The 61,643-nt window shown below is 41.0% G+C and overlaps 8 protein-coding genes and 2 long non-coding RNA genes across 23 annotated transcripts in view; 4 read left to right on the top strand and 6 right to left on the bottom strand.

Moving 5' to 3' along the window:
* Positions 1–1,631: 1,631 nt before the first annotated feature.
* LOC143358817 (uncharacterized) lies at positions 1,632–2,825 on the top strand. Its single transcript, XR_013083015.1, has 2 exons — positions 1,632–2,120; positions 2,158–2,825. It is a non-coding gene; the product is annotated as an uncharacterized LOC143358817 (long non-coding RNA).
* Positions 2,826–4,629: 1,804 nt separating this feature from the next.
* Positions 4,630–17,314, top strand: LOC143359204 (uncharacterized). Of its 2 annotated transcripts, none has more exons than XM_076796978.1 (7): positions 4,630–4,897; positions 11,672–11,983; positions 12,360–12,635; positions 12,959–13,191; positions 13,442–13,705; positions 13,992–14,247; positions 14,619–17,314. In XM_076796978.1, the coding sequence occupies exons 2-7, from the start codon at positions 11,698–11,700 to the stop codon at positions 14,789–14,791; spliced, it is 1,488 nt and encodes a 495-aa protein (XP_076653093.1). In that variant the 5' UTR covers positions 4,630–4,897; positions 11,672–11,697; the 3' UTR covers positions 14,792–17,314. The 2 variants fall into 2 exon arrangements, with proteins under 2 accessions (XP_076653093.1, XP_076653092.1); XM_076796977.1 differs by having other exon boundaries at positions 4,630–4,912; positions 14,619–17,313.
* A 2,261-nt stretch (positions 17,315–19,575) lies between these two features.
* LOC143359212 (uncharacterized) lies at positions 19,576–23,348 on the bottom strand. 2 transcript variants are annotated; one of them, XM_076796991.1, is made up of 4 exons: positions 23,219–23,348; positions 22,214–22,493; positions 22,032–22,130; positions 19,576–21,463 (listed from the first exon to the last, which is right to left on the bottom strand). In XM_076796991.1, exons 2-4 carry the CDS (start codon positions 22,460–22,462, stop codon positions 21,083–21,085), a joined length of 729 nt encoding a protein of 242 aa, XP_076653106.1. In that variant the 5' UTR covers positions 22,463–22,493; positions 23,219–23,348; the 3' UTR covers positions 19,576–21,082. The 2 variants fall into 2 exon arrangements, with proteins under 2 accessions (XP_076653106.1, XP_076653105.1); XM_076796990.1 differs by having other exon boundaries at positions 23,189–23,325.
* A 935-nt stretch (positions 23,349–24,283) lies between these two features.
* Positions 24,284–27,909, bottom strand: LOC143359211 (arylalkylamine N-acetyltransferase 1). 2 transcript variants are annotated; one of them, XM_076796989.1, is made up of 3 exons: positions 27,475–27,909; positions 24,831–25,116; positions 24,284–24,772 (listed from the first exon to the last, which is right to left on the bottom strand). In XM_076796989.1, the coding sequence occupies exons 2-3, from the start codon at positions 25,101–25,103 to the stop codon at positions 24,284–24,286; spliced, it is 762 nt and encodes a 253-aa protein (XP_076653104.1). In that variant the 5' UTR covers positions 25,104–25,116; positions 27,475–27,909. The 2 variants fall into 2 exon arrangements, with proteins under 2 accessions (XP_076653104.1, XP_076653103.1); XM_076796988.1 differs by lacking the exon at positions 27,475–27,909 and adding an exon at positions 25,724–26,228.
* Positions 27,910–28,217: 308 nt separating this feature from the next.
* Positions 28,218–29,097, bottom strand: LOC143359217 (arylalkylamine N-acetyltransferase 1). Its single transcript, XM_076796998.1, has one exon. It carries the CDS (start codon positions 28,858–28,860, stop codon positions 28,249–28,251), a length of 612 nt encoding a protein of 203 aa, XP_076653113.1. The 5' UTR covers positions 28,861–29,097; the 3' UTR covers positions 28,218–28,248.
* Positions 29,098–29,987: 890 nt separating this feature from the next.
* On the top strand, positions 29,988–40,960 carry Alh (coiled coil domain containing protein Alhambra). 6 transcript variants are annotated; one of them, XM_076796969.1, is made up of 14 exons: positions 29,990–30,711; positions 31,340–31,419; positions 31,800–31,964; positions 32,115–32,312; positions 32,395–32,512; positions 32,684–33,051; positions 33,354–33,685; positions 34,853–35,335; positions 35,407–35,590; positions 35,876–36,077; positions 36,370–36,522; positions 36,656–36,920; positions 36,998–37,126; positions 37,399–40,960. In XM_076796969.1, exons 1-14 carry the CDS (start codon positions 30,603–30,605, stop codon positions 37,550–37,552), a joined length of 2,940 nt encoding a protein of 979 aa, XP_076653084.1. In that variant the 5' UTR covers positions 29,990–30,602; the 3' UTR covers positions 37,553–40,960. The 6 variants fall into 6 exon arrangements, with proteins under 6 accessions (XP_076653082.1, XP_076653085.1, XP_076653083.1 ...); XM_076796967.1 differs by having other exon boundaries at positions 29,988–30,711; positions 32,395–33,051; positions 37,525–40,960; XM_076796966.1 differs by having other exon boundaries at positions 32,395–33,051; positions 35,879–36,077.
* Positions 40,961–47,982: 7,022 nt separating this feature from the next.
* Fer1 (48 related 1) lies at positions 47,983–50,903 on the bottom strand. Of its 6 annotated transcripts, none has more exons than XM_076796102.1 (3): positions 49,732–50,903; positions 49,117–49,430; positions 47,983–48,701 (listed from the first exon to the last, which is right to left on the bottom strand). In XM_076796102.1, the coding sequence occupies exons 1-3, from the start codon at positions 50,001–50,003 to the stop codon at positions 48,550–48,552; spliced, it is 738 nt and encodes a 245-aa protein (XP_076652217.1). In that variant the 5' UTR covers positions 50,004–50,903; the 3' UTR covers positions 47,983–48,549. The 6 variants fall into 6 exon arrangements, with proteins under 6 accessions (XP_076652217.1, XP_076652218.1, XP_076652216.1 ...); XM_076796103.1 differs by having other exon boundaries at positions 47,983–48,705; positions 49,127–49,433; positions 49,732–50,902; XM_076796101.1 differs by having other exon boundaries at positions 49,117–49,433; positions 49,732–50,901.
* Positions 50,904–52,972: 2,069 nt separating this feature from the next.
* Positions 52,973–55,480, bottom strand: LOC143359220 (uncharacterized). Its single transcript, XR_013083076.1, has 4 exons — positions 55,398–55,480; positions 54,634–55,329; positions 53,694–54,502; positions 52,973–53,509 (listed from the first exon to the last, which is right to left on the bottom strand). It is a non-coding gene; the product is annotated as an uncharacterized LOC143359220 (long non-coding RNA).
* Rngo (DNA damage inducible 1 homolog rngo) lies at positions 55,465–59,950 on the top strand. The gene is made up of 6 exons (XM_076796980.1): positions 55,465–55,946; positions 56,495–56,749; positions 56,818–57,072; positions 57,629–57,934; positions 58,080–58,187; positions 58,468–59,950. The coding sequence occupies exons 1-6, from the start codon at positions 55,685–55,687 to the stop codon at positions 58,686–58,688; spliced, it is 1,407 nt and encodes a 468-aa protein (XP_076653095.1). The 5' UTR covers positions 55,465–55,684; the 3' UTR covers positions 58,689–59,950.
* Positions 59,951–60,233: 283 nt separating this feature from the next.
* Positions 60,234–61,643, bottom strand: part of LOC143359207 (inositol 2-dehydrogenase) — a 1,982-nt gene continuing 572 nt past the window's right edge. Inside the window, exons 2-4 of the mRNA XM_076796981.1 lie at positions 61,554–61,643; positions 60,968–61,349; positions 60,234–60,742 (exon numbers count right to left, since the gene is read on the bottom strand). The exon at positions 61,554–61,643 is cut by the window's right edge and continues 153 nt beyond it. Of these exons, the coding sequence (XP_076653096.1) occupies positions 60,287–60,742; positions 60,968–61,349; positions 61,554–61,643 (928 nt within the window). The 3' untranslated portion in view covers positions 60,234–60,286. The remainder of the gene's footprint in view (positions 60,743–60,967; positions 61,350–61,553) is intronic.

Here is a 61,643-nt window from a genome sequence, read left to right as displayed (position 1 = left end):
ATTTCCACACAGTATAACTGTCTCGAAGAAGTAATTATTACAGTACTAATTGTCAATATTTAACTTTCCATTAAAAAATTTCGTTTACTCCGATGAGAGTGATCCCTTGCAAGAAAAATGAAGGACAATTTTTCTTTATTAAAATATTTATGATGTAAGATTGTTTCCTGTCGCATTTATTTTTTAATAATTAATAAAAAGGTCTCTGTAAGAGGGTGGAGGTGTTGATGTGATGGGTTTTCTCCGGAGGTTTTTTTCTCTGAGATTGATAGTTGATGATACAGTGAGACAAAGTATCTCTTAGGGCTGTTCACTCTAGCATCCGCATTCTAAATATAATGTCTGAACGATGGGCTGAAGAAGTCTGCTGCCTTGGCTGATCATATTAACCCAGTTCTTATCGATCCCCCCTCAGAGCTACCGTTCACCTATTCACTCTATTGTGCTCCCTGTTGCAGTAGGCACTGTCTACCTGAATGAAGAAAAATTCACTGTTGCACCTGACCTAAAAATACTCTCGCCAGCTACCATTATATTGTGCAATGTTGTTATCATATCCCATGAAATATTCATTTCTCGTATTCAGATTGGTGTGGATATTTCTTTTTTTATCAAAAACTTCTATAGCATCAATATTTATATCCGATATTGTCAGTAAATTCACCGAACATCGCCGCTCAATATTGGTGGCACAATGTTGATATTTATTTATTGTTCCGAATCATCTGGTCGAATATGGTAATTATTATGCCCAATGTCACATTGCTTAGAGTTCCTATTGTTCTGCCCAATATGGTCAATGACACATTCCTTATTATGGCTGCTTCGAGCGCCTTATTATGATTACTATTATTATTATTTTTAAGCAATGACACATCAATTATTATGGCTGCTTCAGGCGCCTTAATATTGCTATTATTATGCCCAATGACAATTATTATGGCTGCTTCACGCGCCTTAATATTGCTATTATTATGCCCAATGACACAATTATTTTGGCTGCTTCAAGCGCCTTATTATGTTACTATTATGCCCAATGACAATTATTATGGCTGCTTCAGGCGCCATATTATGTTACTATTATGCCCAATGACAGTTATTATGGCTGCTTCAGGCGCTTTAATATTGTTACTGTTATGCCCAATGACAATTATTATGGCTGCTTCACGCGCCTTAATATTGCTATTATTATGCCCAATGACACAATTATTTTGGCTGCTTCAAGCGCCTTATTATGTTACTATTATGCCCAATGCCGATTATTATGGCTGCTTCAGGCGCCATATTATGTTACTATTATGCCCAATGACAGTTATTATGGCTGCTTCAGGCGCTTTAATATTGTTACTGTTATGCCCAATGACAATTATTATGGCTGCTTCACGCGCCTTAATATTGCTATTATTATGCCCAATGACACAATTATTTTGGCTGCTTCAAGCGCCTTATTATGTTACTATTATGCCCAATGCCGATTATTATGGCTGCTTCAGGCGCCATATTATGTTACTATTATGCCCAATGACAGTTATTATGGCTGCTTCAGGCGCTTTAATATTGTTACTATTATGCCCAATGACAATTATTGTGGCTGCTTCACGCGCCTTAATATTGCTATTATTATGCCCAATGACAATTATTATGGCTGCTTCAGGCGCTTTAATATTGTTACTATTATGCCCAATGACAATCATTATGGCTGCTTCACGCGCCCCATTATTATTATTTTTCAAAATTCCCTGATGGCTGCTTCACGCGCCCCATTATTATTATTTTTTTTAAATTCCCTGATGGCTGCTTCGCGCGCCATATTATTTTTCCTTTTTGAATCCCTGATGGCTGCTTGATGCGACACATTTTTATTATTTATTGTTACGACGTCTGCTCCATGCGCCTCGTAATTGTTCATGTTTCGTGAAAACAATTTGCAGTGATAGTTCAGTGCAAAGTGTATGAGTGGGTGCCTGGATTTACGGAAGGATGTGTGGGTGAAGTATGAATTTTAAATCGAGTTTCTTCTTATGGCCGGAAGGCTAAAAATAAATCATTTCTCTCCTCTTTTATTCTCTATTTTCGTTTTGTTGCTGACGCATTGACTGTTGAGTTTTGTTAAAGTCATCGTTATCTACAATTATATATCGTATCTAAAATTCATAGTAACAATTCTAATTTCTTTTCTCGGCTCAATTTGACTAGAATAATTTATTCGATTTAAATGACATTACTGATTGAATTTAAACGACTTTATTCATTCAATTTAAATGTAAGCTACACGAAATTATGCATGCAATAAAATTATTTCATACGAGAAAATTTGAAATTATATTTTATAATGTTTCTTCTTGGCTTCTGCGTGGGCCCATAAGTATCATTTAATTTCGTACCAATATTCATTGCGTCCAACTGTGTATATTTTTTGCTCCAAATTTCTTCAACATGCTACATGCTATAGCTGTGTCGAGTAAGCGATCAGACTGTTCCAGCTCGCCAGAATTGTTTACAATACCGCCCCCCTCCCCTTCCCACTAGAAGATCGTCCTGGCATTGTCTGCGGGGTCACGGGAACTGAGGAACGAGTGGGATGATCCACGGAGACACCAGCACGTGTTGCCAAACTTCCCGGAGAATGGCAATCGCGAATGCACCCAGGCCCTTTGATCATGCTAGAAATCCTGGATCTTCGCTGCAACTTCGGGGTAAAGTTTCCTCGTACACGGAACCAGCATTCAGAACTTTAACAATGGAAACTCTGGAACGATTGCACACCCGATCTATCGGCTTCTGGAATTATTAACGATCTGCTATTTTTCACCAAGTTTCACAAATCCTCCCTCGCGAATTAATTTCTGCGAATGAGATGTGGAAAAATTCAACTGAATTAGCCTGCTTCAAATTCGGTGTAAATTCTATTCCATTAGTGTTTAATCATAGAATTTCATTTTTACGGAGACGTTAACGTTGCAGAAATATTTTCAAATTTTTTTGCTGGGTCCTTTGACATTCTTTTTGCGAGTGGGAGAATGCTAGGGATCATTTTTCTTTGAATATGATAGCCTTTACAATTTTTTTGTCACCAGGAAATTTTTCACGATGGGAGACTATTTTTAAATTTTATTATACGGGGTAGGTCTTTATTTTTTTATTCATCCCAGGAGCCTTCGAAACGCTTTTGTTAGTTAAAGGATGCTGAAGTTCAGTTTCTAAAATTTGTTTGTCACCGAGAAAACTTTTAAAAAATTTTTGAGAAAGTGCTGATCGTATTTTTCTTTGAAGCTAGTAATATGGATTGTTTATTTTTATATTTAATGGCTTAGCTTGTAGTATTCATTGACGTATTTTTTTGTGAATTGGAGGACCTGTGAAATAGTGTTTTTTGTGAGTACGAGTTTTTAAAATTTTTTTAGCGCCAGTACAATTTTCTAAAAAATTTTTAAAGCGTGTTTATCGCGTTTCTCTTACCAGTCAGGAACGCCGTTACAATTGGGTGATTCTGTAAATCAAAATTTTGGTTCGCGCCATGTCGACAGGCAATAAAAAATCGGACGTTATTGTGTCGACAGTTTCGAATCGCGCCGGAAAAAAGCCAAAAACAATCAAACTAATCAAAGTTCGATTGAACGCGTGCCGGCACCAGTTCTCCGCCGAGTAATAGTATTTTCCCGCTGGCTCTCTGGCGGCAGTCATTGATTTTTCATTTTTTCCTATCACTCGAGTGCGATGTTGTCTCCATGTTGTACCGTCGAAGATAGAGAATAATGTAACAATCCGATACTGGGATAGTGAATTTACAAATACATCGTGGACAATTGAGATGTTGCATTGCTAATTGGAATGAGAATGAGGGGAAACGCTTTGTGTGAGACAGAGCGATGCTTGGTTCTACGCATGTGCAGTCTCCAGGCGCGTGCCTATACCCGTGGAATGCAGGGTTCCAATTTTCCTGAAACTGCAGAATATTTTTTTTGAATTTCACAAATGTGGCTGTTGACAATTTTTCCAGGCAATCGAATGGAAAATTCAATTATTTTTCTTAAGTTTCACTTTGTTTTGGGACTGTGATTTTTACGTAACAATATATTCATATTTGTAGTTATTCATATTTTGGGCTAGTTCAGAATTTTTTTTAAATTTAATGGAGCCTCCTAAAAATTATTTTGTCTGATAGAGTTTTGTCATTATTAGTTCATTTACAATGTACTAGATTCATTAGCTTTTCAGGTACATTATTGCTTTCTAAAATCTTAACGAAGCCAGCCAGCCATTATTTCTTATAATTATGAATGAAAATATGATCTTGTGAGTTTGATCAAATATTAGAACTACTTTCGAAACACCTGCAATTAATTTACAACATTAGAATTCATGCTTGTACGTGGAATATCACGTCCACATTTATGAAAAATTATTTTAGGAATTAATGTCCCGAAATGAATAATGATAGAAAATATTATTTTCTGTAATCAAACGATCCAGTATCGAATAATTTTTTTTTCCAAGCCAGAGTTCCATTACTTTTCTCTCACATTATCAAGAAATTAAAGAAAATTCTTGCTTACTGAATAAAATATTTTCCTTTCAGGACACAAGGCCCCGTCGCCAGGCAGTACCCGAAAAATTTCCGTGCGAATGCTGCGAGATTTAGCCGCCCACGCGACACGGCCCTGGCCAGAAGTCGGGTATCCCGCATCGAAGGCAGTGCTCGTCCCACGATGGTAGAACGTCGCAGTTTTTACGCGGTTTTCGAGGTCTTCGACAACGAAGAAGAGTTCCCCGACCTGACACACCCGATGTGAATCTTCGTGTCATCGCGGTGCCCTGCGACGGAGGACATCGACGTGTCCTCTTCGAGCCGTGGCCAAGAGAGAGCATCTTCTCCTGTGACAGTGGGCGGTGTCAGGTTAGGTTTTCGAGGGTAAGACGCAGTGTTGGGTTCATTGACAGACCCCGATAAACGTTTTTATTTGCCCCCTTTGTTGACCCCTATCGATCCGTCTCCCCCGGGCTGAATGTTAATTCTATTTTTAATGGACATTTCACCGTACACCTAAACCGCCCTTCGGTATCTTCGCGGCGACTCACACCCCGTTCGCTATGGATCATAGTGGGCGATGTGTGCTGGCATTTGTTTGTTTATTTTCGTGCGGCTGCTGCAACTTCTACTCGAGTGTTGCTCGGTTTTATTCGACACTATCCTGAACCGAGTGGTCGAATAAATAACAGGTCTGTTTTATCTTGGAGCAAATTCGATTTTATCTTCCAGTGAATTCTTCCGGTGAATTTTGTATAATTTATTTTATAACTTCTTCTTTGGTATTTCCCGATTTTATTCTGAAGCGAATCGTTGAATTTCATTCCGCAGCAATTTAGTCAATTTTATTCAGGAGCAAATTGATGTATTTTATTCCCTGGGCATGGTCTTGAATTTTTTCTCGGAGCAAATTGTACAATTTTATTTTGCAGTGAATTGTACCGTTGCATTTTATATATTTTGTTCTATGCTAGAGGTGTTAAATTGTGTCCTGACGAAATAGATTTTTTAATCAATACGCACTGTTTTGTCTGAAAAAATATTGCAGCCATATTCTCGACATACAATATTACAAAATTTCATTCCATACTCCTTTTCGTCGAAGCAATAATAATTTTGTCATTACTACAAAAATGTTCTCGGCGACTTACGTATTGATTAATGTTTGAGAAAAATTTTTGTGTTCAACATTTTGCTCGCCAGCGCAGCAGACACGTAAAAGATAATATATGATTGCACCACAATCCGCAACGGTATTTTTCACGACACTTATCTCGTCCAGCAAATTATTCAAAAGTCGGAAAACGGTCAGTTAGTCAGTCCGGATGCTTGATTAGTTCCGGTCTATAAAAGGAAGAAGTTTGTTTTCATGTCTGAGGAATTATGCACTGTGGAAATTCAAAGAGGACGGAGTTGTTATTAAGTTGTTCAGGCTGGTTAGTTTTCCCCGACGTGCTAGTGGATACAGGAAGTTTGGGAGTGGTGTTTGTTCCGGTGCGTGGGCGGCTGTTTACGACGGGCAAATAATGAATACACATATTAAAGAGTATTTATGGTTGACATTATGTCCCCTAAATGCGTCAATTATATCGCGTTCTATGACTTCGTTGTGCCATTCAAATTGGCGTCTCTCCCTCTGTTGTTTGTTTGTTGTTTTTTTTTCGAAGATTATCTAACAACAAGTTACGTGACATTTTGTTTAGAATTATAGTCGTAGGGTGATGACTGCAGACTTTATGAATAAAGGGGGTTCGAAGTTATTAATAATCGAAGCCCATTGACTATATAAAAAAATAAACCGTCGCCGGTATAAATAAATTAGTGCTATTGATTTCAGTCCGGGAGAATGTAGTATTTTTATTGAACTGTCTGCATTAATATTTCATGCTGACTGATGCTTCTATATTATTCCATTAAATCTACTGGTCTAATGCATGTGTGAATAACCTATACATGTAGAGAAGCTGTCTAAACGATTTACACATTTACAGAAACTGTCTAAATAATGAATATATTTATAGAAATTGTGTAATTTATGTGTAAAATATTTTAGAGATTTTTAATGTTGTGTTTTATCATTTTTTTGTGATTGCTTCTGCTAGTATTTTGTTGTAGTTTTTTCGTGCATGTTTGAAGATACATATTTATATTGTCGATTGTGAATTTTTGAGTTAATTAAGTCACGTCGTTCTTCTTAGATAATGAGCCTTCTAGACAGAATGAGTGGCTTGTTAGTAAACGTCGAGCGTTGAAAAATCAATGGGAAGTTTCTTCGGCAATTTTGAAGTTGCGTAAATTCTGATAAACCGGCCAAAGTTCCGTTGGATATTGTTGCGAAGTTTCTTCCACCCCTTCCCACCTCTGCAACCCCCATTGCAGCTGGACAGCGATGCCTCGAGTTATAATCCCTGGAGCGCACTCGATGCTGAAGCGTCTAGTTGCCGAGTTTTGTGAACTAACATTTGTTAATGTCATGGTTAGAAATTTCTAACATGCTCCCCTGTTGTTCGGAAAATTCTTCTGGCCTGTACCAGCCAAGCTTCGCTCGCCTTCTTCTCGAAATTAATTTTCTAGCCTCTGCAGAAATTAATTAGTAAACAAATATGGAAATGTTGACCTTAATTAAATTGTAGCATTTTTTAAAATTACTGAAAAAACGGTACCTTCCATCACAGCCACTGTCAGGAAACTGTTGCCACTGTTCATTGTAATTTTTTTATCAACGAACGTAAGGTAATTGGAAAATAAATGCTCTGCAATGAAACAGCTTCCACAATGTTAATTTAAATGAAAAAATTTCTTCTACATTCTGGTAAATGTCTTGTAGTGCTTCAAGGTGAACAAAGACTGCCCCGAGTACTTTGTTTAAACAGTCCACTGTAGCAAATTTTAATTTATTCCACTGTGTGAACCATTTTAAAATTCTTCGAATTAATGAAGCATCGCTGGAGCATTTTTTAAGTGCTTCACTGTGTATCAAATTTCATTTGAGAAGTGGCCTAAGTGGGCACAGTTGAGATTCTACTTTCCGTCGACCCGCTGAAAACTTAAACAGCCATGAAAGAAGGTGTAAAATCCCTTTATCACTTTGCGGTGAGAATTGCAAGGTGTTGTAAAGGGTTGAGCCGTTAAACTTTTCCGTGGAGAACCGTTTCCCATAAACCTAGGATAAATCCTAGTGGGATATCCCTGTTCTGGTGATCAATGGGGTACGATTCGACGGTCATACGATGATCGCATGTGCTCTGTCGGTCGCCAAACGCTCCCCAGGGTCGACCCGACAATGAAAAATACAAGAAATAGGTTAAACTGCGGAAGAAAGTTCAATCTGGTGCGCTTTCCGTCGCGCTTTATCCCATTGTTTTCCGAGTGTCGAGTTACGCTCTGTCACGGGCCACTTGCGCCGAGTAAAGTTGCCGGTAATTAGATTCTTTTGTTCCGCCCTTAAAACCGTGACTTCCTCCCTCTCCATTTCTCTCGCTGTTTTAAGCATTCAGGCCTCCTCTAGTTGCGGCAAGAAACTGTGTGGCGAGACTCTACGGTTTTCCAGGCTGTTCTCCTGGCGAAACGGTGTCGTCTTTTGAGGATCGTTGGCCGGGAATAGTGCAGGATATTATTTATTTAAAAATTCTGATTGCTGGCTTGCTCGCTGCTCTCGAAATCTAGGACTGACATTTCTCCTTGGAGCCATGTACCTAGTCATTAAGCTTCGCGTTAAATCGCAATATTTACACTGGAACCCGTCAGCATAAAAATTAGTTTCCTCTTCCTACTTTGGAATGCTCTAGAATCGTTTCGAAAGACACCAGAATTTTTTAAACGGCCGTAGCAGTTTTCACAAGGCACCTGTTTTGAGAGTATTTAGATTTTTTTTCAGAAGGCTCCAGAATTTTTTGGGAGAGTTCAGAATTTTTTTCTTTGAAACCACCAATAATCAAAACCTAGCCCAGACCTTCTTTTTAATTTCTCGTTTGACTGTCCCCACTTGCCTCCAATTAGAGAGTTGCCATTTTTCTCTAAAAATTCATAACTCATACCCATTATTCCTTACTATGCCAATCAAATTACTGCCACCTCTTTAATTTTGGAATATTGCAGCCCAGTGTATATGATACGCTAAAATTATTACCTATTGCCAGAGTGTGTCCATTGAAAGTGTAAAATCAGAAACCATTTCGAGCTCATACAGGGGCCATTAACCGCGGTACTCCTGGCACCGGGAGGTAATATTAACCACCATTCGCAGTTGCGCTAATTTATATTTATGAAGCGTGGAATTTCGGTATGAACAATTCATTCAGATGAACTCGCCATTAAATGGCCAGCTAAAATCGCAGGTTCCCAGAACCTGGGCTCTTCGTTGGAAAGGTTCATTTTCAGATCAAAGATTCGTTACATGGCTCTCCAGCTGAGTATAAGGGCTCGCTGGAAAATTCGCTTTATAGTCGGACCGTGTAAAGCAGCTGGTGATTTAAATGCCGGCGTAAAAAAACGAGTTCGTTTTAATTCTGTCACGTTTCCCGATCGTCTCGCCGGCCTGCATACAATATAATATAATGTATACTATTACCTGTGCCGCGGAGGGAATATAATAGCTCTGAAAGTTAATCGATCAGCCAGCAAGAGAGAGAGTCTGTCGTATACTCTATGTGGACGTACACACACACGATGAAAAATTGGGGACAGCCGAAGAGAGAGAGAGAGCACGAAAAGCAGAGGTTTTTTATCGATTCAGAGACAAACGAATTTCCAGAGATATTGCTCCAGGGATGGATCTGAATTAATCTCGTATAGGCAGAAGTAACTTCCATCACGAAATTCGTATATATGGGCATCTCTACAATTCTTTTTAGGAGGCTGTCAATTTTTCCGTAGCGTTCTCTGCTTTCTCCACTGTGTTTTATGACGCTCCTGGACGTTTTTGTAGACCCTAAAATGTTTTTATTAGTCCGACAATTTTTTAGAGGCACTCTCATTTGTCCTGGAGTGTTCCGGAATTTTTTGATTGGACCTAAAATTTTTCTACTGGCTCCGCAATTTTGAGGAAGGCTACAGAACTCTTTGGAAAGCTTCAGATTTTTTTGGGAGGTCTCCAAACTGTTCTCAAGGGTATTAGAATTTTTTAGAAGTCTTCTCAATCTTTTTCGAAAGGTTCTAGAATTGCTTTTGGAACGGATAATAATCAAAACCGAATCTAAAACTCTCAAGTATTCCTGGAACGAGCCTTAATCTCTCTTAAATAATATAGCACTACAAAGCTTCGATAGGCGATCAATTATTATCTCGGTATTAAATAGTCTTTCTCCTCAGATAAGTTTCCTTTTCTTATTACACGAATTTAGCGCTGGTACAAGTATCCATTCACTGATAAATTTCCACCACCAGTTTCCTATGATACTTATCTTCAATATCACTATCTATCACCGTTCGCAGTTCAAACTGAAGTTGAAACAATTTAAGCAGTTCTTTAATTCGCAGCGAGCAGGGAATACAAGTGAGCAGACACGATTGATAGTTCTATCTTTGTGTTGGTGGATTCCTGTGTATACTCTCACGAAATTCCCCGGCTGTGGACTGATAAGGTAGTCGAGTTATCTAATCTGGGAGTTAGGCGGCGAAGGGGTGGGACTGGAAAAAGGAATCCATGGCAGAACGTGTGCATGCAAAACGCTCGTTAATCGTCGTTTGCAAGGTCGGGAAAAAACGGGACTGAATGGAAAAACAAATCCGGCTGCCTCGGCTAACTTGTTTCGCATTTCTCCGAGCCTTTTTGCAGGCCTCCGAGTAGTTACAGTAATGGATTGTATCGTGTTATGCATTAACACTTCGAATTACTAGCTCACCGGTTTCCCTTGCGAGCTTTCAATTAATATCTTTGATCAGACCTTGTGAAAAAGGAAACACAGAAATTATAGCTGCGCTTTGTACGACCGTAGGGGATGAATTATATCTTAGCACAATTTTCATTAGCGAAATTGTTCTACCATGTCATGAGAAAGTTATACTAAAGTTCTGCTTGTCAATTATACTGTTTGACCTGAATAGAAAATTCGAGACAAAAATTCTGTGGGAGACTGACAATTATTAAAGTTGTAGTTCGCAAGATTGCATTGAAAATTCATTAAATCTTGAGAATTGTGTTTATAATTGACGCAGCTTTCAAATCTCTTGATAGTTTCTTTGTTGAAGCGGTATGAAAGCAGAGCGGTAGAATCACCGTTTTATTGCGCGGAGTCTGTTGGACCTAACGATAGTTAATGAGTTCAATTAAGCAGCGCAGCATTTGCCAATGATAAATCTTCCTTTGCATCTAAACGTCTCAAGTATGATTAAATTACTGTTGAAATGGATAGTCTGTTCACCAGACTCTCTGAGAGAGAGAGAGAGAGAGGAGAATGATAAAGAAGCATTTCTGCAAAATTGCTTTTCTTAAGCCTCCCTGGAAGCTGATTCGTTATTGATGGGAATTATTAATATCAGGAAATATTATAGTCGATAATAAATTAGTTGTTGCACCTCGCCTGTTATTATCCGTGCTTCTCGTCACTGTAATTAGCTTATACCGTTATTGACGATGATTGATGCTCATACTGATTACTATATTATTTAATCCAATATATTATTAATTTAAACTCTGATGTTTTCTCTATCAATTGGTCTATCGTGTATTTTATACGTCCTCCTGAATCTTGATGAGTAAAATAGTAACGAGATTTTTATTGATATTTAGTAATCCTAGTAAGATAATATATTTCAAATAATTTCTACATTTGTAACATTAGCTTAGGAAAATCCGCATGCGTAAATTGCATGTCTGCGAGCTGGTAATAAATTATTTGTTCTGCTCGTCAAATTGATTCGCTACTAACTAATTCAATTAAATTAATGATGGTTGCCAATCAATTAATTCGTTACACTGAAAGTGATGTTATATTAATATTGACAGCTTTTTTCGAAATGAAAAACAGAAGAACGGAATTTGCTTTTCTGTTAAAACAAGTGAACCATATTTATATTTATTAAATACTGTCTCGAAATATTGATCACAAGTCTAATGGGATAGTACACGGCGAGGGGTTAAATATTTTTTAATGAATGGTTCGAGGTAACAGATTGGTAAGGGTTTTGTGTTTTTAATTGCAGGCGAGGGCAAAGCAGAGCAGAGAAAAATGGCGAGCCTAGGGGGTTGCGTTTCAACGATGGTGGACGACGAGGAACAGGAAGAGCTCCGTTGTACAGGAAGCGACGTTGAGATCGAAGAGTATACGGACACAGAGGAGTCGCCATATGTCGCTTATCAGACCGCTGATAAGCTGTTCGATACGGACCGAGCTGGATTGCAAAAATTCAGCTTCATCGTCACCCTCCTCGTCGTGGTCATGTCCATTACCTTTCTGATTATCGCGTACCCCCTTTATCTGGAGAGCGTCAGCGCCGCTTCCAACGCGTACACAGGTTTCCGGCTTTGAACATTCTAGATCATGTTAATTGTAGTCCTTCAATCCCGCCCGTTAATTACTGCCCCGTTTTGCACCTGCTTCTGTCCCTACGTTTATCTCCACTCTGATTTATGGACACTTCTGTCCCGTTCACACTGCCAAGCAAAAATATCTGCTCAAGTTGCTTTTAATCATACTATTTGCTACTTAATTCTATAGTATTATTCCAGTTTTGCATGTAGTCCATTAGCCAATTTGATGAAGCCAATTGATTGATTAAAAGCCCCTGTAATTATATTCTATACAAACCTAGTTTAACTGGCGGAGTACAATTACATGTAGAACGGTCCAGTCTCCTCAGAAATGTAATCTGATAATTGTCTTTATTTTAGGGCTCCTTTTCACCGCCCTAAGTTCTACCTGCATTCTCGGCATAGTGTGGTTCATCGCTGGAAGAGTCTCACCACCTCCAGCACTGATTCCTAACAGCATGAAGATCAAGATACCCCGCTGTGCTCTCCTCAAAATAAGTTTCGTCTACGCTCTCTCCGGCATCCTGATTACGCTTTGCTTAGATCAGAGTAGGGTGCTTTGCCACCTACAGGATCCCATCAAAGGAATCACCCTTGTCTTCTCTCTGGTCTACTACTTCTTCTTCTGTCGAAAAAGTAAATACCTCCAGTTTAATCTACAGACACCATTCAGTCCAGAACATATTATATTAACCATCGTTACACTGTCACTGCCACTCGCTGCAATCAATCTTTTTTGAATGTCATAAAGATTTTTCCTACGTGCTGTAAATCTTTCTGACATTCTGCAAGGGTTGAGGAACACAGTAAAAAAGTTCCAGGCCAAGAGTGTCCATTAGCATCGCCCCAAAAAATTCGTGAACACTTCCCCAGCGTTTGGGGAGATCCATTAACGCGCTTCTAATGATTCGCTTTCGAGATCCAGGACAAGTGGGTGTAATAGGGAACGCCTGTTTCAGTGATGAGCTTGCAACGGATCTTCTCGAGCACCACAATCATTGTCGGGCTGTTCATAAGCGTCGACTACGGACTGTGCGATGAGTTTCGGTGCAGGGGCAGAGAGGTTTCCGCCCACACAGCCGGCTTGAGAGGATCCTGGGGAGTTAGGGCCATTTGGACCTTCGTCTACGTGGGTTCAATGGCTGCTTTTGCCATGTTCTTCACTTTGCTAGAGGGACATTACACTACCGAGGTGGGAAATCAAAATATCAATCAAGTATCAGCTTTACAAATTAATTGGGTGTCCCGTCTTCATTTTCTTGTTGATTTACGATCAATCAAATTGTACTCTAGTTTTCAAAATAATTCCTAAAATTTTCTGTTACACCATTTTCCAATTATTGATTTGTAAGGGCTAAGAATTGATTTGTATAGCTGTTCATTTGCACAGCTATTAATTCGTTTCTGGACTCGGACGCTAAAGATATTATTTTTTATTTCAGCAACAGAACATGTGCCAGATAGCAAGCCAGCAAAATTCCTTCCTGTACACTGTCTCCCGTCTGGTGTCATCAAGAGACATCAGACGTCGTGGGTCCGAAGAGGAGGGTGGAAGGTTGCTTCATGTGACAGATCCTGACCCCACCGTCAAGCCAAAACACATTCCAAAGCCTCCGATTTTGGAGACACTTTTCTACATCCATTTAATTGCATTCTTCGCCATTCTGTCCATGTGCTGGCTGGACACGTTGCCGGGGATAGGCAGAGTACGCCATCGATTTTTATATTCTCCTCTGCTGACCATACTAGTCTCCAGTGTACCTAAATTTATATTTTCATCATTTTATTCGCAAGATTTAAATATTGTGGAAGTTCATTCGAAATTTTCTTTCCATGGCCAGTGACTGAAAATTAAAACTATCATCTGTATATTTTGGTTTGCAAACTCTAAATAATTTACTGTGCAGTTTCCTGCAAGTCCCAATTACAAGTCCACAGGACATTCACTACTGTAGATCATTTTCCTGTGACGTCATCATCATCCTCTTTCAGGGTCTATCGCCGGTGGAGCTGTACCGTTTAGTGGAGCAAGGCATCACCTGTCACTTCCGGAACCCAGAATCCTGCGCCAGTATTGCTGTTCATGGTTGGACCTTCCTGATCGCGTACACTTTTTTCACGATCTCGGCTCTCAACTTCCTGTCAATGAACGAGAGCGCTGTCTTCACGGTTGCCACAGCTACAGTCTCTCTTCCACTCTCTGGGATCTGGTGGAGCATCTACAAGATGCAAATCGGTGCTGACGGTGGTAAGCCATCGTCTTACCAACCAGGAAAAATAATCGAGACCCTCTTCAAGGGGACGTATTCAAGTTCCATAAATATTCGAATTTTTGAGGGCTGTTTTCACCCCTTCAACGTGGACGGTGGCCGATAAAGAGAAATATCAATCTCAAAAAAAATTTAATATGTTCCCTTGTGGTCGAGACCGCAACTATCATGCAAAGCAGAAAGTTGTTCAAAATGTTCAGGTTTATAACATATGTAAAAACCGTCAAGCCTTAGTTCACTAAGAAAAGGAGAGTCTGTACAATGGTGACAGTCGCCTGCAATCGACGCCAAAAGATTTTATTTTGCATAAAGATCGGCAGTCTAATAATGAAAATATCCTTTCCCTCAGGATTCATCGTCTGGTCACCAGGAGTCACCGGTGAGCTGATCTGCGCGCTCCTGGGCCTTCCAGTTGTCCTCCTGGGCCTGGGACTCCTAGTCAGATCGCACTTCAGGGACACGCAGCCTTGCTATCTAACGATGCAGCCGCCGGACGCGCAGTACGAGCATTCCCAGAGATGAACATCCCACTCGAGGCCATCATCTTGAAGAGATCATCATCGTTGGAGTCTCGTCAGACCCACCGGATCAATGTCGGAGCTTCGAGTCCTCGAATTTCGCCGCGTTTCTTTGATGTCGATGTTTTATAGAACCTAAAAGCCGCTGAAAAGGCCGAAGCTCCGAGATTAAACCGGTGAGAGAAACGCGCGTGTTTCAGAGAGGCGATCGGAGTCGACCGGGAGAGCTGACCTAATTAGCTCTGAATGCGGCCAACGGCGTAGACAGAAACGAAGAAAAAAAAGAACGGGAGCAATGTCTTCTCTCTCTCTCTCTCTCTCTCTCTCTCTCTCTCTCTCTCTCTCTCTCTCCCCCTCTGATCGAGTCGATTGCGCTAGTTTTCCGATTGATTCTCCCTGTCGACGAAGTTTCGTCTCTCGGAAAGAAAAAAGAAAGACAAAGAGAGAAAAACTTTCCTGTGAAGTTGTGATAGGGGGTATATAGAGTTAGCAGGTCGGTGCACGTGTGTGTCCGATGTTGGTAGGGGAAACGATAATATTGATTATCTTCTTGGTTGCATACGCGCGCACACGTGCACAAGGGACCGAATAATAAAATGGGGCGGAGAAGGAAGGAGGAACGCGATCGATGTTTCCTATGTATTTGCCGACGCGCAAACGTCACGTCCGTCGTCTAGCCGCCGGACACGTTATTGCCAATTTATATTTTATTTTGATAACGAGATATATTTCATATTTTCGAGACCGTTCGGGATTACCACAGTTGTTGTACACTTGAAACAGATTATGGGAGAGAAACGTGAAAATGCGAGTGCGTGTGAGCGAGAGAAACAATAAATACAGAATATTTTGTAACACGCTGCCCATGATGCAGTCACGGAGACACTTGGCTCTCCGGTCTATTTCTCTCGGGAACGGTGTAACACGTTCGCTATCACCTGGCAGAGGCGTATTGTGCAATTGTAATTCGAATTTTCTTTACACTTACAAGACAGAAGGGACAAATTATGAATTTGCTCCTTCTGGGTCTTTCCTTGCACAAAACCCCGCTGTCAGGCCTCAGCAGACTGCGGATTTGATGCATTTACGACAAAAATATGTGAAACATAAAATAGAAGAACGTGACCACATTGATACTTCCGGATAATCAAGTTTATCAACCAAAGAAGTAAATTCCTGTTGTTACGAACGATGCATAATTATTGTTTCGCACAAAGATCCGCAGTCTAGTCCTCAGTCCTAGAGTCTGTAGCTTTCTTCTTCCGCGAAGGCGTGTGCAATATTGTTTTATTTTTGTTTTACTTTTAATACCGGTTGTACTCCTAAGGAGCGTTTACTGTTTAAATAGTGAGTTTATATACAGGGTGTCCCAGAAATGTCGTACGACCTTGTAACGGGCGGTTCCTGTCAAAATGTCACTTCAAATGACCTCGGGATCCGCATCTTACAAGGTTGTACGGCATTTTCAGACACATTACGGTAGCTTGTGTAAGTCGGAGACGTTTCCGAGGCGATTATGCTACTGTTGGGAGCGCAGTCCTGTTCCCGCATGATCCCTGCTGCATGATAGCAAACCGCTTCCTTTGTGTCTTCATCCTGTACTTTATTTTCTATCTTCTATTTTCTACTTTTCTGAATGTGCTATTGGTTTGTGTTTTGGGACTGCATGCTTCTTCCGAGTAATCCTTGCTTCCGCCGTGTAATATCGTAGATTGCTTGCTTGTAGATCAGGGGCCCCTGCCGCTTTTTTGTCATCCCATGTTTTGAGGAATGCGAGTCCAACAGTAGCAGACACGTTTCAGGGACGATCACTCGTTTAGTGTACTTTGCAACTTTGTTATTAGTACTTTGTAACGTCTAGATACCAACCAGTATTTAATCCACACACGTCTTAGTCACTGAGCTGTTAAAACTTTCCTCGTTTAGCTCCGCGATCATTGATCCACGGTAGGATCACCCGATGATACATTTTTGTATCGTTTCTCGACTTCTCAGATATCTGCTCCTCCTTCTCCCCGGACTGGCACTCTCAGTCTACTAGAATCAGTATAGACGAAATTCTACTTCAACAATATTTTATCTGACCCAACAGTTTCAATATTAATATTTAGAAAGATATCAAATAAAATATTCCAACAGTATTAACGCGAATAGCTCGAAGATTGTACTGATACTTGATTTAAAAATATTCTAAGTCAATGTCGAGACGCAGACAATGCGTGAAAATTAACTTTTTCTTTTAATAATTCAATGAGTACAGAGTAGTCCGATATTCTTAACACTAGGTCTACTGAGCACTAAATGTGACCATTTTACATTATAAGAATCAGAATGTGTCTATCGTTTTTAGCCACTTTTTAAATAATGTATACCCGAACAAATAAATTTGCTGACTAATTCGTCATGGATGCATGTTCACCATCTGAATAATCGCAAATTAAAAATATTAGAACGCGACCTGTAAACCTAGTGTTAAATTTTTGTATTTAAGCAATTCTTCTTGTATTTAAAATGCTACTGCAACCGTAAATGCGAACAGTGTTTTAAATATGTCCTTGAGTAGAATTTCGTCTGTCGCTGAAGAGAAAAAAAAAATCTACAGATGACTAAAAAGAAATCAAAAGTTCAAAGAAACGACTCAGAGCAATGAACGAACGAAACGTAAACTCGTGCCAAACGACTCGGGTTGTCGGAAAACTCGACCGTAGGATTAAGCGTAAATAAAAAACTCAGCTCTTGTATTAACTATTATGAATGTTATTCGTGTCGATGCGACGTAGAATTGTTTGTTAAGAAATAATCGTAGTGAAAGTGTGCGAGACGCTCGCCAAAAAAAGCCAAACGAAAAAATAAGAGTATTCGAAGCACGTCAATCATGTTCTATACAAATATAATATATATATTCGGAAAGCTATACGTCCAACACACAGTTTTTTGTACGAGAATTGTAAACATTCCATTCGACTAAACTATAGAGGCTACAATAACGACGATAAAACAATAAAACAAAATGTACCACCGCTCTGTTGTGAAACGGTATAGTCTCCGCATATTAATCGTATTAATGAAACAAACTATATATATATACATACATAAACTGTAAACTGTTTCAAACTCGTAGACGAGGATTTTTTCGAACCGGAAAAAATTCTAAAAGTTTTATATATTTAAACGGAAAAACGAAAGACAAAAGCGGGAAGCCGGTTTTTTCGAAGCTCTGAGTTGCGCGCTCAACTAGCCGTAGCGATTAGGTTGTGGAAACGAATTGAATGCCTCCGAAGGTATCGTTAGGTGTGCAAATTAATTCGTAGCCCTCGGAATTAATAATTCAATGTTGTAAATGTTAAGTAACACGTTGCGAGTGTTGTGTAACGACATTAAGAGTTAGCAGCACCGTCTATCCTTAAGTACACGAGCAATGAAACTGGAAAGGAAATTTGAATTCGCACACTCAAATTCTACACAATTTAAGAACTAGCAAAAGTGACGAATTAATTTGTACACATGTCACACCTGAATTAGGGCAACCGCAACTGAAGGCATTGAGGTTGTTTCCACGTGCAGTATTTATTTATTCAAGCGAGACCCGCAGTTTTACCGCGTGTCGCGTAGCTGGTCAATCCGTCGAGGCCTGTTCGACATTGTTTCACAGAAATGTTGTTCAATCGCTTGTTGTTATTGCCAAAAACCGGACGCCTGATGTCGCTACTTCGCGCACGGTGTGATTAAAAAATCATTGAACGTTCTCCGCAGCGTTGCACTAACAAGGGACGATCCCGAACCCAGAAATTCAAAAAATTATGAAACTCTTGGGACATGTAGTGGATATTTAAAAAATTCGGCTACTTTTCGATTTGTTTTCTAATTGTCTAAAACGATTGACAAACGTTTTACCAGGCGTCCTCATCAATGAGAACAATTTTTGTCTGAAAACTTTTTTCGAAATCGAAAAGTAGTCAAATTTCAAAGCTTCATAATTTTTTCTTATTTTTGCAGGTTCGGGATCGTCACTTGTAGATTGTTCAATCGTTTTTTAGGAAGAGCGTGCGCCACAGGACCACCGCGGGTTCAACCGCCGCTTATGGCAATTTATTTTTTTAGTGGAGGGCCTCGGCGGGTTGATAGTGTCGACAGGACCGGCCGGATTCGATTTTTGTTGTATTTCGCATGCCGCTGCCGACCGGCCGGTTATGGTCGAATATTTTTATAATGGGACCGTAGCGCGGTCCCACCGGTTATTCCGTAAGCTAGGGCGATACGCAGACGCGCAAACGGTCCGCGGACCTTTCAGATAGACGCTTTACAACACTTGAATACTATTTACCAGCGATAAGCAGTGCCGTGCATCGTATCGGGCGTTTTCTGTAACTGTAGGGCTCGGCTGATGACTATAGCACCGCCAAACGGTACAGTTTTCGTTGATTTGTTACCTCGTCGTAGATCATTGTAAAGCCTTGCGTCGCACATGTGTACAATCATCTAATACAAATTAACCTTTTGCACTCGGAACTATTTTATCTCGAAAACCAAACTTCTCTGCCAATCTAGAATATTTTCATTCTGTACGATTTTTTTTTGTACTTTATGCATATGAAACTGATGCAATCTACTGGTGAAATACTTAAATTATTCAATATGAACAAACTTAATAATGTACAAAATATATTGAATAATTATGTAGAAGCGCCTCACGAGTCGCCACTCGAGTGCAAAGGGTTATATTAATAGTATATCTTGAATATATAATTTATATTCTATTGGGTATCTCAAGTGTTCATTTGCGAAGAATTTATATTATATGTACTGTGTATAATATGAATTGTTAGGCAGTAGGTGGAGAGAATATTTATGGGCTGGTTCGGGAGTTCAAAAGAAGAATTGTCATTTCGATTTTGCTTTTTTCGAAGCGGAGCTGAAATTACAAATCTGAATTTTGTAGCAAAATGTCCCGAAACATCACTTGTAAGGACTTCTCCTTCCTGTTGCCTTACATATGTATTTGAGATATAATCGTTTCACAGAGCTATTTAAATTAAGTATTCAATGTGAGTAAATGCTAATAACATTACTCTTGTTTGTCTAGTGTAAATATAAATACAAATATGTGCATAATGTACTTGATTTATATGTGCCCTAGAAATGTATGCGATGATTGTACTGATTTGTGATTGTTGTACTTATTTATGAACTTATTGAGTTCTTAAATTATTATTGAGATTGTAATATATTAACTTGGGAATGTTTTTATATTTACAGTATTGTATTTATGTATTGTTATATAGGTCCACAAGATATAATAAGAAACCCTATTAAAATTGAATAGTGCAATATTTTTATTTTGTTACGATTCCATTTAATGTTCAAAATAATGTTCCTTGGTTTCAGATTTTCAGCTTCGCACGTAAAATAAGATTCCTCTATTCCTATTATTTTATCTGTTTGCGATTACGGGAATATTAAGGTTGTTATGTGTGAGTGATTAATCATAGCTCAATATGTATGTCGTCCAAGAGTAAAGAGAGTACCTCATTGTAGAGTGACAATGGAAAGAAGTATGTAGAACGAGCGCATTGCCGTCGCCGGTATTTGGATTCGTTATTACGCTCAATATACCTACTATATTCAACTATTATGTACCGGATTATAAATGTGTTAATACGTACATATATATACTTATATAAAAAAGAAAACAAACACGCGTCTTAATTAGAACCTATTCAACTCCTTGCCACGCCCTCGTGAAACAACAAGATCCATTAAGCCACTGATTTCGAGCCGAGTTAATTAAGCACCGACCCCTGACTACTTCGGACCAGATCTGAACATGTTAAGCACCACTGAAGAACACGCACACGTTCTTCAGGAACGTGACAAATATCCTCATTGGCCTAGCAATTTTTTTACCTGATTTTCCATCTTGTTATTTCACAAAATTCCCTCTTCTACAATGTATGAATAATTAACGAATCTTTTATTTTCAGGTGTTGTATTTACTGTTCTTACTTTGCTCCAACAAAAAATATAAGTTGCCTGCGTTGTAACTTAAAAGAGAAAAGTCCCTTCAAGCCACAAATTTATATTGGTACAAGTCTCTCTTAAGAATGAAATAGAAGCTTTTTTTACCATTATTGAACTGGAAATTTCAACAATAGTCCTATAAAATTGTTATTATTATTATTGCTATAAATGCTTCCCATGCAGTCCTATGTGTTCCATGTATTCCCATGTATTGTTTCTATTTATCCTTTTTAAATGGAAGATCTGTTCTATAGAATCTTTACTTTTTTTAATGCACTCAGAGTTTCAATACTTGCATCCTGGCAGACTTATGCGTGTCACCTATCTTCTCAGACAATTTCCAGCCCCCGACAAAGGCATCTTCGTACCTAACTTCGTGAACAATTTCGAAATTCAATTTATCAGCTATCCGCTGACTGAAATTCGAAGCAAACACGCCGAAGATCAATTTCGGCACCACTTCTGCATTGACAATACCATTGTCGATCGAGCATCTCTTCATGGTGCCGTTTATGAGACCTCTAGCAAACTCTATGCACTTCTTCACCATCTCACAGCCGATTCCTCTGCCCTGGTACTTTGGATTTGTTCCTAAGTAGAATAATTCCATTGCACCTTCTGCATTGTATTTTTCGAAAATGTCCACGCTCGTTTCTACCTACAAGAACAGCCATTTTGCAAGGTGACAATTCATTGAAACAATGACAATTATATTAGTGAAATGAAACCGAGAAATTCAGAGAATATCTATAAACTACGATCATTTTAATGTTTTCATTAATAGGATTTTAATTTAAACAATATTAATATCTGCAGAATAAAATGTCCTCAATTATCTTAGTAATAAAAATAACAATACTGAATCTGTGTGTATTTCAGACGCCTATCATTGCTTTGGTAATGTTAAGTAAACAATTTTTTACAGCTCCCAAAGTATTGGAAAATTTCCAGACTTTGACAACAAATTGTAAGTCTGTTTGCTCGTCGTTATCACTCGGAACACATAACGTCAAACATCACGTAATAATAACTGAATTTAACTATTATCTAGTTCCGCCAAACACGAACTTATCTAGTCCCAACGAACTCGAAGCAAATGCAAATGTAATGAGTGAATATTAAACTGGGTCTCCAGCGTGCATTAATTAACAATTAATTTCTATTATAAATATATTCTATTATAATTAATTCAATTATGCTGAATCGAGCAGATTGCGAGCACTCACATCGCCGAGAAATTTGACCAGTTCCTGGCAAGACGTCTTCTTCAGGTTCTCCTCGATGAAGACGTCCAGGTCGTCCTTCGCACCTTCTCTGGGCCTGGCCTTCAACCGCACAGAAACGTTTTCATCAGAACTCCCTGGGGGAGAATGATAGCCCAGATTAGGTATTAGGTAGCAAGACTTGCATGGATCTTGTTGAAGGCGACCGCGGCTAGCTCGTTGGTCTCCTTATCGACGGCGATGATCGTTGCACCGTCCTTCAGGATCTCTTTGAAGAGCAGCTGGATCTCTTCTGGCGCACCTGGCTCGTCCAACATGCCCAGACCTATCGCCAGACACTCCTGCTTCATTGTCTCCGCTTGGATCTGCAGAGCCTCTTGGATCTTGTCCTTTGTCAGCAGCTTGTACTCTAATTGACTCTTGGTTTCAGTCATGATTGGCTATGATCAAATTGGAGCCGATGCGCTGGAAAATTGTGAAAGAATTTGTTGGAATTGTTGAGGATTTTGATGGGATTCAGGATGCCGATAAGATAACTGCACAAGGCAACTGTTTATGTTAGGTGATTTACCTATTTGCACAACTATAAATTATTCCCAAATTTTATTGGTACAATAAACATTGTTTATCTTATTTTTCAGGTTCTGGATCCGATAATTGCTCAGAAATTCCTTGGCCGATTTTTAATGGAAGTATCAATTGGAATATTCTACGTAGTATTTTTTACAGTCAATGTAACTGTTTACTTAATTTTGTTACAAGGCGCGATGCTTTCGACGCGGACCCGAAGCCAAGGATCTCGGTTACCTTTCCAAGGATTTTTCAAAATTCTGAATTTCGATGCTCCGCAGACGTTACGATCATTAAAGGAAGGTAAGACATTAATTAAAAAATTATTCCCCGCATGTTAGAAGTAAAGAAAATTAAAGATTAGATTGAAAGGAAGTTGTTGTTACAGTAATTACAGAAAATGTATGTCACGAATACACAAAAAGCGCAATAACCATGTAATACAGCCATTTACATGAACAATTTGTTCCAGGGTACCATAGGAGCCTTTTACCGCGGAACAAACCAGTATCTGCATGGAGTGGAGTGAGTGCAAAACTTTCTTCTTAGTTTCCAATAAATTGCATAACTCTACCAGGCATTAGACTAACCACTTATTATTTCAGCGTGCCAGGAGCTACCCTCAGTGTGCCGCAGGAAGGACGGCCAGCAAACCGGAAACCACGTGCTCCCAGCGGGATCCTCGGACTGCTCTTGCGAATCGTCGCGTGATCTATTTGCGCGGCCGTTTCGCGGCACAATGAGACTAGATTCGACTCGTTTAACGCAGTCAGGCGTCTCTCGCACACGTACACTATTTCGGGCCGCGCGTCGCGTTGCAGCCGCTTTGATAACAAGATCCCCGGTGCATCCAGCGCATATTAGGAAGCCGTCTCCGCGTTATTTGTTGAAACGCGATTACGGGCGAAGTCTCGTATCTCTCCGTGTTGCCGCCACACGGAGTTCTTCTATTTAATTTTAGTTCAGACACGCTGCGCCCGAGGGATATCGATCGACCGGTTTCAAGGGTGGGAAGCTAAATTTGTACCGGCTTTAAAAACGCTCTTGTTTATTTACATTCGTTTGCGCCGCGGAAACTGGTGCGGACATATTATTACTCACACCAATTGTACAAAATGTACCTCGTCGTCGTCTTATCTGTCGTCGTGTCTCTGCCGATAACTGAAGGTCCGTGGCGAGCACGGCAAACGATTAAAAAGTAGATTTCGTTACGTAACTACAGTAGAAGTTCGACTATGTCCGACTGTAGTCCGGATACTACAGAATTTACTACGCGATCTAGTAAGGATTTAATTCTGTTCTGTAGTTAAGGAGTTTTTGTGTTTTTGCGAATAATCGGATAAACGAGGTTCTACTGTGTCGGTCGCGTTTAGGCCACGCCGTGGCCAGCGCAGGAAATTGTTATAAATAAGGACAATTGCTTAATTAGAGCTACAGCAGGGTGGTCTTTAGCTGTGGGAGTCGAAAATATTGTCGAGACTTTTCTGGTCTCATACCCCTAAAGTGTCGATGAAGTTTCTGTGAAAATACGTGTCACATATTTTTCCTACAGTTACCCCTCGTCAAAAAGGCATCTTCTGTTAAAAAAACTATCGTCCGATTTTGGCACACATCATTTGCTCACCAAGTATTACTATTTAGAGGAGTAAGACCAGAAATACTAGATCAATAAGGACCGCCTTAATCTATAGTCTCTTTGCTACTAGAATACAGTCGGGATGCTCGTCTCCTATCCTCTCGCTGAAGGATTTCCCATCAAAATTGAAGTCCTTGTAACTGATCCTAGTCAGAGTCTCGAATCCACATTTGCTAGCTATTTTTTGCGAGTAGTTAGATGTCATAATAGCTGACGCTATGCTGGGCACAGCTGGCAGGTTCTGTATAGCGTTGTCCCCATTAACAGTCACTGGTGTTTTCACCAAATTGCCTCTCTTCAGCTCCCTGCCTAGCTCTATCGACGAGGACACCAAGGATTCCCCTATTCTTCGTTTCTGCATCTCCGGGAGGGTCGCTAGGAACATGCATTCAAATATGCACTCGGTGTTATAGTGCTTGAACAAGTTGATCCTCGAGTCCACGCTGATCATGAAGTTTACCAAGGCCTTGGACGATTTGTGCTTGCAATTTTCGCTGAATATTTCGAAGGCTCCCCTCTCCGAGGGATTCTGAAGAACCTAAACAAAGGATTTAGGGGATACTCTTATTTTCGAGACTGTTGATTAATTTTCCTACCTGGATCTTGTTGAAGGCCACGCCGATGACTTCGTTGGTCGTCACGTCGATTGCCACCACGCTGACGCCGTCTTTCGCAGCGTCTAGACAAAGTTCTTCAAGTTCTTTGGATGCCCCAGGCTCCGAAGTTAGGGCTACACCTACGCAGACGTTCTCGTAGATGAAGAAACTCTTCCTGATCACGTCCAGAGCTCCCTCCAAGGTCTCCTCCGTCAGGGACTCGAACTCTATGGCTCCGTCCTCTATCGAGCCCCAGAGCCTGTAGGATGGCATTCTGGTTCGGGTCCTGGGAAAATGAATTAGAGTGTCTGCATATTTGATTCACTCCAATTCAGAATAACAGAAATAATGCGTATGCTGCTCTTGTTAGCACCTGCGCCATAATATTGACCAGACGATGCTTAGGAAAAGTACATAATCGTCCAATATTTCCATAGACAGTGTTTAACATGTTCGTCAAAATTGTGACTCATTCACGCTCCGAATTAAATTGCATTTCGATTAAAATCTATCATTTCTCTGATTACAATGCTTTTATTTTGACAATCTGTTGCATGCGACACGATATCTTTTTATTAAGCTGCTATTTAATCCAGCGAGCTATTTTGATTTTGCATAAAAATCCGCAGTGTAACAACAAAGCGACAACAAAAATATCTAGACTACTAGGAACATATTGCTTGACAGTATGCACAATTGCATACAGCGAACAGCATTACGCAAACACGTTCTGATTAGGGTCATTAACTCACAGAGCCACTTCCCCCCACTTGATCCGGACAAAAAAATATGTCTTGCACTATATCATATTAGAATCGCGTTAGAACGACCAAGTGCCATATGTTTGTTTCTACGCGCTACTGTAAACACGCGAGACCGTCTTCAGCGTTTACCTCATCGTTCCAGCGAGATCCTCGGATGCTGACAGCTGCGTCTATACTGACTGACCTTTATCGAGAAGTCGGCTTGGACTATCGCTATAGCGTGTCTCTACAGCAATTGGCCTGAGCATGTGTGCGCGCTATCGCCGCGGTATAGCGTGCCCACAAACGTAAACAAAATTCTGTTGAACCAACATGACAGTCACGTGGTTATCTGCAGGGGGGCAATCAATCTGTTCGGGGTTCAGTATCCTCGCTGTGACCTTCTACTGGCCTTTTAATTCTCTACTTTGAAGCAGCATCGTATACTCTACAATTGTAAAGCTGAACCCATACTCTATAAAAAAATATATGGCTGATGCAATTTTGATAATTTTGGCTTTAGAAAAATAACAGATATACTTCAAACACCATTAAATATGTGGGTAAAATCCCAATGCCAAAGGATCAATAATTCTTCCGCAAAAAATTCCTAAAGATGATCTCGAAAATCAGAATACCCCATTAATGTACTTTGTGGTGACTGCAGTTTTCATTTGAGTGATTTTGTCATTTTATTTGCGCAAATGGATGTGGGGAGGAGCGCATTCCTTGGGATCGAATGAACCTATTGTAGTGGCTAACAATCGGCGACGATAGTGGAACAGGCGAATAAAGAGCCATAAATAAGAAACGCGATACGCGAGCAGGATTGCACGAGTCATTGAACCACGTGGCTTTCCGCAAGGCCACGGGATCATGGAAATGCTGCATAGATAAATATAGTTATCGCATAGCGTGTTCAAGATGCCACCAGGTCCGCGGTACCGCTAAATTCATTCTAATGAAATGACCTCTCTCCATTCAGAACTGCCAATTAACACGAATCTGGCAATGCATCTCTTGTGACATGGAACACTTTTTTAAACGCTGTATACATTCACCATAGCAAATGGCTCTTCGAACTGTGTAATTTGTCGAATCGTGTCAAATAATTAAAAATTTTTAGAAAAATTCTTACAAACTCTAACTATTATTTGGTTAATTTTTGTTAGTGAAACGAATGCATATTTTAATTCGCATAATGATAGCGCAATTGCCTTCAGTACCCATGGTTCGCAGAACTGTTTGTCTTCTGTCTCGGATAAAACGAGACTAAAGACTTTATTGCTGCTATAAAGGATTATGCATGCAGACCAATGGCAATTAGACACTGTTTGATAACACACGAGTGGCAATAATGTTAATATTCTTCACTAAGGATGATAACACAGCAAACTCAATTGTTTTTGCAATTACTGCAAAAACAAATTGGTGCAATTTAAGACAGTAAAGATATTACAACAGTCCAAGTACGTCAACATATTATATTCAATTTATGGAAGAAAAAAAGAAATTTTGTCTTCTGTCTCTTTTTTGAAAATTTTGTCTTTCTGTCTAAGAACAGTACATTTAAATGCTTGTTTAAAATTATACGCAATTTGAACGTTATTATTATTAAGATTGTGGACTTTTTTCCTAGAAATAGATAGTGCAACTCTATCGATGATAAATTTAACACTTTAACGACCGCACCACACAACATGTGTGTGATAGTGGGAACAACCGCAGACGTGCGGTCGTTAAAGTGTTAATATAGAAATATTATCGTTGATAATCATAGTGCTCTCTTCGATAGCCTCGACACCTGTCGAATCAGTAAATCGGAATCAATTTTTACTATTAAATTCGTTATCCTAACGTTATTCTAAAAGAATTAATATACTTCCGAGAGCATTACTTACGGTAATGATTAATATTTAAACTGGAATCTTTTGCCAGCACCAGTCACATCGAAAGACAACTATACTCTGCAGAACAATCCAACGGATTTGCAACGCGAAACCGTCTTGCAGTTGTGTCTTGTCGCTGGGAATCTCGTTTCAATTGTACCGGGACTTACAGGTGTTCTTGCGAGGGTACCCCCCATCAGAACATCACCAGAGACTGCGATTTACCACTCTAAGCAACAATGGCTATTGCAAAATGTTCCCATAATCACGATAAAGCCATTGGCGTAGATCAATAAACCAGGCTGCGCAACGAGATAGTCATTGAGGATTGTACTATTTTCAATCTGTGACATAATACACTAGACGTGCGTAGATTACTATTGGCAGATGACCAGAATTACTAATAATTTTTACAACGTACTTGCGAGATCATAATTTACAATTTTAACACTTAGCACTCGGATGGAGACTGTAAGGCGCCACTCAAAATTACCGTATAATTATTAATAATATATTTTACATTATTAAACTTGCTTATATTTAATAAATCTTTTTTTCGCCTGAAATATTTTTTTAAACAATTTCTATGCTATTTCCGCAGTCTAGAACAATCTGCGAATTCTTAATAAATCCGATCTCTCCATATATTATAATATAAAGTATATGCCAGTATCGTTCAGCTCTAGCAACATTTTTCTTTTCACTTGCTGGTTAAAGATAATAAACGAAGCCTTCAAGTAAAGAACTTAAAAATGTATCCCACCGTAAATAATTTTATTCAACGCTCTACAACTTCAACACGTGAATAGAAATAATATTATGAGGCGGAGTGTCCTGGAAAACAGGATTTCCTCCCTCGTCCTTCTCCTTAAGGAGATCAACCTGCCATACACTCCTGAATCCCAGCTTCTCGGCAGCCTTCCTTGAGAATTCAGACGTACACTGACCAAAAATAAAGCCCGCATCGATGCTTCTCGCGAAGGATACTCCCTCCGCAAGCAGAGTCGTGGCCAATCCTTTTTTACGATGATCCTTATCCACTGCCACGGAAAAACATTCCACAGCTGTCTTGGCATCTGGGTACATCTGATACAAATTAGTTTCATCGTTAAACCCACACTCAAATTTAAAATACTTCTGCATCAATTTGGTTTTCGGAGCATTGTTCGCAAACACAGCTGAGACTCCATCGTCAGAGTCATTGAATTTTGGATTTTTGCAGATTAGCAACTGGTTCACAGCGATGATTTTCTTCGACGATTTATCCTTGGCTATCAGGCAAGGTGACAAGAAGAAGACGGCCTCTTCGTCTTCGGATCGATCATTCTTTCTCATGCTGTGCAGGACAGTCTCTTCTTTATCAAAATATTCGCGCAGGAATGATAGTGTAAGATGCATTCGATTCCATTTCAAAGTTGCTGCTTCCTCAGTTGGTCGATTTTCTGTTTATAGTAAAACAGTTCGCCGTTTTACCGATCCTGATGCCTTTCACTGAGATCGTCTCTAGTTGATTTGTTCGTCCTGCACGGCACTGATTGGTGAATCAACTGTACTGATTTTAGACTGCAACGGTCTGCTACAGCGGTCGTGTAGTTCTGACTGGTTCTGATACTTGTTGCATTACTATCATTGCCCTGGTGCTGTAGTGCTCCCTCCTTTGAGTTATAGCACAAAGGGGATATAGCAATAGACTTGATGCCACAATGTATTTTGTTTCCGTCGGCAGAGAGGGTATTGGATTTAGTTTTCGAATTCACAATTCTCAAAGCGTAGAGTACGCTAAATGGCACTGGCATTTTAAGGTGACGGTACTACAGATTCCTGTAGACACCAAGTCCCATAAGGTGTCAGGTCTATTATTATATCTAGTCTGTGGTCATAGTATTCGTAAATTCTTAGAGGCTGCGGCTCTGATTGGCCGAGCGGCCTACGCGACTGTCGATCGTTCATTCATGGCCGATGCGATTCAGGATCTCGGCAAACATAATCAAAACATTCCCTGTCCTTCACGTGTAGCCGTCTGCAAATATGGCTATACCTCGTGCGCCGAAACAAACTTTGAAATTGTCTTTAGCTTCCTGGAAAATTTTTTAGGGCTCATTGTAAATGTGAAACTTCCTTCTATAAAGCCACATTCAACTAAATATGATCAAAAATGTTTTGAATCGTTTGAATTCGAAAAAAAGTTGTCATAGAACGACCATTTTCGCACTGTTGTCCATTGTTTCACATTGTTGTTAGTTTTGAATTAGTGGGTGTAAAAGTAGAGACTTCAAGCTTTAAAATGAGCACAGGTACAACTTTGTACGATTTTTTTACATGAAATTGCAGCAGTTCAAATATCGAGCAATAAGGGTTCAGATAAATTGCTTAAAAATTACGTTAAAATCTTGAGGACTAATCGGACAAATTAACTAACAATTTCCCTGTGTGTTTCAGTTGGTTGGACACCCTCCGCTTGGAAATCGACGCTCCGGAGAAGACAACGCGCTCAAATTTTAATTCCCAATCGCCAGGGTGATTAACCGGGGAAGGTGCTTGATTGGGGATCCTCAAGGTGGCAAGTTCGAAGGATCCAGGTGCCGCATTTTGGAACACGCTTTTCCATGTTCGCGGCAGAGCGCGCGGCAGCGCGTGCGTAGGCCCGCCGCGACACCAAAATAAGATGGCCGGTCAGCGAAACAAATAGAGCGCCGTTGTAAATAACAAACCGTCCGAGCACGTTCCTTACTGGGATCCGAAGAGCCGTAGATCGGTGTCTGCGAGGGACCGCCTCGGTGTGCCGTTTGGTTCTCGTGACCGGTCACAAGGGACCCGGTGATCGCGCGCGCGAGAGAGTAACACCGCTCTCGGCGCTCTTCTCTGCCTTTTGCACGGTGGACCGCCGTGTGCGTGTTTGTTCCGCTCGCGGTGGTGCGTGTTGTCTTGTCTATCCTCTTCACGTGTTCACCTCCACACGACAAACAATCCGATTCGAATGCGCGACGCGGCAACATTTCAGCCAGCGTGCCACCAGCCGAGGACCATCATCGCCGCCAGGATGCAACTCCCTGACAGAGACAGTCCTGCGCCACGTCCTCGCCCACGGCTCGCCTAGCTCCTCATGCTAGTCTCGTCTTCCGAATTGCTTGGAGCACAGCATGAAGGAGATGCTTGGAGGGTGCTGCGTGTGTTCTGACGAGAGGGGTTGGACTGAGAATCCACTGGTCTATTGCGATGGCCAGGGCTGCACTGTTGCTGTTCACCAAGGTTCTTGTCATAAGCAAGACAGTGTCCTTTGCAAAGCCACTGTACCATTCGGTTGCAAGCGATCCGAGCAGAACCAATTGTGTCTTCGTTGTAAGACACACTGGTGGCTGTTTGGTATATTGTCATTGTGTGACAATGTTTTATTCCTTCCTTAGGCTTGATTATGTTAAATTACGGACAATCTTGTTGTACCTTACGACACACAAGATCGTATTTTTCTGCGAAACCTGTGTTCCGTTGTCTCACAAGTAATCAGAACAATTCTGTCTTCATTGTAAGACACACTTGGGACTGTTTAGTACATTGTCATCGTGTCACAATGTTTTTTTGACTTTGTTGGGCTTGATTATGTTAGATTGGACATAGTTTTGTCATGCCCGACAACAAGCGAGACTATGTCCTTTAGACTGCAAGGGTTTTGCACTGTTGACTCACTAGTGATCAAGGCAGGACCAATTGTGTCTTTAATATAGGAAACACTATAAGCTGTTGGTTGATTGTCATCGCTTGTGACAATGTTTTTATGACTTTGTTGGGTTTGAATATCGGACACAGTCTTGTTGTACATATAGTGATACTTATTTACATATGTTTGTGAGCAGGTAGTAATACCATGTTTGTTTTGCAGCCTGTTACGGTATTGTCACAGTACCTACTGGCCCATGGTACTGCAGAAAGTGTGAATCGCAGGAGAGAAGTGCACGTGTGGTAAGTTGGACCCTCATGTTGCTAGTTTAATAGACATGTTAATATACTTTGTTCAACGAGACGAATCGGTGAAGCTAAACAGATACCATTTGAGTGCAAGAAAGTCAAAGTTACATTTCCCAGACTGTTAGCAAATGTTGCACTCGTTAGATTGATTATAGTTCCAAAGAGAATATGTTAGAAGCCTTGTACATATTGCCGAAATAGTATACTCCTACAAAATGCAACTGGTATCAATAATAGTAATGTCTCAGGAAGCCCCAGCGTCATTGGAGTTAATGAATGCAAATGACATGTAGAGAGCACACAGTTCTTTAGAATCATAGATGAAGTTTATCATGGATTTAGATCGTTTATTTATGTAATTCGATGTTTAACAGCGTTGCGAGTTGTGTCCGAGCCGCGATGGGGCTCTTAAGAGAACGGATCAGGCAGGATGGGCGCACGTGGTTTGCGCGCTATACATACCGGAAGTACGGTTTGGTAACGTGACGACAATGGAGCCTATTATTCTGCAGTTGATACCATCCGAAAGGTTCAGCAAGGTAGGACCGTTCCTGGGTTATAAGTAAACTGCGGATGTCTATGCGATATAAAAATTGTCCGCATCGATCGCAAAAAACACATACATGTACATTTACCCTATAAGAATGGTACTTTTCGGAGTAGTGTGTTGACGTTGGTGTATGTTTCAGTCGTGCTATATCTGCGAGGAACAAGGAAGAGGTAGTAGAGCGAATGTGGGAGCCTGTATGCAGTGCAACAAGACAGGCTGCAGGCAGCAATTTCATGTGACATGTGCTCAGGCTCTTGGCTTGCTCTGCGAGGAGGCTGGCAACTACCTCGACAACGTCAAGTACTGTGGATACTGTCAGCACCACTACTCTAAGCTGGTAAGGGGACGGACCAACTCGTAGAAAGTTACGGTGGCCTTGCCGAATTTTTCCTAATAGGAAATTGTGATTGTATTTTCAGAAAAAGGGTGGTAACGTAAAGACGATACCACCTTACAAGCCAATACCAGCAGATAATGGCTCGTCAGACTCATCTCCTGAAAAGGAAGCCGAGACCCCGATAAAGTCTTCGTCAAGTGGTAAACGAAAGAGTTCAAGTTCCAAATCCACTACCAATTCTAAAAACAAATCCAATACTAGTCCAAGCCTAGAAATAAATGGCGTTGCTGATGACAAAACCAGCAGCGGCCGTAACACACCCAAAGAGAACACCACAAATACCAGTAAATTCACCACTTCAAACTTCGTAGAGACAATCGTCACCCAATCGGAGAGCGTGTTCGGGCATGACGGCACTGCCTCCACGACCGCCGTCCAGGCGATCAAGCCGGGAACGAACCCGAGTACCGGCCACAAAAACAGTGGACCGACGAAATCGAACTCGTCGACGTCCAACAAGACGTCCAGCCACAGTAAAAAGAGAAAGACCGGGGCCCGTACCCCGACCGTGATCGGCAACGAGAACTCGAATCAATCGGTCAGCTCCGAGGCAAGCGGCTCTGTCGTGGTCGCTGTCACATCTGTCGTGCAGCAGGCTGTATCCAGCAACAACGTGCAGACCACCATTACAGAGGCAACCAGCCTGAGCACGACCACCGAGCCCGAAAAGTCGAAGAAGGTACAATCTTCTAACTTCGCCGAGAATACCAGAGCTTGAAAACAACCATCTTGGTCCCCAAAACGGTCAATTGTCTAAGTTAGTTCCGAGGTGCAGGAGCAACATTTATTTCCCTTCTTTATAATTTGATTGACTTTAGTTTACTTTGCATCAGGCCTCGTCATCATTGCCTTAAACGCATAAAATTCGCAGTCTATCAGCTCCCAAGCAGTTCCTCTTGGGAACCACTTCAAGCCCTGGTGAAACAGGTCAAACTCTTGGAAACAGGTCCTAAATGCTTCTTTTTTTGGATCATTTTCCAGTTGAAAGTCGAGAGTCCGATTCAGTCAACATCAAGTACTCCAGTCAGCACGGAATCAACCACCACACCTGTGATTATGGCAGTGACTCAGTCGCAGTCCTCGATCGTCACTCATTCTCCGACGACCACATCCAACAGCATAGTCGTCTCCGTGCCACTGACTGCCACTTCGTTGCCTGGCACTGTCCAAAGTGTTGTAACCAGTGCTCCAACGTTGTACCAACAATTACAGCAGAGCATAATCACCACTGCGGCTGCTATGGAGCCTAGGACGAGCGCTATGCCCAATTCTGAGAGATTTAATACGGAGGATGCTCCTGTTAAGAGATCTCGGTAGGTTTTATATTTTTAGTCTTGTGCTTTATCAATGACATCCTTACAAAATTCTAGATTGCTACAGATAAACATTCTAGAACAATCTCTAGCATACAAGGAATATTTAAACTGTAATCTTCAGGGTGTAAATTTGTATTGTTTCGTAGGATTATATTTTGGTTTCGTTTCGGTTTCATTACCAAATTGCTCTCGGAGTGGATTTAGCATAAATCGAACAAAAATTTAAAGATTTGATTTCTAAGTTCTGATTCATGTTCTTTATTTTGGTTAAATTACTATGAGGAACAATTCTAATACAAGCTCATTTAAAATGTCCAAATTTTTATCAAAATTGACGTAGCCTAAATTAAACGAATCTTGAAAGATTTGATCACTGTGTTCTATGGAATACTTTTATTTCTTCTTTTTTCTTTTATTTTACTTACAACAATAATCGATACAGCAACGAGCAATTCGAGATCGAAAAACCGTTGCCTTGAGAACGGTACTCCGTAAGTTCTATTTGCTATTCCAAACGCGCGCCAAAACGGAAGGCATCAAAATGGCTGTCCCATTGGATAAACAAGCTAGTCCGCTCCTAACCTCGTCGCGAGTATAGTAAAAATTCCTCGGGTAGACAATTTTTACGGTTCTCTGATAATATCCTCGGAAAATTTCGTTTCACCGTGCCCACGCGATTTTCGCGGACCACGTCGTGAACCAATGGTGATGATCGTATGGTGATTGCGACAACATTGTGCTGCGGGATTAGACGAAATGATATGAGACTATATTTTCCGTTGGCCCGTGTTTGCAAGGGCGTTTGTTTGCGAAAACCTCGTGGCACGTTCGATCGTGTGAAAAACTGGTGGTTACTTCATGACTTTGTAGCTAGTTGGTATCATTAAGGACACTTTGAGGTTATGTTTGTTTCTTCTGCCTCAAGGGGCCTCAAGGGCAACGAACGAAGAAAAGGAGTAACGTGATGATTTAAGTCATAACGGTCCGTTTACCCGAGTTAAACACTCGAAATTCCTCGAACTTCCGATCTATTTATTTCTAACTCCATGATGAATTTGATTAGGTGATCTCCTCTTTGACACAGTTGACTCTAACATATTTTTATCCACTTTCTGTCCAAGGAATTGTGCGTGTGAGATTTTCATTTTTTTTTTCCTTTCGCAGCTCTCAGTCATCGGACAAGCAGGAGAAAACACGTAAGCCTAAGCGAGGTTCCTCGAACAGCCAGCCGGCACTGCAGCAGTCGCAGCAACAGGCACAGGCGCAGCAGCAACAGGTTCAGTCTGCAGCTTCCTCTGTGGTAACATCGGTGTCCAGTAGCGCAGTGGTAACAACATCTAAAAGAGGAGGCAGGCACAATCATCAGACTCCGCCTCCTGCCATAACTGTGGCACCCGTGCCATCCATCATACAGGGGCCAACATTGACTGGTGGCCATTTTAGCAGTGTTAGTGCTGGGTCTACGATTGCAATGGGTCCCACTGTGAAGGAGTCTCCTCCAAGCAGCCCCGGTTCGGAGAGCATGAGTAGCAATGGGCCTGGAAGACGGAAAAGGAAGAGTGCTAGCGCTGCCTCTACAACACCTATACCCTCTGCTTCTAGCACTCCGACGTTGACGCAACCTAAGGAGGAGAAGGACGTCAAGCTGTAAGCTTTAATCTTATACTCTCTTTCGTACTGTAAGAAATTGCTGAGATATTTATTTGTAAATGCTACAGGTTTCAGAACGGTGTCAGTGCACCGCACATGTTAGGCAATCAGCTGAATCCAACGTCTACGATGGCCCAGAAGATGTCTGATACACTGTCACAAGAGTTGGAGGCTCATTCCATTTTCACGGAAGCGAGCAACTCCACGACAAACCTGGTTGGCCCGCAGCTTCACAGTCGGGTCATCGCATCTGTATGTATTTTGCGAAAAGTGTTTTCTAAAATGCGGGTGCAGTAGTGTCTCCATATATGTGAAGACTGAGCAAAGAAAATATCGATGGCGAGATTCATCCAATAGCAGCACTTTATTTTCAGTTACTTTCTTAGGAAACCTACACTATCATGTTTTCTCATTAAAGTTTTCATTGTCTGACCTTCAGATGAGTACAATGCTTTCCGACATGTATTGAGACATTAATGTATGATAGAGACTCGTTGCTAACAGTATGTATTTTAACATACATCTATCCTTAACAAGCAGATACGATCGAGCCAAGCAGGTGCACCCCCCACGTCGTTCTCCTCAGTCTTCAACACCAATCCCAACACCAACATGGCCAACACCGCTGGCAATGCTGCATTAGGTGGCGGAGCGATACCTCAGACCCTGGACCAGCTTCTCGAAAGGCAGTGGGAGCAGGGGAGCCAGTTCCTAATGGAGCAAGCCCAGCACTTTGACAGTGAGTGTACGGCAAGGAAAAATATGGTCACTGTCGCATGGGTTTGGTGATATTGGGGATACGATTAGCTGTTGTATGCATTCGATTACCAATTGGATATAATCTTCACTGAATTTAATTGAGAGGGGCGACCCGTCTCATGTAAATCGATTTTTTTTAAATTATAGGATTTTAAAAGTACTTCTCTAAGTAATTCTAAGTTTATGAAAAATTGTTCTGTAAAAGAGAACTGTAAATTTGTTCTGTAAAATTTATGAGAAGGGATGTGTTAATTTTGTGAACTTGTTCGCAGTCGCTTCCTTGCTGTCGTGTCTTCACCAGTTGAGAGCGGAGAACCTTAGGCTAGAGGAACATGTAAATAGTCTTTTACAAAGGAGAGACCACCTATTGGCTGTGAACGCAAGACTTGCTATCCCACTGACCAGTCAGCCCAGCACTCACCCAGGTAACTTCCCTTTTCTGTTTAACAAATTATAAACGACAAAGAAGTGTTTTAGTCACTGTAACCATGAAAGAAATCGTAGTGCAAGGGGTTAAGTTAATTAGGGTTAATCATTAACCGATGAAATCATTTTCAGCGAACAACATCCACCCAACAGTGAACCCATCGCACCCAAACATCCCCCACCCGGACATCCCACCAGGTGCTGCGGCTCCAGTTCCGAGAGTGAACCGTGAGCCCCGTGTGAACAACGCGTACATGCCTCATTCCAGTTCCAGTAATCATTCGACGACGTTGGAGAACGGCCTGCCACCTGACCCATCTCCACCTGCAGCTGCCTCGCTGTCTCAGTACCAGCATAGGACATCGTTGGTTGCGCCTCAACCCAGTCCAACGATCAGGTAATGTACCTGTCCTATTGATGACGGTTTTGAAACAGGTGTTCCAACGTATAATTTTTCTCTTTGATCACGGGCAGGCATAGCCCAGCTGGAAGCGCGTACCATCAAGGCCAGCCTAGCAATATTGTGTCACCTGTACCTACCAGCAACACGGGTGTGGTCAGGAACTCGTCGGTCACACCTGATCCGCTGCGTGGAGTTCCAAGGTGAACACAGTGGGCCCCTGTTCAAATCCCAGTAGATCCCTGTATTCAAATTCTCCTTAATCCCTTTGAAGGTCATTCAACCTCAGACCTCTCGTCAGAATTGGAGTCAAAAAGGTATAACCGGATAAGATGGTCAATTGTGTCCCCAAACCAAATTGATCTTTCATCGTACCATTCGATATAACTATCTTAACCGGCTGTACCCTTTAATTTCAATTGAAAATTTTCTGGCGATGGTAGACCGAGGTCAGTAACACCGTATTTTCTTCCAGGTCAGTGACACAATCATCAAGCAATTATATGTCGTCAATGTACCAACCCATGACTATGTCGAGTCTAACAAGTAACCAAGTAGGTAATGTTCATAACCTTCATTCACATGGACCTTCTCCGCCCAGCCTCGGCCCACCGGGCAAACCCAGCTGAAGATAGATGGAAACATCGGGGAAAGAGAAGATGCGTGCTGTACTCGTTGAGAGACGCGGTCAGTGATCGTCCGAGGCGAGATCAAGGCCGAGAGGGCGTGCGAATAGAAGATCACACCTGATCGTTATCAAGGTTTTCACCATCATCGAATCCTCGTCATTCAAGATCAGGCGGATCGTGTCACCGAGGGGAGTGGGGGGGCGGACCATTTCTAGGGCCAAGATGAAAGTGATATAACACACCCACAAAGAACGAGAACCATCCGTTGCATTTACTATATGGACCGATGACATTTTTCTAAACGGTGTCGTTTTTTCCGAACACAATTTCATAGCAACGTTTTTTCTACGGAGATTGGCCGGGCACACACGGTGACTAGAGTTAGTTCCCAACGAAGATGACAGTCATGTTTTGTTCCGTTTTTTCCTCTTTCTTTCTTTTTTTTTTTTTTTTTTGGTTTTTCTTTTTTAGTATGTTTCGTGTTTTCTCTTTCTCGTTCGTTATACGATATCCCTTGGTTCGCGCGTCGTCGAAAGCACGTTCGAGACAATCTCTTCCTCGTCGATGAGCATGAGCAGAGTTACGGCAAGAACGCAGATGTACAAATCTTAGTCTGTAAGTTAATCTACCGCGACGAGAATAGCAATAATATTTACCGAGTAGGTGTACATTTTAATTGGAAGTAATCAATTTGTAAGTCCGGTGGTGCGATGTCTCTCAACCATCGTGTTTTATATAGAGGCGTTTGTTGCTGTCGATTTTACAACCGACTTTGTTTTATTAGAGTGAATGATCTGTGGATTCGGGGGAGAAAGGTGCACACTGATCGAACAGCAAAAATTGCTTAGGACATGCAGGAATTAGTAGCAGAATTATCCGAACGTTTCTGTAAATTGTGGAGAACATGTACTTCATTTATTTATTTCTAAAATTTGTGACATAGTGTGTACCTCCTGGAGTTCTCCTGATCATGATACTCCTTAGTATCGAATGCTAGACTGTTAATTTCGTTTCGCGACATCATCATACTGTCCAAGAGACATCATGTAATTCAGCAAGTTATAGCTTGTTCTGCATATTATCCATGTTTTTCGAAAGAATTCTTGCTTAAATCAGTTAGATTTTATCTCTGGGGTTTATTTTTCAAAATACGTCGAGGAATATGCGAAAGAATTTTAGTAAAATAGTCCATTGGCTTGAGGATTTCTTTAAGCCAACGAAAAAAATTGTGAGCAATTCTTTAACCTAAAGAAGTTTCTAAACTAAATAATTTCTAAAAAATTCTTTAAGCAAGCTAAAAATTTCTAAATATTCCGAGAAAATGTATGCAGTTACATTTGCTAGACTGTGTAGAATATTACCGATTCGAAAGTTGCGAAATTTCTTGGACAGTGTGAGAAACGGTTTCGACCTGGCCCACAGTCGTCAACTGTATATTCTAATCTTATACATAAAACATACTACGTAGATGTACAACACGAGCACTGCCTTCCACCAATCGAGTGTCGCTGTGGGCCAGGACGACCGTAGACAAAAAAAGAGGGGGGCAGTAATCATTGTCCTCTCGATAACGAGCCCGTGATTGTTTTCACTTCAACTTCCACATGGTTCAGCGACGACGGTGAGAAAAGGAGCTTAACTTCTCTGATACTGGTTTCGCGATGATTGTACCGTATAGGTTCGTTCGTGTTCAACGTGTTTTCATTTCCGGTTCGCGTCTCCCGCGTCGATGGCGACCGCACACTTTTTACTCGACGACTGCGACCATCGTCGATCGCTGCAACGATAATACTGTACGCTAGACATTAATCAAAACTCGTTAGAGGTGTACCCGGGGACCTGTCCGAATAGGTCCTCGCCGGATAGTACTTTCGCTCAAGGAACTAGAACTTTGTACTACGGCTTGAACCGCTAGCATGATTTTTATTCTCGAAACTGAACGGTGGACTGCGGATTTTTATACGACATAAGAATTGCAAGCTACGGGGGCTATTGTAGACTTTTATTTCGCTTCGTGAATGTTGTAATTAGATGTGTAATTGAATATCAGAATTATTGAAACAATTTTCGTGGTGTGATAGTAGTGTGGAGCCTCGGTATAATTTTTCGAAGCATGACGATGGCACAGGGGATTTAAATAAGGATTCAACATTCACTGTGACATCTAGCGAGAAAATTATGGGCTTTCTTGAAAAAATACTATTACTTTATGGAAAATGAGAATTGCAAGCTACAAGAGCTGCGTGCAGTATTATTCGATCTATTTTTTCCGTAAATGTATAAATTCCGCAGGCTACTTATAACAAATTTTGAAATCACGATTGAACGTACTCTTCCCTGTTTTTTGAATAATTTGCTCAGTTTAGAGTGATAACAATCATCTGGCGAGTTCAACTACGAGGAAAAACGTGGTTTGTGTCTTATAATAAAACAATTGGTATAGAATCGAGTGGAACCTCGTAAGGGAAGGAAAAAATAATCAGAAATCCGTCTTTCCGTCACGAAGTTGAATTTTAACGATAATTTTCTTTTCTGTCAATGTCACTGCCTTGTTAGACTAGTATTTAAATAATTCGTTTTCGTTGTGTCGAACGAAGCTGCGTATGTAAAAAAAGAAATGAAAATGGTAATTCCTTTTTACCAGTTGTTGTGTTCCTTTTATTTTAATTAGCAGTTTCGCGGAAAGACGTTTCGAGATTGCGCGCAAGCTGGTGGGTCTGGGATTTTGAGAAAATCGATTCGTCAGTCTTTCTTGTGTAATCGAGGAGATGATTCCTTCTTTAGGCTAACGAGGATGATAGTGGTAGATCACGAGGACGTCGAACCTTCAAAGAGATAGCTCGTCACCACTCAGGGAAAATCGATTTACTATTACACGGAATTCGGTCGAGTTCTCTTCGTGCGCGTCTTGCTGCTATTTTGTAATAATAAAATCGATGGCCGTCGGTTGCCGTACTCAGGGTCTCGGAGAAATCATCAGACTGGTTCAAACCACTCGGAATAAATTAATAAAAATTGTACATATATCGAACACTATACAACATTAATTTGATGATTCTAATCAGCCACAAAAATCCGCAAACATCTGTTCTAGACAATTTGGAAACGACATAATACTATTTTCATTTGCAAAAATATACAAACCCAATTAGAAGGGATGGGTCTAATTTCGTGTAAAAATTTTTCAATTATTGCTTGTCATAGTTCAGAAATTTCTAGCTATAATTTTGAATTTATGTGGATTTTCGTGACTGCCCATTGACTATTGTATCGTTGTCAAATTAATATTTGTGGTATGTGCAAAACGCAATCGGACTCAATTTGATATTTTACTATAAAAAAGATGATTGTTAGTATGAACTGTGACTCGCTGAGGATCCCTAATCGACGAGCTTGGGTGTTCGAAGGGATTTCGAAAGAAAAAGGAGAAAATTGGGAAAAAAATGATAAATAATAATAATTATTAATGTTCGTCGAGTACGAGAGCGTGTTTATACCGATGCAGAAGAGTATTTTATGCATTTTCATTGTAGTGTCACTGTACGTTAAGGTAAACTATGCGGTGCGTGCGAGAAATGCGACAGTGAAAAAGAGAACCGAGGACAAAAACAAATCCGTAGGAATAAAAATAAAAAAAAAATGCTAGAGAAAGAAAGCAATGCGAATAATATTTTTCCACAGCAGACCGTGCCAAATTTTTGCGATCGAACCATTGAGGATCTCTCTTGATTGAGATTATGGGCCAGGCCTTTTCAACAAATTACAAACTCGAATCCCATCGTTCTGTCTTCAATTAACTCACGCTGCAGTGGCAATTATTTTCCGATTGCTGTATCAAATAAATTATTGTGTTCAGTCATCCGAAGCTTGTACAATCGTGCAAAACTTTTTTTTCTTCTTGAATTATTATTTCTCAAAGGGTCCTGTCGATGCTAGAAAAATTTCGTTACAGACAGCTTTTCGCCGGAGTAATCGTTAACTTTGTATAAACTCGAAATTGTCGATCGAATTGTTCCGTAGGTTCGTTAGAGTCGTAGCCGTTTATGTGAAAAAAATCGTAGGCTGAGATTTGTTGAGTTTCGAACCGAGAGGAAATTTTTTTAGAACAGGCAGTGCTTTAGTCAGGCCTCGGCGATGCTTTGATTGTCCGAAATCTTGGCACATTACCGTGAAATTTTGATACTCGAGAGCGCGACACGTCGCTGTCGAACCAAAGTGATAACTGGGCTGTGGATCTCCATGCGATTTATGCACAATTTTTGGACCCCTCCAAAAAACAAAAAAATTAATAATATCTTATCTTCAGACTCGAAACACTACCATAGCCTGTGTCAAAATTGACTCTGTCGTGATGAGTAAAAAATTTTTAATTTGATTTCTGAGTAATGCATCGATATTCTAAAATTTTTGCATCCGGTATATTGGTTTCCAAAAAATTGTGTGGAGATCCACGGTGTAGTTTTGAGTGTGCGCGGGCGTGTTTTCATTTTTCTACGGGGAAGCGAAGCGTTAGTGGACCTCCAGAAACAATTCCGGACAGAGAACATTGTAAGATAATTGCACTAGCCGGAGAACGTTCGCCATAGTGCGGTTGCAGGTTTTCCCAAGTGATTCGCGCGATCGGAAAATTTGTAAAAAATCGAAAAGTCTCGAATCGAGTTGCACGGGAACGCTTGGGACAGGCTGCAATCATGTAAAGGGCGCTAGGTATTCGTGTAAAAAGAAAAGGGTGTTTCACTTCGAGTGTCGGGACGATTCAAAGACGACTCGATCGTGGTTTTTTGTATATTTTTCAGAAAAACGAGGAAAAATAGGAAAACGATACAGGCAGCTAAATGATCGTGTTTGCTGTCTTTGAATCGTCCCTTCGGACCGTATGTCTGTGTCGTAACCCTTTAATGTATGAAGAGAAAAAAACCGTGCGGACCGAAATGCCATATGTATTTCCACAGGGGATAATTTTCTATCGACAACAAAAAGTCTGATTGTTTTTTAACGAGCGTACCCGAGTCATTGGACGCCTCGTTCGCCCCTGACATTATTGGTCTTGTCTTTGGATCGGTGAGGATCTTGTAGTTTCTGAAATATGATTTTTTAAAACACAAAAAAAATGAGAACACTCACTTGGAAGAATTCCACTGACCTTTGTTTTCGAAGTTACTAATAATACATTTCTAGTTGTTCTATCAGACTCCTGATAGTCTAATCATAATAATAAATAACTAGTCCTTACTTTACCCTCACTGTTAAAGCAAATAAAAGACTATTTATGCGTGTAGATTAGATTAGCAATTAATGAGGACAATTATCCTATGACCGAAGGAGGTATAATGTTGTCAATGCTATGATTAATGATTTTTCGGTCGTATCTGCACTTTTATGATTTCTTTTGTATTTTACTTTTTTAGATTGTAATTTTCGTTGTCAGAGGTTGCACCGACTCAAAAATGAGTATCTAAAGAAGCCAGCCACAGGATGCCTAGATCGTTTCATTTTTATACCGACATCTTGATAAGAGATTTACACCGTAAAATTAAGGAAAAGGGTGGTTTCGATCGGCCCAGGGGCGAACGGGGATGGAAATTCACCCCTGAAGAGGGACAAGGGTTTCTGATCACGCGTGAGAGGAGATCACCTCCGAGCTGTCAGAAACGTTGTCCTAGAGTCGCGTGGATCGGTTCCGGATCCAGGGATGTAAATCATTGTGCGATACCGTTTTGTAATGTATCTGTGCATACGGAAGCATGTAATAAAAGAAGACTAAACGACTACTCATGTATTTATCGCCAATCCTCCCCATTTTTTTCCACTTTTTTTAATCTACCCTCCAAAAAATTGGGTACCACCATAGTTAACTTATTTTTACAATTATATATCACCATTTTTGTCAGCTTTCTAAATAAATATATATTATATTTTATTTTCCACATACAATGTCATCTCCATTGAGCAATTATTTTTTAAAGATTGCAAAAACATCTATATTTTTTCGTCAAACCACCAATTCCGTGAAGAGGATTATAAAAATTTTATTAATACACAGCTTTAATTTCCTTAGACTTTCCTCACAATTTTACAGAAATTAATATAAAACTGCACCGGAAGAATTTCGAGTGCAGATCAATAATCTTTGAATAAATCTGAGCATTGTGTATGTTTATAGAGATTGCGTTGTTTACTTTCTCTTTCAATTAAAGTTCACCATTTTTATTTGTTTTGTCCATTACGCAAGTGTTGCTCGCCATTACGTTTTGTTTTATCTATAATTTTTTGCAGATTGTTCGGAATGTTGTTGATAAGAAAGTGGCAAGAGGCGCACGCTACAGTATACCTATAATTGTAAGAATGCAGACAAATCCGTGGCGTTTGCCTCGGTGCCGGCCAACCATCGTGGGAAGTCTCACCTGCGACCTCGTCTGCTGCGAATCAATATTACACGAGTGTACGAATACACTATGGTTCACGGATAACGCTGCGAACTACTCTGCTATCAGGACACTGTTGTTCCTTATCAATCTACTGACCTCGAGCAATAAGAAAAACTCGATCGGAAATAATTCAGATTTCCCATACAATAATGCATTTCCCATACAATTCCTTACTTGTGATCTCTTCGAAACAATACATATGTGTTCCCACTAGAATTCCAAAATCACTTATACAGTTATTTCATTCGGAAACAAACTGTCACAATGACTTGCTGCTTTTTTTGTACATGATAGTACGTATTATAAATATACATTTATTCAAATTATTTACATACGATAAGAAAGGAATTGTTGGCGAGAAAAAATTATTCTTCCTTATTTTGTCTCATCAGGTTCTTTTAACAGTTTCCTTTTGTTTTATTTTATGTTCTAAATTCTGAATTTTTCCATCTATCCGCTCTTCCTTTAACTTTACTAAATCTAACACTTATGATCCACAAATGTGTGTCAGCTAGACGGGTAAAAAATTGTTCACGCTTGTTTCACACTAATGTGTCTTTAATATCATTTTTAGCAGTGGTCCAGGTCGATCATGGGTCCCCACAGATCGCTCTGAATGGCCCCACATTAAAAATTGCACATGACAAAGCGAGGAGGAGAGCTATGGACCACCATTGTCCAGGAAAAGATACGTCGGTTATGGGGTAGGCGCGAAAGTTCAATACCTGAGGTTGAACCTAATCGGCTCGAACGTCACGGGACCGTGGCACCGTGAAAATTAGCAAACCATAGAATCCATGGTTGCTAGCGCAGAGAGCCCCTTCCTTGTATTGGAGCCGCATTAAGAGCACCCTCTTGTCACGAGGGTAGCACTTGCGTGGATCCACGCAGCTGGAGTGACACACAAATAAAGTATTAATTCTCCGTTCGTCTCGTAATGGTGGCAATGCTCTCAGTACAGCCCTATACGCTATACGCTATGCTAAAACTCGTCTTCTTACAACGTCCGTTCATCGGGTAAGCTGTGAATCCATGGGGGATGAAAAATTCAAAACTTAAAAAACTCATCCTCTGTACCATAAAACAATTTTTTATTTTCCGTCATTCACTCTTTGTTTATTGCATCGCTTCACTATTTATTTATTTCACACTCGGATCAATGTTGCTAATTCTGAATGTTTTATTTTAGGAGTTCTAAAATTGGAAGACTTACTGAACCAATTTATTTGAGCGGGAGAAAGGAGACACTTCAATTCCACTTCAATTGTCTTTGGATTCGTTTGGAGGAGTGCAAAATTGATGGAAGTAATTTTTCAATTGTACCGAGACCCGATTATTCCAAGCGTTCAGAATGTAGACTATGCGTTCCAAACGTGAAACTGTTAAATTGTTGCCATACTTTTTGAGGACAATATGTTCTCGACCATGGGGTAATGACAATCAAATCAAGTGTTACATTGTCCCCCATAAAATCGAGTTCGGGCATTTTGGGGGGTGAATACAACCGTGGAAGTGATCCGGTAGGGTCCAGCGGTCGATGATTCTGCTGGAACTTGAGAAAACACCCCCTCTGGGTGCAGCTGCCCAGGTATTTGCGTGCCCCAATTTTCACTGCACCAGGATGGATCATGGGGAGAAGATATCCTGAGGAAGGGTGATCGGTTGCTCTCTTTTGCTGTCCGCACCCTTTTGAATGTTCTGGTGGGGTGTAATGGAACCCCATGGTTTTACCTATAGCTGTAACACCCTTAATTCTATCTACCTTGGCGCTCTTCTATAATATTCTTTGTTGTGTCAGTTCAATTAATATTGTCACTTGTCCCGAAGCACTATTTTATTCTTCACGCGTCTAGACTATCCCTGGGTCTTTTGTCACCCTGACAAAAATTTCCTGTAACCCAGAAAGCTTGGAAGTACGTTTACAAATTTTTGTAAATTTTTTTGTAAATTGAATCCTATTTTGTAAGAATTTGTTAGAATAAATAACCATGTTTCCAAGTTATAGTTGTTGGATCGACGAGCCAATGATTCCTAGAAGATGCTCTTATCACAGAATCAGAAAGAAATACAGTACACATGACAAACATTGGTCGAGATAGTCGCGACAGAATATTGCCACTTTACCCGATATTTATGGGGCACAAGTGGTGTGTAGACGTGGATGATAAAAGCAGGTGTATGAACACACCTGCGTCAATCGTAGATAATGTTTGATCCACTTTCGATGAACCGATAAAATCCACCCCTCTAATCGTACACTAATCTTCTGTATTATTTAGTCACTGTAAATGTCTTCTATTTGTCTTCACGGGGAAACCATAACTATCACTCTATTATAACCAGACTGCTCATCTCTGTGCACCCACAATTTATAAAAATCTTACTGTAATTTTACAGTCACTGTTACGTCTGCACACACGGAATGGAATTGAAGAATTTATTGTTGGCACATTTCAAGATGATGTCACGGAATGTTAGAAGATCTTGGAAGACACTAGAAGATGTTGGAGGCTGTTGCATGCTGTTGGATGATGTTAGAGGATGTTAGAAGAGCTTGGAAGATGTTGGAAGATGTTGGAGGCTGTTGGAGTACTCTGGAGGAACGGGGTGAGGAAAGATGGAAAAGCAAAGATGTCGAAGGGAGGTGAAGGGCTCGATTGGTCCCTAGGGCCAAGCGTATCGTCCCTAATTGTCCACAAATCGACGGCCACCCTCGATTTCCGAACCGTTAAGTACAACCACCCCTGCGAGGAGGCCAGGGGCGTTCCGCTAGCTCTGTCGGGGGGGGTCTCGATACAACAGAGCAGAATATGGATTCAATTACACCTCATTGTGCCGCGGTGTCTATAAACAATGCTGTTTTCACAGCTGATAGTGGCCCACGTTTGTCTGCGGGTTGACGATCTCGACGGCTCACCCGGTGGACGTCTCTTTTCCGAATGAACACTATACTCCCACCAATACATTCTGCATTGAACATTCTAAGAAAGAATTCTGTAAACACTATCAACATTGTTCAGCAGCACACATGTTCAATTTCTTTGATTATTGCTATTGGAAATGTAAAATGACTGTAAAGACAAAACTCCGTCCAGTAAAATGGGATTATTTTATATTTTTCGTTACTGTTTCAAAATTGGAAGATAAATAGCCGTTCTCAGTTATGTTTTGTCTCGAACACTAGGAAGCAGGTCAAAAAATTTAAATTAATAATAATAGTATCATCTGGTTGGTCTGAACGCAACATTTCCCCAGAAACAAAATAAGAATGGATACGGTCTGTGTGTGCTATAGTGTTGGCTGGAAGTATCGACGTCGTTCGATTAACTAGAAAATTGGACAGCGAGTGAATGCGATATTGTAGACAATATTATTAGCAATCTTACTGCAATTTTGTAGGGATAAAGCGTCTGCGAAAGTACTCCTTATTAACTGCGGAGGCTAGAGCCGAACGAAACTCGGGTAATTCATGTTGGAAAAGAACGAAGAGGGAACCGGAGAATGCCGTGGGAAGATCCGCACCCGGCGACGCCATTATTCCCGCGTCGCAGGACGTCGCGACGCCGCGTTATCGACGTACCGCCCACCATTCTCTCTCTCTCTCTCTCTCTCTCTCTCTCTCTCTCTCTCTCTTGCTTTCTCGTATTCCCTCCTTCCCTCTCGCGTCTCTCTTTGGCGAATTGTAGCAGAGAATTTGGCGGAGCTTATGCCCCCTTGTCATGGCCACCATTTCGCGTTTAGCCAGACAATATTCGCCTTGGGATTTGCAAAATTTGCGAGTGAGCTGCAATTTTTGAGAAATTAGGGGAATTGAAAAATTTGGGAAAGTGGAAGAATTTGGAAAGTCCTGCAAATTTGGGGATAAGAAAATTTGGGAATGTTTGGAAATTGAGGACATGGATCTTGAAAATTTTTAGAAATGGCAAAATTTGGAAAATCCTGGAGATTGGAGAATAGGAAAATTTGGGAGAGCTTGGTAGCTAGAGGGAGGGGGTTGCAGAATAAAAAACGTAGGTCGTTTTAAACATGTGGAACCTACTTTATTGACTCCATTATTGGCAAAAACGATGATACCATCTTTGCTCTTCACGTACAAACGATACTTAAGTTACTTAATCCTAGCAGTGTGCCCCTATGTACAATCGTAACATGTGTTTACGCGAATTCTGTCGGCATTATTATACTTCGCTAGATTATCTTATTGCCAGAGAGAAAGACAAAAATCCCGACAGAATTTTCGTAAGATTTTTGCTTGTTCATAAGCGTAGATTCTTCGCGAAGAATTCGCCGTAATTTACAATAATTATAGAACTCCTTTAGTTCTTGAATAATTGTATCCTTCCGGTTAAAATACTGCAGTTAAATATTCTTAACGATAATAATACTGTGGACCATGATCTGACTAGATACAAAACTATCTTCAAGATTTTCGTAAATAAAAATAAATTTCATTTTTAAATTATTTCTTCACCGAATTGAATTAATTTTGGATGAACTCAGGGTTAAATAATTGAAGGATGACTAGGCCCTATCCGCACTTAAACACTAAATAACACTGGGACTCAACAATTAAGTCCTGAACAGTCTACTCGAACGTCGAGCTGTTCTTCGATGTCCTTGGGTCTTCTGGCGTCCACACCTTGGCATACATCGTCCCATTAGGCGAGATGTCCGACTTCCTGGACCAGGAGAGCGAGTGAAAAATGAAGGGATTTCCCTCACTGCCTGAAATTGAATTGTTGTCATGGTTAACAAACTATCATCGATCCCCCAAAACAATATTCTGAAGTGTTCATTCAAAGTGAGACAATCGAATGTGTTCACTACACTGTGAGTCCTGAGTATTTGTAACAAAAATGTGAGACAGTAGAAACGTTTCGATAGTCTAAACATACTATTGTATTATTTACGGCTTATAAAAATTATCTGGGATGAAAATGACTTGTCTATGTAGCTCCTGTATATTGTTCTAGTGTTGCTATGCAGTGAAAGTGACACTATACTTTTAATTAGAAATTTTGTCCATCGTGTCTAACATTTTTGCGAATCTTCTCAAGCGAGCAAATAATTTCTTGGAAGTTTTTGAGTTTGTTAATAGAATAGGAAAGTGAGTGCGATTGGTATTTGCCTCACCACGAACTATGACCTTCTTAGAGTCGTCCCGACCGGAACACCTTGACAGTCCTCCGTTTCCTGTTAGATTGTCGTTGCCAGTGTCAGCTCTGACCAATTCATTCAGGAACTTGATGTAGCCAATTGCCAGTTTTAGGGTATCGACCTTGGACAGTCTTTTCTCATATGGCAGGGTTGGTATGTGGGCCCTGAGGCCCTCGAAGGCGTCGTTTATATTTTGCATACGCCTCCTCTCTCTCATGTTCGCTGCCTGCCTTTGTTGCACTGCTTGTCTTGGACTTTTCCCTGAACCCCCATTGCGTCTGCTACTTTGACTTCTTCTGGAAACAATTGTTCATTCACTCCTGTTAACTATTTCCCCCAACGATTGGATTTGATGGATTGGAATTTACATAAATGACTGGTTGAATATACCTACGTCATCAATTGACTCAAAAAAAAAAAATTAAGACTAACAGAATACACGGGCCATCATCTGATCCCAAAGTGCTCACTGTCCTCACAAAATCATAAAAATTCAGGACATTTAATAGATTATAAAAAAGTGAAGATTGGTAGAAAAATTAACGATACGGGTCACGGCTGACCCGGTCACAGGGAGCTACATCCAATACTTACTCTCTAGCGTGATTCTCCTGATCGCTGCTGTAAGCACTCTCATTGTCACTGCTGTTTTCATCGTACAGATAAATCTCGCTGCCACTGGAGCTGCCAGTGCTACCAGGAGGATGCGAGGCCAGTTGCGACGGTATGGAAGGCAGGGTAGCAGTAGTTGGTGCTCCGCAATGGGGTGGTAGAGCTGGGATAGCAGGATTTCCCAGGAAACTGTGCGCTTCGTAGATATACTGACGATTCATCATGTCCAGCTCGATGTTATCCATGGAATACATTTTCGATTTTATTATTCCTCTTCAACTACTATGAAGACACACTGTCAGCCGACAGTTTAGACTAGAATGACTAGATGGAATTATGAGATAGTATGCCCGTTACATCGCCATAATTTTTCCTGGTCATTCACTACATTTTCTGACCAGGTACCAAGGTCTTTTATACATAAGTTTTGTACATAAATCTCGTCTTGTTTGTACAAGGTACAAATTCGTGTTCCAGCACTGTCTCTCAAGTTCCTCCACTATCGCACTAGGATTAGCCGATCATCTCCACTGGAATTCCACTGTACACACCCTCGATCACGTCCCGAGGATCTAGCGATGCTATCAGGGACACGTGTCCCAGCCGCGTGCTGGCAAATACTTCTAAACAGCGGCACGTGCTGTCCTGGGACCAAGACACGTGGCCAGATTTGTTGAAACCGTTATCAGAATCCTTACACAGGTTCACCAGGTCCCTAGATCTCCAGAAGATTTAGTATCAATCTTCTTCATCCTCTGATCCAACTGTCATAAGACTACGTACATTATCAGAGTCCAACATCCTGTAGTACAGCACTTCTTCTTCAATTTTCTTCAGCTTTGGTCAGCCTTATTCAAGTTCCCTCGGCTTTAGCTACCTCGACCCAGGTCAGAACTATTTTTTCTCCATAGATTGCAGTTGTTCCCACTATGTTCCACTGCTAGTCTTGTTACTAATATTTTGTTTTTTAGTTTTTCAGGCCACCCTGATGATATTGACGATCCTCTTGGTTGGAGATTTTGGAGTTGCTGGTAGAGTGTGTTGCCGAGATTGAGGTATAATGTCCGACAGGGTGGTAGGCTCATGTCCAGGGACCTGGGATGAACATTTTGCCACGGTTGATACACTATGACTGAAACGGAACAGCGGGAGGAAGGCGGAATCCGTGAGCAGGGGTTGAAGGTCCAAACGCTACCCTATTCGTCGAGTTGAAAGCTGGTGGAGCCTGCCACCCCCGGTTGCCAGGGTGCTGGGACCGCCTCTTCATCGATCTGATAAAGAGTACAGAGCCTCGCGGTGGTGGATAACGGGCGGAAAAGTCGACAATGACAATCTGAGTCCTATCTACTCATGAATTCCTATTTTAAAATTTGGGGGTGGTTGTGGGCTTCAGAAATGCACTGACAGATTTCGAAATATGTTCTGACACCTCTGGACATCACCCCTGATTTTTCCTAATTTTTTCAAGCTCGGTAATTATTCAACAAAATTTTCAAACCTCCAATCAATATTCTTTGGTCTGCAGAAATGATCAATGCAGTCAATTTTATGTTTTCTAAAGATTAAAGTTAAGTGAAAGATCAATCGAGAAGAATGAATAACTCGCACTGGTCCAGTGTCTATTCACGACTAGCCTGAGTCAATATTACAAGGATTAAAATGATCTAAAAAATGTTCTGAAATGCATCTTTAAATATATCTTCAATTATGTTTTTACAAATATTTTTAAACATGTTTTCAGGGTTCGAGCTTTAAGAAAACTGTCTGAAAACAAATTCGTTTTGCATCCATGATTTATGGAGGATGTCCCAGGAACGGAAGCACGGTGAAACTCGAGGCTAATACAATTTCACGGCATCGAGCGAAGAGAGCATCAATGAATCAAAGGTGCAACAGCGAAAGAAATTGCCGGCACGTGTCGTTGCACGTGCGCCAGAAGCGCAAAGGGTTTCGGTCGAGGGTTAACCGGGTACTGCGACATTTGGCCCTGGCCGCAACGTGTAATTATCGGACCTGTAACAGGTCAATCTGATTTTCTGGTGGGTTATTACGTCCCGCAGAATTTCTATTATTTAATAGGCTCGGCTGTCGCAACAATATGCTCCCCGGAACTTGCATTTCCTACAAAATAAAATTGCACGGTTGCTATTCTGATACTCAAAGTTTATAAAATCGCAATTGCCACTTTCTGATACAAAATGACAACTCTGCTTATTCAAGAATTCTCAGAATTTTTGGCTTGGGTCAACGAAACTGTTAGTGCAAACGTGTGGTTAAGTAATTTCTGAAGCGTATATATTTATTATTGTATTTTTGTGGCGTGGAATTACGTGCGTAACGATTTCTGCTTTGTTTGAATCGCCGACATAAAGCGTTTCCCATTATCGGAACCCTAAAAGATATTTTATACGTCCATTCAGGGGTAGTAATTAACACACTGGTAATTAGGAGGGCTGCAGGGGTGAATTATTCGTTCCATCTGGTGTTGTATTCCGGTGAAAATCGTGATGGAGATTTGTTTCCCACGGATGCAATTTGGGGAGACAGCAACCGAATGATACTGCCATGAGAAAAATTTATTATACTCCACATGCGCTATACTTCCTTATTTTTATTTATTTATTAACGTCCGTGGAGATGAAAATCTTATTTTGTATTTATCAGATGTTCGAATTTGCAGGTGCAGAAAATTGCGAAAAATCGATTCGCAGATCTGAAACCGCAGTCCATTCGGATTTAATCCGAAACGAAAATACAGGCTCGAGGGGACAGGTCCATTGTGCAGAGCCGAATTTTTGATCCTCGAGATCTAGAGATAACTGAAGGGGATCGGATTTAAATGGCAAATCCTTGCACACGTGTGCGAGCTTCCACCCGAAGTGTTATCTCTGAGAGGAACAAGAAATAATTCTGATACAATTAAAAAACAATTAATTCCTCTCCCAAACTGTTTGCAAAATTACTCAATGTAGCAACGTAATAATTTATTACTTCGATTCAGGAGAGAATTTTATTTTTTTCTTGATAAATCATCCTTCAAACCATTATATTTTATAGCAAATTTTGTCATTAATACTTTTATGTATTTCTGACAGTACAGTAGAGAAATTTCTAATTGAAGATTTCATGGTTTTGGATAATTCACTAATGAAAAACATTCCTCCTTATTTTTTAAGGCGGTGTGGAGAGTCTTTTGGAATATTTTGATACAACAAGAAGGCAGTCGATTAAATTCCTATTTATTTAAAAAAATCTACAATAGCTACGACAATGAATAACACAGCTCATCCCTCCTCAAAGGAACGTTCGCCCCATGTAAAACCGATTTTCCATGGCACATCCTTGCACCCGTGGTCCCATGTCTAACACCTGGTAGCCGGGACAACCCCGTGAACATCCTGGTACCCACTCGAACCGCGTAGCTCAGTCCCTAAGTGTCTATTAATTTATACTCAGCAGGAGTGTGAAATCGATTTATATACTCGGGTCTCTGGATTCATTTATTTGGGGATGTGTACTCCATCATCTCCCCTCCGATGATGTAAAACATTGTGTCACTATACCTCTGGAAATTTCACAGAAATTACGTTAGGGCCAAAGCAATAACACACCAAATGAATTTAAAAATTATATTAAATCATTTGCAATACTCAACTTCGATTTTTAAGGTGTCGTTGAAAAAGGGAGGCTTCAATCTTCAAATCTGTGGCAGTTTCAATTACGAGAAAAATGTTTGAAAATTTTTGGAAAAATGGGTCTTCTATTTCTCACCTGCTACATTATGTAAAAATATCTTGAGCGAAATTGAACACTGCTCTGCGAGAGTAGAGGTTTCAAGCTTTGAAATGAGTCCAGGCTTATGGTTGTACTATTTGTTTTTACGAAATGATAAAAATTTAAATATCGCCATATTTTCAAGAATCGGAAATGTAGCGTTTAAACACTTCCTACTTCTTGTCGTATGTAAGTAGAAATTTTTTATTTCTCCTAAACGTCCACAGTTCAGTTACAATATTAATTTACAGGTTTTTATGACTCAGTTCTATGGTTTAACGTGAAGTTCCCAAAGGCACTGGGACAATGACAAAGCAGAAATTTTTCTAACGTCGATGAGGCACACCTTACGCAATATTTGGCCCAAAACATCCGGTAGTCGATTCAGGGTGTAATCAAGCAAGCTATATCGTGGGCGGCTAATTTAACCATCAGCCTGTCCCGGCGAATTCCTAGCCACCTGTCTAATATTCACTCTTGCATCCGTTTCCGGTATGCTAGGGGATGTTACCCCCTGCGGTGTCTCGTGGCAGGGGTACGCGACCCCCTGAACGTTCTATGGTTCGGTGCCGAGGCACCTTCGACCCCTCGATACCCCATAAAATCGATTCCCTTATCATTCGATAGGTCTGAGCTACCTGGAGTTTTTAGGACAGATGGATGTTGGGCCGGATAAATAGTTGGCACAGCACAGACGGGCATAATTTCCCCCCACTGGGAATCAGAATTATTTTCAACGAGATGTATTTGTGGATATTCAGATAAGACGATCAAGATATCCGGTCTGCGCAGAATGAATGGAACGTTTAATTCCTGAACTGTGAATGCTGATCGGTTATCTTGAGATCTATAAATCCTCCCCGCCATGCTCGTAATCCAATCATGCTGTCTTCTCTTTTTGCACGATGGCCGACTCTGTTGATTCTGCAACAGCTGTTCGACTAACAAATAACACTGTCTAACATATTTTTTTGTTGACCTGAAATCATTTTTCTCCAACGCCTTTAAGTTTTTAAAACTTTAATTTTGACGGCGGCTAGTTTTCAAATTTTATGAATTTTTTACTGTTTACTTGGAACTGTAAAATCTACACGAATAATTCTTACTTACGATGATTCTGTAGACTCTTCCGCATGTAACACTATATTTTTTAATAACATTATGAACATTTGAACCTGTTTAAAAAATATTTCACGACAGCTGGACGCTACTAATGCAGCAATTTGGCATTTTTTGGACGTTGCCTTTCTGTCTTAAAAAATTGTTTAAACATGCTCATATATTTTTAATGGTGCAAAGAAAATACCATTGTATTTGGAAAAGTCTATACAATCGCCCTGCATAAGAATTATTGATGTAGCTTTCACAGTTGCAGCAACAAAAATTCTCAAAGCTGAAAACGGCGAGGAAACTCCGTCTTGTGTCTGCTGTTTCCACGATTTCCTCCAGTTGAAACACCGAAACCAACCACCACAAAAATCACATCTCTCCTGCCACCTATGATCAAGAACTCAAATCACATTTTAAATTACCAACAGAGTCTCTCGCTCTCTTATCATTTCCTCAAGCACTCAATCATCGTTCCTTCCCATGACCACAGACGAATGACTCACAATTTCGCAACGTCCTTGCTGTCCAATTACAAATCCATTAATCCCAAGTCGTGTTACTCGTTTTCTCAGCCTATAAATCATCCAATCAATCAAGACAATCTAAACCGTTGCTCAACATCATGCTCAATCCCCATCAAGAAATCTCCAGAAGCTGGCCTGGGCTTACGATGTAAACTCCAACAACTGAACGCATCTAAACAAAATTTCAAAAATTCATTCTCTCCTCGAGGAAATTTAATTGAAAAATCGCGGTCTGCGTACGTCGACTTGGCTACCGAGTTCTGCAGCTAGATGGCCTTCAGCTCGCTCTGCAAGGCCGGTCAGCAGTATTTTTGCTGAGCTGGATCGTTGTTTACATCCCGGAGAGAGCCGCTGTTTCCAGGGATCCCGCGCGAGCGGACAGCCCAGATCGTCCAGATAGAAAATTCCCCGTGCTCTGCCCTCCTGGATCCTCGATCCACGGATCATCACATCATCAGTGATTCCTCATCCTCGAAAGAGAACGGAACACCGATTAAATCACCCGAGCTGCGGACCGTCGAGTCACGATGAAGGTAACCGTGACCACGCTCAGCGACGACATCTTCGTCCTGGACGTCAGCGAGGAGCTGGAGCTGGAGAACTTCAAGGCGTTCTGCGAGATCGAGAGCGGCGTGCCGGCCCACGAGATCGTGATAGCGTTCAACGGTCGGCCACTGATGGACGACAAAAAATCCATGAGGGATCACGGGATCCGGGACGGGGACGCTGTGATCCTGCAGCACATGCACCAGAGCGGCACCGACTTGAACCTTCACCCCTTTAACGGAGGTCAGCTTCCATACAGCACCATTATTTAACGTGGCGATCGAGACGGGTCGTGAGGTTAGCTTTTCGGCTTCGATTTACGTTCTCAGTCACTCTGTAATTGTACACCGGCGCTCCGAGGCTCTGCCTTCACGCACACCTTGACCTTTGTGCAGTCCTCGCTTGCAATGTTCTGCTGCGACACTCTCTGAGCACCACGATGTGTCTGCTTTTGCTCCTTCGTTAAAGCTACCGCAGGCTTCTTTCACAGCTACAGATTCTGGTTGCTTTAATGTTGGAGTTGTTGCTTTATTGATGAGCTGTCTACAGCCACTCACTGTTTCATTTCCTGAGAAATTCACAAAATCCGCAGTCTATTGCAGCCAGAATCTTCATCCGATCATTGAACTATACCTTGCATGCTGTCCCAGTTCCGATGACTGATAGAACAAGCTTTGCACAGCTGTTGATTTGATTGTACACTGCGATGCGCTTCTACCATGAGCTATTTAAGAGCGCATACTGCATAGTACAAAAGAGAATGTATTAAATTCCAAGATACGTCACTCTAGCTCTTCCCATGTTGGACTTCAGTTCCATCAGAGTACCAGGAGTTTCGTCATCGTCGTCGTCTTCGTCGTTGTCGTCAACGTCATCCACCACGAGACAGCACCCCTCGAATAACGCTGGCCGAGTACTGAATCCTGGGAGCGACGATAATAATCCAGCAAAGATCAGAGAGATGTTCCTAGCTAAACCGGATCAGCTAGCATTGCTCAAACAGAATAATCCTAGGCTAGCTGACGCATTGCTGTCTGGGAACCTGGGTGTGTAATGCTTGTGTCTATTGTTTTAGAAATTGAACTGTTGACGAAACGTTCATTTATTTTTGCAGAAGAGTTTTCGACGGTGCTCATGGAACAAATTAAGACCAGGGAAGAGCGTCAGGCTCAGAGATTGAGGATGATGAACGCGGACCCGTTTGATACAGAAGCTCAAAGACTCATTGCAGAGGAGATCAGACAGACAAATATCGAAGCGAATATGGAAGCAGCGATGGAGTACAATCCCGAGACGTTCGGCATTGTTGTTATGTTGTACATTAATTGTAAAGTCAATGGATTCCCAGTCAAAGCGTTTATCGACTCAGGTGCGTTGCGATCTGAATTTATATATGGAGTGACTTTTTTGTAACTGGACCACACGAGTTGAGCTTCTTCAGGTGCTTAGAAGAACTTGTCTATAATTTTTCAAAATTTTCTTTAGACGTTTAGATGTTAGAGGGATTCATATGCTAAGTATTGCGTAAAGAAAATTTTAAAAAATTGTAGACCCGTCCTTCTAGCCCTTAAAAAGGCCGCCACTTAAATGTCCGCTGAAAAAGCTACTCTGTTTCGAAAAGACTTTTTTGGCAGACTGTATGGGTGCTAATAAATCTTGTGAATTCATGTCAAATGGTAGCGTTGGACTGGAGACAAGATTATTTTTAAAAATACCTTCAGCCGACCATGCACACAGGCGTGGGCGTCTATTTTTAAATTCTTGCAGTTGGAAAGTCATTCTTTGCGGTGTGCGATGACTCTTTAAATCTAATTTTGGACGTCCGTCCGCAGTTTCGGGCCGAACGTATTTTTAAATGATCTTGGTGCTCGTTTCCAGCCCGCAATGCCATAAAAGCCACACGGTAACACGTAGCTATGAATCAGGTGCGCAGGCAACCATCATGTCCGCTGCTTGCGCTGAAAGGTGCCACATCATGCGACTCGTGGACACCAGGTGGGCTGGGGTAGCTAAAGGTGTTGGTGTCCAACCCGTCATTGGCCGCATACACATGGTGCAAATTCAGATTGGCAATGACCACCTGACCACCTCGTTCAGCGTCCTGGAGGACCAGCCTATGGATATGCTCCTGGGCCTGGACATGCTGAAGAGGCACCAGTGCTGCATAGATTTAACGAAGAACGTGCTGAAGATCGGAACTACTGGTACCGAGACACCCTTCCTAGCTGAAGGTAGAAATTTATGTCTTTGTACATTTTGTGATCTTCAGAAATAATCTACGTCTGAATGAAAATATTAGTAAAATACCGATTTTTTGACCCACCATGTATATAGCTCCTTAACTCGTTAAGTTTGTATATTTTCTTGGGATTTTAGCTGATCTGCCAGAGTGTGCAAGGCTAACTGGCAACAATGATGATAGGGAGCTGCAAAGGGCCCTTGAAGACAGCTCCAGGGATGCTAAGAAACTGCGTCAACAGAATGGTAAACTTCAAACATATAATCTTTTAAGGGGGTACTCTTATTTTCGAGAGCGTCTCTGCGCGAATATTTAGGAATTTTTTCAGAAAAACTATTGAACCTTAGTTGACACCAAGTTAAAACAAATCCTATTATCTGTCCACAGACTCTCCTCCACCCTAAGACGATCCCAATCCTCAAAAATCCAGTAACCAACCTGAACTACTGTACCCTACAATCAGAATAAATTTATTTTTGGATTCAATTGATAAATAGCGTCTCTATTATGTTTACTTAACTCTAGATGGCCAAGGCAGCAGTAACACTAGCGAATCAGCAGTGTCTTCTAGCAAATCCTCCTCGTTGGAGACTATACTACCAACCGACCCCTTTACAGAGGAGACAGTGAAGGAGTTAGTGGCCCTAGGATTCACAAGGGCAAAGGTGATCGCCGAGTTACGCAGACTCGAAGGAGATAAAGCTCAAGCAACCGCCGCGTTGTTCGCGAAATCCTTGAAGTTTTAAAATCGACGATGAGTCACGGGACTATTTTGAACTCGTGCCAGCGAACCTGAGGGGCGGGAGGATTTGTACTTGTTTTTTTCGTTATGATTTTTATCGTCGAGGACCGTCCGTGTGCTCGACGCATCCGACGACCAATGTTGCTCAGAGGTTCGATTAGGTTGCGAAAACGAAGCTATGCATCCTGTGTATACATCTCTTTCTTTTACAGAAAAATACAGGGTGTTCTCGCAGCACCGAAATTTTTTAAACACTTTCGGTGATCGCCTAAAAGGGATCTAAATGTCTCAACCAAAAGTTGATACATTTCCAATTGACCACAATTTTTAATCAAAACGATTTTGCAAAGGACTTGGCTTTTATTAAATGGTAAGGTCGCATTCATTTTTTTTAAAAAATGTTATTGCATATTTTTGACTTCGTAGAACTCGTAGTCTAGTGAAAGTTGGTTGACCCGCCTGGTATACGATGACCTTGAGCCACTGTGAAGTTGTAAGTGTGTAATGTTATTTTTTAAAAAATCAATGTGACCTTAACATCCCGATTTCATAGCGTTGTAGCTCATGTCGAGATGAGTTGAACCATCTGGCACACTGTGACCTAGAACTACAATACTATGAAGTGAAAAATATACAGGCTGCCCCAAAAATATGTACGCACACTTCAAACCTGAAAATTAGCCCCTCGGTTAATTTAATATTACTGGTACAAAGGTGCAAATTTTAATTTTTTCATAGGAACTGTTTGGCCCCTTTTCTGATAAATCATGATGCTTAAAAAATGATGGTGTCTGTTAATTGGAACATCCTGTATTGCGCAAGCGTGCCACCGCGCTCTATTTAAACGCAATCATAGCAATACACGTACACGTTTACGGGGGGTTGTCAGAGAAAATAAAGAGGAACAAATCGGAGTGTTCGGTTAGTGGAAAAATGTGAACTGTCAAAATGTCTCCAGGAAAATTTTGTACTAGGGCCATTCCGGAAATGATAAGGTGGGACGTTTACTGAACGTTTGCTGACTGAAGATTTAGTTCCTCCATTTTATTTATCGAATTACAAAATTCGCCGGGCCAAAAGTCCGGGAGCTTTTAGGAGTGGGAATTTTTGTTATCATTTTTTTCTTTCTTTTTTTTTTTTGTAAGGTGATTGTACTGTTATTCAACGCGTGTTTTGTACTGTTAAATACCTTCCCGAGATATGTGGTAATTTTTCTGTATTTTTCTTTATTACACATTAAAAGACGAAAAACTGGAAAATCTATAATTCCGAGCATGTTCTGTCGAGATCTATTAAAGTCATACGATGTTAACACTATCTCTACCAAACATGATTTTTACTATTTTTTTCGTAATTCGAAATTCGTATCTAGCTTGGCAGAAAAACTGAAGTTGTTTGGTCCGTTAATAAAAATGTTTGCCATCAATTATGAGACTACATAAAACCACGGTAGAAATAGTGTTAACGAATCGTTGCGAATGAACCCTTGACTATCACCCCCAATTTTAGTCTCTAAAATTACGATAATGTGGAGGCATAAAGTGATCTATTAATCTTTCAAATAAAAATTTATTGTATATCAAGGTTCTCAATCGTGATTCTTCAGAATTCAAGCATCTCGTCGCTAGACCATTTGATTTCCACAGGCTTGCCAGTCTTGGCAGCTTCTTCGCAAGCAGTGGCAATCTTGCAGACTGCCAAAGTCTGTTTGGACGTCACAGACATGTCAGTCATGCCAAAGGCAACGTCCACGAAGTGGTCCAGCTCTCTTTCGTAGGCTTCCTTGTACCTGCTGGGGAAAGAGTGGTAGATGGGAGCTTGCATGGTACCCTGCAGACCATATTGCATAGTCAAACTGTGCATGGGACGTTGGTTGTCAACAGTGATCATTCCCTTGGGACCGTAAACCTCCATTCGCTGATCATAACCAAAGTTGGTGACGCGAGACACGTCTGTCATTGCCATTGTGCCAGAGGGGAAGTAGAGCATGGCCATCACTGTGTCATAGTCTCCCATAGCCTCGATCTCTGGAGTGTGCGCATGGCCCTGGGCGGTGACCTGTCAACATTTCAGTGTCAATGTTAGCCTCCCAGCATCAACTGGCTACCTTATAACATATCAAGAAATGAAAGAACTAATAATCACATTGCATGTCTCATTTGGTATGAAGGAACCTTTGTTTGAAACATTTTGTTATGCAACGAGTAAATTGTGAGTAAATTCAGGTGGTGCGCTTAAGTGACCCGGTGAAAGAGAGTCTACTGTATTTAGATGGTTAGTTACCTTGACGGGCAGCTCTCCAAGCATCCAAATGATCATATCAAAGTCGTGGACCATGCAGTCGTGGAAGATACCACCAGAGTTCTTCAGGTACTCGACTGGAGGAAGAGGAGAGTCCCTGGAGACTGTCTTGATGACGTGAACGTGTCCAACCTCGCCATTCTTCACTCTTTCATGGGCTGCAGCGTAGCTGGGATCGAAGCGTCTGTTGAAGGCACTGAACAGAGGTTTGCCAACTTTGTTGGCAATCTCGTAGCACTTGGTGGTGTTTGCACGGTCCTCAGCCACTGGTTTCTCGCAGAAGACAGCCTTCTTGTGCTCTAGAGCCCGTTTCACGATCGCCTCGTGGGTGTATGTGGGACTGGCTACCATGACTGCGTCCACACTGGATTCAAAATCATTTTATTACTTGTGTGACAAGTCTGTAACAAGACTTTATGAGTGTTAGACTCTATATTAGAGTGAGGTCTATTGAAGAAAATGTTGAAGAGCATTATTTTAATGAAACACAGTGGAATTTGTAAGTACTACTTCTGCTTCTGACTTAAAGTAGTTTCGAAATAAAATTGTGAATGACTTGGATACTCACTTAGGGTCCTGGAAGACTTTGGTGGCCTGTTTGCTGGTTAGGAAAGTGACGTCGTCCAAGTTCCAGTAGTCCTTCAGCTTTTGCCAATTG

The sequence above is a fragment of the Halictus rubicundus genome, chromosome 11, assembly GCF_050948215.1.
Source record: "Halictus rubicundus isolate RS-2024b chromosome 11, iyHalRubi1_principal, whole genome shotgun sequence".
Lineage (NCBI taxonomy): Eukaryota > Metazoa > Arthropoda > Insecta > Hymenoptera > Halictidae > Halictus > Halictus rubicundus.
Note: the sequence above shows the minus strand (reverse complement) of the source record. Positions and strands in the feature narration are given on the sequence as shown.

Coding starts and splice junctions, on each gene's coding strand:
- LOC143359204 (XM_076796978.1), top strand. CDS start 11,698: ATGGCGAGCCTAGGGGGTTGCGTTTCAACGATGGTGGACGACGAGGAA. Junction 11,984..12,359: donor CGCTTCCAACGCGTACACAG/GTTTCCGGCTTT, acceptor TCTTTATTTTAG/GGCTCCTTTTCACCGCCCTA. Junction 13,192..13,441: donor AGGGACATTACACTACCGAG/GTGGGAAATCAA, acceptor TTTTTATTTCAG/CAACAGAACATGTGCCAGAT.
- LOC143359212 (XM_076796991.1), bottom strand. CDS start 22,462: ATGACTGAAACCAAGAGTCAATTAGAGTACAAGCTGCTGACAAAGGAC. Junction 22,131..22,213: donor TCGCCTTCAACAAGATCCAT/GCAAGTCTTGCT, acceptor GTGCGGTTGAAG/GCCAGGCCCAGAGAAGGTGC. Junction 21,464..22,031: donor TGGTCAAATTTCTCGGCGAT/GTGAGTGCTCGC, acceptor CTGTTCTTGTAG/GTAGAAACGAGCGTGGACAT.
- LOC143359211 (XM_076796988.1), bottom strand. Junction 24,773..24,830: donor TGGCCTTCAACAAGATCCAG/GTAGGAAAATTA, acceptor TCCTTTGTTTAG/GTTCTTCAGAATCCCTCGGA.
- LOC143359217 (XM_076796998.1), bottom strand. CDS start 28,860: ATGCATCTTACACTATCATTCCTGCGCGAATATTTTGATAAAGAAGAG.
- Alh (XM_076796965.1), top strand. CDS start 30,603: ATGAAGGAGATGCTTGGAGGGTGCTGCGTGTGTTCTGACGAGAGGGGT. Junction 36,921..36,997: donor CAACCCAGTCCAACGATCAG/GTAATGTACCTG, acceptor GATCACGGGCAG/GCATAGCCCAGCTGGAAGCG. Junction 37,127..37,398: donor CCGCTGCGTGGAGTTCCAAG/GTGAACACAGTG, acceptor ATTTTCTTCCAG/GTCAGTGACACAATCATCAA.
- Fer1 (XM_076796101.1), bottom strand. CDS start 50,003: ATGTATTCCATGGATAACATCGAGCTGGACATGATGAATCGTCAGTAT. Junction 49,434..49,731: donor CAGGAGAATCACGCTAGAGA/GTAAGTATTGGA, acceptor AATTGTTTCCAG/AAGAAGTCAAAGTAGCAGAC. Junction 48,702..49,116: donor CTCTAAGAAGGTCATAGTTC/GTGGTGAGGCAA, acceptor AATTTCAGGCAG/TGAGGGAAATCCCTTCATTT.
- Rngo (XM_076796980.1), top strand. CDS start 55,685: ATGAAGGTAACCGTGACCACGCTCAGCGACGACATCTTCGTCCTGGAC. Junction 55,947..56,494: donor CCTTCACCCCTTTAACGGAG/GTCAGCTTCCAT, acceptor ACGTCACTCTAG/CTCTTCCCATGTTGGACTTC. Junction 58,188..58,467: donor GAAACTGCGTCAACAGAATG/GTAAACTTCAAA, acceptor ACTTAACTCTAG/ATGGCCAAGGCAGCAGTAAC.